Source organism: Toxorhynchites rutilus, chromosome 3 (genome assembly GCF_029784135.1).
Source record: "Toxorhynchites rutilus septentrionalis strain SRP chromosome 3, ASM2978413v1, whole genome shotgun sequence".
NCBI classification, from domain to species: domain Eukaryota; kingdom Metazoa; phylum Arthropoda; class Insecta; order Diptera; family Culicidae; genus Toxorhynchites; species Toxorhynchites rutilus.
In genome coordinates this window covers 7,980,974-8,053,062 of record NC_073746.1, presented here as the reverse complement: position 1 = coordinate 8,053,062, position 72,089 = coordinate 7,980,974, and positions in this window count along the sequence as shown.

Genomic DNA, 72,089 nt, shown 5'->3' with positions numbered 1-72,089 from the left:
TCGCAGAACTGTTCATTGATTGATCTTCTAATCGACCCCGTTGAATTTACTTTTTACTTTAAAATTTCTAGTACTGCTACCAAATATCATCATTATAATATCAGATTATTGTCAGACACAGTTATCGTTCAAGATTTTTAAACCACTTGCAAATAACATGTTTCTCCGTTACATGGAATAAATGTTTGATACAGAAAATATGATAGAATAAATACAGACCCCTCCCCTCTTCTCCCCTTAGAGAGGGGGTATGAGTGTCTATTCCCCATAGAAACGTTTCGTGCCCCGTAAACATGCATATTTGCTTGATTAGTTTTCGAGTAATGCAGAAATTTGTAGTTCATTTGTATGGCAGCCCCCCCTAAGAGAGGGCGAGGAGTATCCTACCACCGTAAACACATTTATTGCACCCTAAAACCACAATATGCCTAATTTGGTTTAATTGGCTTGATTAATTCCCGAGTAATGTAGAAATTTGTGTTTAATTTGTATGGCAGCCCACCCTTTGAGAGGGGTGAGGGGTCTCAAACTATCACGAAATCCTTCCCCGACCCCTGAAACCCTTAAATACCAATTTTCATGTTGATCGGTTCAGTAGTTTCCGAGTCCATAAGAATCAGACAGACAGGCGGACAGAAATTCATTTTTATATATATAGACTAGCTGACCCGGCAAACTTCATCCCCCGCCCAAAATTTGTTTTTTGTTATCAATACCTTCAAACATTCACGTTTTCCTACTATGAGCAAGTTCATGGGTCCAATCGCAGAACTGTTCATTGATTGATTTTCTAATCGACCCCGTTGAATTTTATATGGCAGCTCTCCCTTAGGTGGAGTGTCCAGCTATCGTAGAAACATTTATTACACCCTAAAACCTCCATATGCCTAATTTGGTTTCAGTTGCTTGATTAATTTTCGAGTAATGCAGAAATTTGTGTTTCATTTGTATGGCAGCCCCCCTTAGAGAGGGGGGAGGGGTCTCAAATTATCACGAAATCCTTCCCCGACCCTTGAAACCCTTACATACCAATTTTCATGTTGATCGGTTCAGTAGTTTCCGAGTCCATAAGAATCAGACAGACAGACAGAAATCCATTTTTATATATGTATAGATACATAAGGACCGCATCGATTATTATGGTAAAATTCTTCATATGTGCTTTCATATGGGATTTTATTGTTTCTTCGCACGGAACATTCTTATAGTTTTTGTTTCTGAAAATTTCCAACATAAAGGGTGTGTCACATCAAATTGCATCACGGAAAAAACGCTGTAGAAATTCGCCCAGTAGACCGATCCTTTTGAAAATTTTAGACAGTAAAATAAAAACTATGAAACAACTTTTGGCATTTTCTTTTTGTTCATACTTCGAGCCCAAGCCCGTATGCTCGCACTTTCCTCTTTACCCTGTCCATAAGGTTCTGTACAACGTCAGGTTGTAGTTTGTTTTGAACAGAAATCCATTTTCTCTTGAAGTCCGCCTCCGATTTGACAACTTTTGGGTTCTTACAAAGGGCCTGCTTCATAATCGCCCAATATTTCTCTATTGGGCGAAGCTCCGGCGCGTTGGGCGGGTTCATTTCCTTTGGCACGAAGGTGACCCCGTTGGCTTCGTACCACTCCAACACGTCCTTTGAATAGTGGCACGAAGCGAGATCCGGCCAGAAGATGGTCGGGCCCTCGTGCTGCTTTAATAGTGGTAGTAAGCGCTTCTGTAGGCACTCTTTAAGGTAAACCTTTCCGTTTACCGTGCCGATCATCACGAAGGGGGCGCTCCGCTTTCCGCAAGAGCAGATCGCTTGCCACACCATGTACTTTTTGGCAAACTTTGGCAAACTAGTTTCAGCTTGCGAATCTCCTCCGGAACGCTGAATTTGTCCTTTGCGGAGAAGAACAACAGGCCCGGCAGCTGACAAAAGTCCGCTTTGACGTAGGTTTCGTCGTCCATTACCAGGCAATGCGGCTTCGTCAGCATTTCGGTGTACAGCTTCCGGACTCGCGTCTTCCCCACCATGTTTTGCCTTTCGTTGCGGTTAGGAGCCTTCTGAACCTTGTATGTACGCAGGCCCTCCCGCTGCTTGGTCCGCTGGACGAATGAACTTGACAAATTCAGCTTATTGGCGACATCCCGGACCGAACTTCTCGGATCACGTCTAAACTGCTTAACTACGCGCTTGTGATCTTTTTCACTGACGGAGCATCCATTTTTGCCGTTCTTCACCTTCCGGTCGATGGTTAGGTTCTCGAAGTATCGTTTTAGTACTCTGCTGACCGTGGATTGGACGATTCCCAGCATCTTACCGATGTCCCGATGTGACAACTCCGGATTCTCGAAATGAGTGCGCAGGATTAATTCACGACGCTCTTTTTCGTTCGACGACATTTTTCCAAATTTACGAAAAATTGACAGTGAAGCATGGCCAACGTGATCTATACACTCTTATCTGATTATAAGCGAAAGCTGAATATATAATTCCTAAAAATTTCTAAAGCGTTTTTTCCGTGATGCAATTTGATGTGACACACCCTTTACATTCCATCATCAGTACGCATTCCTCCACTCCCACGACAACATCGACACTCGCTTTCTCACGCACAGTAATCTGTCACTTTTGCGTTCGCATGACACTTTTCATCGAGCGCGATTATAGGTTCTCCGCCGCGCGGCATCTCCTACATAAATAACCACTTTGCAGGCAACAATGTTAGGTTTTGTGTATCGCGTGGTTCGTTCGCAGAAGCAATTGTCATTCTACGGAGTGTTTGTGGAAGTTGATTTCTGTCTCGGAAAATTGAATTCCGTGTCCGCGGATGAATTTGTTTACGTCTTCCAGTTGTAGTTGTTCGTTGGCTATGACTATGTTGGCTAACACTATGTTGAACCTGTTTTCCCGTCCCGTTTCCTTGGAATAGCTTTATCGTGTGTGGTTCCTAGCTGTAAATACACTTGCTGTCTGTGATGCCTTATATTGATGGCGGAGACTTTCAAAGTGGCAGACAATGGGATGTTGAGTGAAGCCGATGTTTTATAGGGATAAACTGTGAAGGGTAATAATTATGCATAACGTTCGATGTTTTATAGAAATGACATGAGACATATCGGTACAATTATTCTGGAACAGAAGTTTCAAAGATAACAATTAACTTTCAGCTTCTTGGGATGGTCCGTTATAATAAGCGATTTTTTTTTCATTGCCCTAATGCTTCATATGGCATTCGGATTAGGGTGTAATGACCCAACATTTTAATGTTTTATTTATATTTCCCTAGTTAAATTCCATGAAACATGTTACCGAATCCAGGCAACGCGAACAGCATATAGAAGACAAATCAATGACACGACTGTGTATACAAAAAAAAATTCACGTTCTACAGACACAATAATCATAACATAATTGTCACATTTCTCTTCGAATCAAATGCTCAACATATATTTTTCCCTGAGGAAACATACCTCTGATTTTGAACACGGTTCAAGACAGAACAGATAGTTTCAGGGAACAGTGGGCAATCTTACATATCATCATCACAAGGGAACGGATGGCCAAATTTGAGATGTCTTAATTTTGTGTTCGTCTCCACCCAAAAATTGGAGAATATTGAAGAAAAATAAGAAATTTCGAGAAAAAAACCATTACGCATACAGGACCCGCAGCGAAAAAAATCCTCCCTAAGGGCCTGGCCGGGTAAGGGAGTAAAAAGTGCCCCCAAACCAAATCTCTAGATGTATGGTAAATATTGTATAGGATATTAAATAAGAAATTTTGACGGTTTATTTGAACCCCTATGTGGTTTAACATAGGATCTATAGTGAAAAACGTACTTTATGGTTTTTTTCACGCCATCCTCAAAAGCTTCGAGATAAAAATTTGAAAAAAAAAAACTGAATGTGCATCTCTTAAAAAATCTTAAAAAAAATGCATCAAAAATTAGTACTGAAAAAATATTGAAATATTGAAATTTTGAATTTTTTTTTTTCATTTTTGGATTTAGAGATTCAGTACTACTCTAATTCAAAACTAAATGTGTTTCTACGGTTTTTCTAGATATGTGGGATTTTTTTCAGATTTTTTCAGTGTTGCGAGGTTCAAAACAATATTTTTTATATTTCCAAATGGTCTGACTTGTTAAGGGAGTAAAACGTCCCCCAAACCAAATCACCAGCTGTATGTAATATATCATAGGGTACTAAATAAAACATTTTGGCAGTAGTACCATATATTTGAGTCCTTATATGGTACACCATATGATTTATGGTGAAAAATGCACCTTTTCGTGTTTTTCACGCCATTCTCAATAGCTTTAAGACAAAAATATGAAAAAATACTGGAAGTACATCTGTATCGATAAATATCTTTAAAATATAATAAATATAATAATAATATAATAAATATAAATATCTTCAAACTATTTTTTCATCAAAAAATCTAATAATAATGAAAAATTAAATACGCAGTAGAAAAAAAAATCATATATTTTATGGCATTTCGAGATTTTGAAAAAAAAATTTAACTTTGAGACCCGCCTCTACTCTTATTTTATATTTAAATGTCTCTTTTTTGTGTCTTTTTTTCTATCTGTGGTGTAATTTTCCAGAATTTTTAAGAGCATTGCAAATAATTTTCTTCATCATTATTATTATTTATTATTATTATTATTTATTACTATTTTTATTTTCTTTAAATCGATTATTTTATTGTATTCGTAGTATTCAATGAGGGGCTTAGAATGAAAGGGGTGTAAGTGATTTGATCGATTTCTCTACATCGACTCTCTCTTTTGGTCATAACTTAGCTGCAAATACATTCCCAGCTGTATTTGACAATGTGGAAGATAGATCAGAACCTCAACTATCGGATTATATTGCAAACTTAATTTGGAACATTTTTGCAGTTAATTTATTAACTAAAGAAAAAGTTGATGAAGAGAAATCGATCAAGTCACTTACACTCCTTGCATTCTAAGCCCCTCAATTGTAAGATCAAAATAAAAAAATAAAATCAATTCGGATTTTTTAAAGTATTCTTCTCATTAATCCGAATGATCTTTCCACAAGGACTTTATTTTTTCTCACAGAGCTCTATCGTACTGCTGACTCCTATGAATTTGGCAAACCATCTAAATCCAATGTAAAGATAATCTCATATATTTCAAGATACGAGAAAAAAAAACTGTACAGCGCAATGCTCTAAATATACCGACAACATTTAGACATATGAAAATTTTAAAAATATTAGAGCAGTAATGGGTCTCTGAATTCAAAATAAATTAAAAATGCCCAAAGAAAAAGAAAAATTCAATAAAAAATTACGCTACATGTGGAAAAAACAACACATACGAACGCATTTTAATAAAAATTAGAGTAAAATAGGGTCTCAAAGTAATATTTTCTTTTCAAAATTTCGAAATGCCTGAAAATATATATAATTTTTTTTGTATCGCGAAAAATCCTAAAAATTCTGAAAAAAATCACATATACCTAAAATAGACGTAGGAAGAAATTTGAATACAAACTAGAGTAGTACTGAATCTCAAAATAAAAAAAAAGTAATTTCAAATAAATATAAAAATTGATTTAAATTTTTTTTAGTGTTTGATTTTCTGATGAAAAAATTGTTTGAAAATATGGATTGATACACCTTAGTAAGATGTACTTTCAGTATTTTTTCATATTTTTGTCTCAAAGCTATTGAGAATGGTGGACTCAAATATATGATACTACTGCCAAAATGTTTTATGTAGTACCCTATACAATATTTGCCATACAGCTGCTGATTTGGTTTGGGGGAATTTTTACTCCCTTACCCAGCCAGACTCTTTGGGAATATAAAAAAATATATTTTTTTGTACCGCGCAACAAATAAAAAAATCAGACATATCTAGAAAAGCCGTAGGATCATATTTAAATATGAATTAGAGTAGTAGTAAATCTCTAAATCACAAAAAAAAATTTTTTCAAAATTTCAATATTTTTTAGTACTCAAATTTTTGATGAATTTTTTTTTCAATAATTTTTCTTGATACACTTGATAGTTTCTTGTTTCTTGATAGTGAGATGCACATCCATTGTTTGGGCTCTGATCTTGTTGTTTACCATTAGCTTCAGTGGTACGATGATTTGTCTTTGGTAGTGTGCGTTGGATTCCGTTAGTTGTTTACCGTTGTTTCTCCAGTTGTGAAATGCAAATAAACAAATAAGCGGTATAGACATCACTAATTATCCCAGCAGCGGCTGGGCATACACTATGTGTTTATTTACCTGGAAAACCAGGACTTGAACCTGGAGTAAAAGTGATAGTATAGTACTAAGAATGTCCGATGTTCATCCACTATTGTTTTCCTTAGTGCCACCGGGACCGGGATTGGGTGTATGATTTGCGGATTCCTTAGTTTGTTCGTTTTCCAGTTTGGATGAAAACAAAAGTCATAGTCATCGTTCATTCAAATTCAACTGTTCATTTTGTTCAACGTTCATTCAAATTTACTGCAGTGCGAGCTTGTGTTGTGTAAATTGGATTGCAGCTTGTTCTTGATCATTGATGCAATGCAATTCAGCTAATTTGTGTACTCCTTTCGATGGCGGATTTTTTATTGTTGGTGATTGGTAACGACGAATATCCAATTCGCTGTGGTATTTCTCCAAGTGATGGCGGCTATTTTCCGTTCGATTTCGTTTGGCAGTCGTTTTCTTCCCGTAGGATCCGGTTCGAAGGATCAATGTTTGGGAGCTGGTTCTTTGTCATAAGCAGGACCCTATCCTGCGTTTCTCCGGTTTAGAATGGATAGAGATTTCCTCCGGGATATGTATTTCGGGGGTTCCGCACTACAGTAACGCACTGCAGTAATTTATTCACACTTTCTGAACATTTAAATTTATTATAATTTCACTACATATAAAACATGAAAAAACACATAGATTTCTGACTGATGCAATGGTCGTTTTCCCAAATAAAATATTTGAATCCTTTCTCTCTTGTCTCCCTTTGGTTTTCTCATAATTTCTTGTTTGGTTCACATTTCCTTCCCTATCTCTTTCTTATTTTGTTTTGTCCCATTTATTTATTTTAGGCTCATTGGCATTTTAGCTGTAACAGAGCCGAATTTTAATCGTGTACATGTCACATATTTATCATATCTATAATTAGCACATTACACAGTTGCCATTTTTCGGCGTTAGAGTATTCCCTTCTATACCATTCCATATGGTACACACATTTACACAGTAGCAGCCATTTAGGCGTAAGAGTTTTCTATCTGTTCTTCCATTATCCAGACCGGACAGAGGAGACAGTTATCGTGTTCGTATTTCTTGTGTCCTCTGTATTGGTCAATTTAACCCATGTAGCAAATCACATTAATGCAGGGGTCTGGCAGAGGTGAAATATTTAACTGTTGTTCAGTATCCAAGTATTTTTCCATGTTCAGTATTTTTTTTTTCAAATTTTAATCTCGAAGTTTTTGAGGATGACGTGAAATAAACGAAAAAGTACGTTTTTCACTATAGATCCTATGTTAAACCACTTAGGGGTTCAAAAAGCCGCCAACATTTCTTTTTTAACATCCTCTACAATATTTGCAATACAGCTAGTGATTTGGTTTGGGGGCACTTTTTACTCCCTTACCCGCCCTTTGGTTGAAAACATTCTATAATTTTTTGAGAGCAAAATGCTGGTGCGACCTTTTGCCCTACAGCCACTGCGATTTGCCCCACAAGCAATTTTTGAACTAATCGAATTTTTAAAAATAGCTCTTGAACTTTTTCACAAAAACAAATACGCTCTATCATCTATTATAGAATGAAGGTTTCCTTGACGGTGTAGTTTCGAACTTTCCAGTTATTTCAGATAAGTAAATCGTCATCCCCAAAATTCAAAAAAAAAAGATCAAAACATCGCAAAACTTAGGGGGTCTTCGTAGCCACTTGGTTACGCGTTCGCTTACCAAGCGATCGATCGTGAGTTCAAACTCAGGGCCCTCAATTGACCATCTTTGTGTTGTTATAGAATAACTACGTCCACGCAACCATCATCAGCGATGGAAATCGATCCACGGTGGAACAAAGATCGATTCATCCATACAACTGCTCTGCTCTGCAAGAAACATTGGGCTGCTGTTCTATAAATTACCCAACAATGATCAATATCAACTGTCTCCGCTGTCCGGTCTGCTGTGAACAATGGAAGAACAGAAAGAATACCCTTACGCCTAAATGGCTACTACTATGTAATTTACCATAATGTAATGAAACAGAAAACTTAACGCCAAAATGGCTACTACTAACTATTGTGTAATTCACAATTTATAGAAACATAAACATATGTACATGTACACGATTAAACCCGGCTCTGGTACAGCTAAATGCTAATGAGCCTAATAAATAAATGGGATAAAAAAAAATAATCGCAAAACTCTTATTACCTCATGTTTGAGCTGCAGGTGTAACAATCTATCAAACGAGTGCACTGTTGTCGAATTTTGCTCGTGTGCTTCAAAAAGGCCAATGCGCACTTATACCCCGTGCACACCTTTGCCCCGCACTACTCTATGCTCTCAAAATTTATTCCGCACTCAAACGGTTAAACAATTCCAGGTAATTTTTCAATAAAAGTCTTTCAAAAATCATGATTTATATTGCGCTGTACTCATAATAGTTAACTTTCACTTTAACGCTGAAATATTTCATTTTCGCTCAAAATAAGTTATAAAAGAAATATCATTTATTTTAACTGCACATATCCCAGTCTAAAATTGTATATAATCGAATCAAATACCTGTATTCGTAAAAATTTGCAAAACAAATTTTAGACCACTGTAATTCAGGACTATGCCCCTTAAGAGCGAAATGAAAAGTTTTTTTTTTCCAAAATATATATTTTTATAAAGGCTCATATGGCGTTAGCCTCACGGGGCCGGGAGTTCAATACTTTGACAATTTTTCTTATTATCTATGTTAATAATATGTAACCGATTACTCGCGGTTGGCTCGAGGTTAGTATTACAAGTGTTTTCGTAATTGGGATGTTGCTGTCTCCAATGCTCTGTACGTGCGCCCGACACGGGATACTTCCTATTGGGATGCAGCTGACCATTAATCAACAACGCCCCCCTAGTCTGTACCCCATATCTAGCGTGGTGCGTCTTTCTCGACTCGATGAATCCACGATAAATAGAATGGTCACTAGCCGGCGCAATCATCAGTTCGTGCAGAGTTGTCATGAGCGGTACAACCTTTGGCTCTTGTTGAATGATCAGTGGACTGCACAACCTTTGGCCCATGTGTCTGTAAAGAGTGTGTGTATGTATTGCCGCGACTAAGTAAAAGTTTATCGATCGGATAGGAGGGATATGAAACGGGGACACAACGAAGGAAACATCATTAAACGTTGACATCGGCGTTTCTAAGGAACAAATGAAAAGTTGTAGAGTGTTGTGTCTAGGACACCATCGCCTTTTGGGCGCAGAACTATGAAATTATTTTTTGTTTGTTCACCACTTCGGGTATTATTCAAGAATGCCTTTTTTCAAGTAACTGTGAGGAAAGAAACATGCTTTTGTTGAATCAGCTGACGATGATCATTGTTATTGCAAACATTTAAACCGTTTAACGGTAACCATTTCAATCTACATTTGGCTACGCATAAAACAACAATGTATGCGCATCGAACAAATATACTCTAACGCTCTCCACCAGACGGCATGAGAACCGACTCTGGCCGTGTGAATAGGATGCCTTCGGGGGGCCTTAAATTGCAATATTTCCACTTCCCACAGTGCCCGTTCACATGTGGCTGTGTTTGTTCTCTGCATTTGCATCAGAGAAGAATGAACATTCAAATTTAAACCATCGAAAAAAAATATATAAACAAACCAACAGGTGTTCAAGTGACATTTCGAGTGACCATGCGACTGATTCGAAGCTGCTCCTGATTGACGGTACGATTCGAAACGATGTAACAATTCTAAGGTGTGTAATTCAGTGAGTCAGCATAGAAACTCTCAGAAGTGAAAGAAATATATCTTCAGATGTCGATTCGAATTTTGAAGGTCTTGAAAAAAGGTTATTCAAGGTCAACATTATTTTTTAATTGTTTAGTAAATTGAACAAATCGAGCCGGCAGTACCGTAAATACTCTGCTTGGGGCCCCGGTGCAAGGCATTATGAAGGGGCCCTAGTACGTTGCATAATATATTAGTCTTCAATGGGATTAATAGGATATAAGTATACTGTACGTAATCTGTAGACTAAAAGTTTTATTTACGTTTTTGCTAAACAAATAAAAATGAAATCAGAATATATTATATATTACGTAATTGCTAACTTCATAATATAATACTAACAGGAAAACCAAAATGTGTTGTTATTATAAACATTTATTTATCGTATGGGTATATAAACAAAAATCTCTTAGTATCTGGCTCTAGCTCAGTAGGTACGTATTAATTATTTATTTGTATTAATTTACAAATTTCTTCTTCTTGCCTGTATTGAGGAGAATTGATCAATTACGTTATCAAAATCGATGTTATGGGCTCTCTCGCTTTCAATCGATAAAATTGCTAATCCCGATAGTCTTTCCTGTCCCATGGTGCTTCTCAAAAAATTCTTAGCAAACAGGTACGACATATTATCGTTAAATTTATTAGTAAATTCATTCGCTTTTTCTGTGAGTACAGCATCTTCAGTTGTTACGATGAAATTCGGTTGTATCACTTCATATGTTTCCAATACTAATTTCATACCTGTGAATATGTTCTTTAATTGTAAAGATATACATCAATCATGGTGTAAAAGATGTTCACCTTACATCTAGATTTGGGATTTAAAAGGCGTTCGTCTGCAGCCAACTCATCAAAGTGTCGTTTAACGGTCTTGACTCGATTCGAGCTGTATGCAGTTGAAATTCCCCATTTGTTACAAATACTTTCCGTTTCAGCCACAAAAACATCATAACTATTTCGTTATGACAGAATGGAATCCAAAGCATTTTCTAAATCGTTTTCTACCGTCTTCAGATCTTGATTTTAAGTTTGTAGCATCTTGGAGGCGACATTATTTTTTTCTAACAGTTTGCACTGTATAGTTAATAACACCACAAATCCAAACTTATCCATTTTCTTCTTGAGATTGGTTGCTCATTGTACGAGCAGTTAAAATTAGTTTTGATAACGATTTTAACACATCATTGTATCTTACTTTCAAAGCATATACTGCATCATATCTGCCTGACCACCTAGTAGGATTTAACCTTTTCAACGTTGTCTGTTCTTCATTATCTTCATGTTGTAGCTCATTCCATCTTACAACACTGTGTCCATAGAACACATAAATGCTCTCTACATCTTCGAAGAACTGCTTTATTTCACGATTTGCTGTTACTGCGTCTTTTAATACCAGATTTAAGTTATGAGCTGCACAATGAATGAAATATGCGTGTGGCGCGTTTTCTCTTATTTTTTTTTCTGAAGACCGTTATAAGCTCCGCTCATAACGGCTGCACCATCATAGCCCTGACCTTTTTAATATCAAGTCCTTTCTTCCGAATCGAGTCAAGAACTTGAGAACATAGGCCCTCAGCAGATTGCTCCTTTACTTCTCCCTTCTTCTAGCTTATCGATTTTTGCTATATCTTGAGTCGTGAAACACAACAATGAAATAAATTCATTTTGAATAGAAGGGCTGAGATATCTTACACTATTCTTAGGCAACTTGATAACCTCAGCCAACACGGCATCATACTTTGCCAGAATACTAATCACTGATAAAAAGTTCCCTTTATTATATCTGGATAAATCCTCTGTTGTGGCTCGAAATGGAAGATTGCATGTGGCTAACAGAAGGGATACATCTAGTATCCTATGTAACACTTTTCTCCAAAAACTTCGCTCATGCTTGATGCATTCTTCCATGGTGTCTTGTATTGTACGATTACGTAGCCAGTCTTCATAAACCATGCAGGAAGCTACGTGATGTTGTGATGATTCATGTATAGCAATGCTCTGACTTAAATGCCTCCAATCGGTTACCCCGACCGAACCCCATACTTTCTGGTATCCAGTAATATTGGTTTGCGGAAACAGCCAACAAGGCGTACAAAAAACGCAAAAACGCAACTGAACGAGATAGTTGAATAATTCAACCAGAATCGTTGGAGTTTTAATCTAGATTTTGTTGCAGATGTATAATATGCGGTGGAAAATGATCTTCCATCTTTATTTTTGGGAAATGGCACAACCAGTACAGCTCCAGAGTGAATTACGTTATGCTTGTCTTCAGAATTGGTGACAACAGCTGGAAACACTGGAATCGCCGTAGTATTGGACACTGAAAGCAAGTAGATTCTATACTTAGTAGAACCAGAGTCTGGGATGGCAGGATATAATAATTTAATATAGTTTTTTAAATTGCTTTTAGAAAAGCGTACTGTTTGAAATGAAAAAGTTCATCAATAGTCGATACTGTTGCTAATTAAAAAAATAAGTAATCAAATTCACTTATTATGGAATTAGTAGATGTTTAATTGTTTACCTTCAGTAATGACGTTTGAAAGAACTGGAGACTGCTTCTCTGAAGGTATTACTTCAGTTTCCGTAATGGAGTTTTTCAACTCGAGTCTTTTCGGAGTTGATGGTCTGCTCAGTGAGTCTAAATACAGAATAATTATTATTCATTGTTTTTGGATTTCTACGCAATTATAGAGCAGAACAGTCCTCAGTGCAGTGCAGTGTAATGTAAAAGTTCTTCTTCTTCTGATTTTGGTAAGTAGTAGAACTCATACTACTTACCAGAATCAGAAGAAGATTCATGTTCTTTCGCTGCACTATCTCTTGACGTGGGTGGAGTTGAAGAATCTTTCTCTTTCAACCAAGATGTTAAAGCACTTGCACTTTTAATATCTTCCGCTACAAGTTTGATTTTTTGTTTCCGCTTTTGAGATCCACTTGGATAATTTCGTTTCATTTTCTTGAAGGCAATTGCACGTACTTGTGCTTGTTGTGCTTAACAATAAACATATCAAAAAAACAAACAGTGAATTTCACAATGGCAAAGAGGACGCCCCGCACCACATCTCACAAACCGCTTGATGAAAACAAGAAATTTAAAAACAGGAAGTGGGTTATATCTATGGTATAACCGCAAGGGTGACGTAGGACTATCGTTGATTTAGAGATCATTTGTTTGAAGTTGAATCTAAATCCATCCTGAATGAATGAATAAATGAATATTTGGGTGACTTCAAAAACGATAGTGTTACGTTGGAGACTCAAGGTTTTATGCATCCAATATTGGATACAAAAAACCTTGTTCTGAAGAATAATCTTCAGAAGCTTTCCTGCTAACTGCACTTGATTGACAAATCACAAAACCAAATGTATGTGGTCGTAGTATTATATGGATAGAAAACATTAAAATAAACTCGCTTGAATGTAATTTTCAATTCCAAGGGGAACTGGCAGATTATTTTTCAGCAACGATCATTTCTTTCCAGGTTTCCTCTCGATAACCAGCAAACGAAAAGAGTTGCGTACGTGTATGTGTGTGTGTGTGGCGGCTGCTTCTATGTCTTCCCGAGGAACCGTATTTCGATGCTGATACTCTCTTGGTCACGAGAGTATCAGTATCGGCTTTTCTGCGCTCCCTCACAGTTAAAACAAACTGATTGCATTTCAGGTCAGGTCAGGCCAGGTAATGAATCCCTCGATCCCTCGCCGTTCAGCTCGTTCAGTAACGATGTTGTCTTGTCGATGTCCTCAGGCGTCGTGCACAAATTACGTAACGCTAAAAATCCGAATTTTGAACCACCTCTCCCCCCCCCCCTTTCGTAACGCAATTTCCTATCTCTAATAAACAGAAAGTAACACAACATCTACCCCTTCCCCCCTTATCGCGTTACGTAATTTGTGCACGACGCCTCATGAAAAATGAATCGGTTTCACCACCAGAATATCATTTCAGTATGCTTTTCGTGTGTGATTGAATCGAGAGAAGGTGTGGTTTACGATGGCAATTTGGAAGGCAAACTAGAGGAGAATGAACTCTCTGAGTATGAAAATTTCGGCGACTGAGCAATAATCGATTGAAAATTATATAATTTTCGCGATACGAAACATTTTCCGTTTTTCATGTTATGCATCCAATATTGGATACGAAAATATCCTACTGATGGGAAAGAATAATCTTCAGAAGCTTTCCAGCTAATTACACTTGATTGAAAAATTACGAAATCAAATGTAGTTGGTCGCTGTTTTCGCCATATAATTAGAAAACTTTTTTTTTTTTTTTCTGTATTATAGTGACTTTCAACGCTTCTGGCTGGTTCGTCACTTTTCCTTCCATTTTGGAAGAGTGTCGGGAGCGAGAATTGAACTCGTGATCTTGAGCGTGAGAAGTATGGATGTTACCTCCACGCCAGATCGGCTCCACATAATTAGAAAACATTAAAATAAACTCTTTCGCATGGATGTATTCTTCAATTCCCAGGGAACTGGCAGATTATTTTTCAGCAACGATTAGATCTTTCCGGAATTTTCTCGATGCTGTATGGCATCCAAACGAAAATTCTCGTTTCAGTTTGGCCTGCAAAAAACTTTTCTAAACTCTAATCCATCAAATTTGGAGCCCTGAAAAGGGCCGATGATTATATGCTAAGCTAATATAGCACCCTCTCCTTGGATTCGATGGGCCAGCTGAATGTCCTTGGGCATGATGTGACGCGTTTTGCGTGGATAGTACACAAATTTGTATCTTCGAATAAGCCTCCTGCAGCGTCATAACCGCGGAACTTTGGAAGCGCAAGTCGGTTTTGAAGTCCTGAGAAATTCCACGAACCAAATGCTGCAAAGGTAGCTTGCGGATCAGCAATTCGGTCGACTTCTGATAGCGACGAATTTCATGCGAAGTTCCCGGTCGATAGCGATGTGGCTTCTTCACGCTTCCTGCGGCTGATGCGCTTATCCGAGCTGCTTTCGTGGTGCCTTACCACCGAAAGACTAACGAGCTGTCTGCTTAGTCCAGATGAAACGAGTCCTCACGGTGCGAGAGTAGAGTAAGAAATGAACGAAAGCAAGGGAAGTGTCATTTTATAAAACATAAAAGAATCGAATGTAAACCCCACCCTCTTTATTGTATAAGCTTACTGTATACTCACGAATATAATAAGGGTGGGATTTAGATTCTATATTTATGGTTTATAAAATGACGCTTCCTTTGCTTTCGTTCATTTCTTACTCTACTCTCGCACCGTGAGGAGTCGAGCTCGTTAGTCTTTCGCAGACAGCTCGTTAGTCATTCGGTGGTAAGGCACACGAAGTCAGCTCGGATAAGCGCACCAGTAGCAGGATAGGTGGAGAAGCCACATCGCTATCGACCGGGAACTTCGCATGAAATTCGTCGCTATCAGATATCGACCGAATTGCTGATCCGCAAGCTACCTTTGCAGCATTTGGTTCGTGGAATTGCTCAGGACTTCAAAACCGACTTGCGCTTCCAAAGTTCCGCGGTTATGACGCTGCAGGAGGCTTATTCGAAGATACAAATTTGTGTGATATCCACGCAAAACGCGTCACATCATGCCCAAGGACATTCAGCTGGCCCATTGAATCCAAGGAGAGGGTGCTATATTAGCTTAGCATATAATCAACGGCCCTTTTCAGGGCTCCAAATTTGATGGATTAGAGTACAGAAATGTTTTTTACAGGCCGAACTGAAAGGAGCATTTAGCGAAAATCGTGGTTTCGATAATAATTCGTTACCGATAGGTGCCATGGATATGGATTTCCTTATGAAGAATATGAAATACATGACATGATGTAGTGAATATATCCGAAGAAATCACTTTGGTGAAACTGCATTATAAAATTATTTGTGTACGAATGCCGCAATCGATAGTCGACTCTAATTTGCGCTGGGTGATTTCCTCGGAGGACTCGATTCCTCCTTTGAGCATTAATAATCTCTTTCTGGCAAAACGATGTGGTATGAATCACATTATTTGAATGATAGAATGAAGAAGTTTTCTGCCAATTTCCTTCAACCTCCAAACGTATCTTTCTCCCGTTTGTCGTTTTCGCGTTCGCTAATCCTTTCTCACAACACCCATTTCTAGTTTGAGAAATTGTTGAGTAAACATTGTTTGCCAGTGCGCGTAGAGCGGGAATTCCTAAAGATTCATTGCACCTCTAATAAATTGCCGAAAGACGTGGTCTTACGTTGATCGCACTTGATTGAAAAAATCCAAAACGAAATGTATTTGGTCGAAGCATTATATGAGTAGAAAGCAAATAATCGCTCGAAAATGACTTGATTTTCGCGATGTGAAACATTTTCCGTTTTTCATGTTATGCATCCAATATTGGATACGAAAATTTCCACTGATGGGGAAAAAAATATTCAGAAGCTTTCCTGTTAATTGCGATTGATTGAAAAATAACAAAACCAAATGTATTTGGTTGCAGTGTTATATGGATAGAAAACATTAAAATAAACTATTTCGCATGAATGTATTTTTCAATTCCCAGGGGAACTGGCAGATTATTTTTCAGCAACGAGAATTCCGCGCGTGTATGTGTGTGTGTGTGTGTGTGGCGGCTGCTTCGATGTTTCAAGCGGAACCGTGACATCACTCTCCTCCTGATGGATTCCCTTTTGGCCTTAGGTGCACAAACAGGCTCTTGGTGACACCGTTCATCAGCGCTTTCATGATAAACGAAATTAGCTTCACAACAACAACGACAACATGCTCCAATCGCTGTTCAATCATAACTGAGTGGGTTTACGAGCGGCGCTCGCTTATATACCGATTGGTGATTTCAATAGCCTGTTTTGAAAGCAATTTTAAGACTATTGAAACAAGTTTTTGGATGAAAAAGTAACAAGTATCTGACGCGTAGACATTTTATCTTTCAAATGAAGTGTTTATCATACCATTTCGTTCAGTTGTTTAAGAGCTATTAACGCTCAAAATCTCGGTCTCCAGCGTAACGCTTTCGTTCTCGAAACTTTGGTTTTACACCCCGGTATAGAAATGAAAGACGTAGTCCTACGTCAAAACAGTAGGCTTTGGAATAAATGTCCAAAACATATGACATACTTTGTTTTTGCAAATTGTCATATTTAGTTGCGAAATGTCAATTGAGGCGGAAACTCGTAAAACTATAATCAAAACTTTTCAAGAGCATCCAAAGTGGACCTTCGAACACATCGCAAAAAGTGTCCGCGTTTGCTCGAAAATCGTTTCCAATGTAATCAAACGTTTTAATGAAAACCTGACAATAAAACGTCAGGAAGGTTCTAGAAGAAAATCTGGGTTTCAACGCCCAAGGAAAGCCAAGAAGATTATTACCCATTTTGAGCGTAATCCTAACATCTCACTACGGAAAATAGCCCAGAAAGTGCACTGTTCACATGGACTGGTCCAGAAGTACCTACCTGCTATGAATAAACAGATGTGAACTGAATGATGAATCACCATTTGGCATTTGGGCGTTCAATATTTTTCCCACGTATATTCAAACTCAAAGCGTGGTCAAAGTGAAACACGACAATTTTTAAATACCTTCTTACTAGTACTTTTGAATTTGAAAGAAATTTTCACGTATTGTATTGTTGTAGTTGTAGAACATCGTATTTTTTATGTAGAAATTAAGGATCATTCGGGGCCCTCCTGGTCGGGGGCCCCGGTGCGATGCACCGGCTGCACCGGCATATTTACGGCACTGCGAGCCGGCACTCAATTACATAACACCATTATTGCATTGATGTTACGGATTGGCAGTTCAACCCTCAACCATACATTATACCCGTATTGATATCATCTAAAACCGCTCCCATAATGGGCATTTGTCTGAGAAAATCACACAGGTGTGTGTGTACCTCCGCTCTCCATCAGGATCACAGACCGGCAAAGCGCACCAACAATTTAGATACCAGACGGTGGTCCGCCTCCGGAACTCTTCTCCGCTGGCACGAACAAGGGTTCGATCTTACCGCATGCTGCTGATGAATGACCGCTTCTCGCTCTCCTGTACCGTTGCTTCAAATGTGATTGAAAGTTGATAAGAGTCAGTCAGGGGTGACATCGGTGCCGGGAAGTGATTTATTGTGCACTTTCCTCCACCGGGTAACGGTACTCTTGGTATTCTCTCCTACAATAGAGCAGATTACTATGCCGCAAACAAATACTGCTGGTGTCGTCTATTGGTGGACCGTTTCCGAGCCGCCGTGGGTAGTCTTTTGACAAGCTGTCATTAATCAATCGATCGCTGGTGCGACTTTGGGGTTGGAGGAACTTTTTATTCCATGCGGTCACAGAACCGAACTTCGTTCGGTATAATCTTAATTAATTAATTGTGGTTTGTAAACATGTGTGTAACGGAGAGAAAAAAAAACGGCGAAAAATATTTTCGATAATCTATGTAGATTAATTACACGCCTAGCGAATTGTCTGTCTAACAAGTCAATCATTCGCATCAGAATTCTCTGTGTAATTGCCGTAATTTTCCGTCTGTTCGGACTGAGAAAATCACCTTGATGGGAGCAGAATTATGTATTTCTTTCTGAATCATTAATAAGACTGACCAGCAACAACATGCGAAACGAAGTGTAGAAGATTCCTTTCGAGCGGATCATCATGATGCTGCAGTTTGGTTGCGTGGGCTTAACAGGGCATCTTGTTTGTTTGTTTGTTTGTATAATGAAGTGATTAGCTATAATTTTCTCAGTTCCTACCTTTTGCCTGATTATTCTTTCGTGGAAAATTTTCCCGTATGCAACGTTCGAGGCAACAACAATTAGTCCCGAGGAAAAATCAGAAGCGAAGACGTAGGTAATTCTGCCAATCATGAAGATCGGTCGCAGACGTTGGTAGAATAATCGTTATGATCTGGAGTTGCTTGCAGACATTTCATTCCAGTGCAACAATTGACCACCAATGGAAAAAAAATAAGATCACACAAAAAAGAAATACAATTTTCATTAACAACGTATTCCAGACAACTTTCACGCACTTCATAAAACAACACATCGTGTTTTATTTCACTCGCGCACTCGAATTGAATTTACCGTCCAAATTAAGATTGCGAAGTGGGAGCCGTAAACTCAAACACTAAAATATGGCTGTAAAGTTTGGAATTTATTTCATACAGTCCCACAATGGGTTTGAAATGTCAAATTCACGATCTTTATTGATCTGTATCCGTTTTATGATCAGTTTATCATCAGATAACATGTTTGTGATGTTGCTTAAATTGTAGACGATGGGACTTTTCTATTGTTGATATACTATTTTTAGACATTTTCTGAGTGTCTTGTGGTGATTGAAATTGAAGACGTTTGAATTGTATTCAATTTGGGTTCTGGCAGCATTCTGGCAGTAACTCCAGAAATGTAATGATTTTACTTAAGCAACAATTTGAAGAAACTTCCATAGTTTACTGCTTCATTTTTCCTCTGTGTCATTTTCTGATATTCACCCTTCCTTGTTCTAGTAATTTCTGTGATTGGAAATTGAATTCTACTTCTCTGCTGTCTTCAATACTTTCATTCGAACCACACCTACGGCGCAAATATCCGGATATTTAACTCTTCAATTCCTTCAATCTAGCCTTCAACTTTTCAAACAATTCTTCCAGAGTCATTCACAAACCTAATCGCTCATTCTGTTCGCCGTTAAATGAGCTATCAGCGACAGTTCCTTAGCGCACATCCGTGAAATTCGTATGAATACCACAATCGCAGCCCCGCAGGAAGGCAATAACCATCAATCATCGCTTCACGAAACGCGCCTCTCATCGGAACGAATCGGACCCATTGACAGAGAGGGGGCCACAAATCCTCTGGTAATGCTTTCTGTTTGCTGTTGTTATGCTGGCATTCGACAGAGTTTAATTCGATTTAAATTTCGCATTTGGGAAATGTGACACTTTGCCTCGGAGTTCGGAAGCGCGCGTTGATGAGGGTCGATTGTTGTGAACAGGCGCTGAAAATTTTTTAATGTCTCAACTCCGCTCACAATTGATTTCCGCCTGTAAGAAATCAGAATGGGCGTAGCGAAGGAAAGATGTTTGCTCTGGGGAAGAATGAGTCAAAGTTTGCCGTTCCAGCCCGATTGACAGTTCAATTGGAAGAGGATGGCACGGTTTGGACAAATTATATCCGGGGAGGAAATTAAATAAGGCGAGAATTGAGACGAAAAGTGGAACGATATCAATGGTGGTTCATGAAGATTGGAACCAATTGGAAATAATTTAAGTAAAAAGGTGTGGATAGGATTCACACTCAATCGCTCAATTTTCACTCGAACAGTCGGTCAGAAAAGATGCTTCTATTTTGATATAAACTGCTTGTAGTAAAAGAAACAATGTCTTTAATCCACCAATATTAACGTACAAATTGTTTGTAACATGAACAATTGTTAATTTATGTTAGGAATAGAACAAACAACAATCTGTCGCTACTTTTTGATCAAATTTCGAACGTTGTACATGAATATCTCCACCGACTCCTCTTCAGCGCCACTCCTGTCAAAGATAACAATTGCATTCAAATTCAAAAACCATCAATGGAGATTCACATTCTTCAAGTAGATGGTTGAAGTATAAGCAGCTAAAACTGAACATAAGTAAAACTAAATATATGATATTCACGCGAAATCGAATAAATGAAAACGTCTCTATTGTAATTGATGATGAGACTATTGATCGCGTTCGGGAAATTAAATATCTTAGCTTGATTATTGATGACAAACCCAAGTTCAACACTCACATTGACAATGTCATCAAGAAAATTGCCACAATGTATGGAGTCTTATGCCGATTGAAAAACGATTTGGCCATTCACAGCAAAATACTACTGTACAAATAAATCATCTCTCCTAATTTAGAAAACTATGATGTTCATTTTTAAACGGTTTGCTGCCTCGATATTTGAGTGATCGAGTTGAAAGAGGAAGTGATTTTCATAGGTATAACACTAGAAACGCGAATGAATTGAGAACACCCAATTTCTTGACATGTGCTTCACAAAATTCGCTGTATTTCAAAGGAATAAATGTTTTCAACTCGATGCCAAGACATTTAAATGCGGAACAACACTTACAGAATTCAAGAGGCACTGTATTTCACACATTAGAGCTGTATTTTCTAAACATCTGAATTAATGTTTTTTAAATTTTTGATGAAGAATAGTAACTGACGTAGTTTTTTACGAAAAGATAATTTTGTGTTTTTTTTATTTATATTTTTTTTATATTTTTTTATCCAATGAATACTTTACCTGACGAAGTTTTTTTAACGGATTATACGGTGTAGAATTTGTTTTCTTTTAATTATTGTTTTTGTTTTAAATTGGTATTTATCAGTATTATGTCTGTCATGATCTTGGTGATGATGGACTATTTTTATTTTTTATTTTGTTGTTTTCTTTTGTATTAGTTTTCAAAAAAATAGAAGTCTACAAAAGTTTGAGCTTCGCGCGCGTTGCACAGATATAAAGGATATAAAATGAAAGTTTTTGTGAGAGCCGGTCTAGAATTTTTTCTTAAAGGAAAATTTCTCGACTTCTCTGGATGGGGATACTCATTGTCTATCCAAAATTAGGCTGACGGTTGTACTTAAGCTTTAGTGGACCAATTGGCTTCAAGGGCCTTGTCGGGAACGTGGAGGACAAGACGTTTTTTTTTCAAATTCATATCTGTGGGCAAATCAGTTCGTTTTTTTTTGTTAAACTGATTTCAAAGCTGAGAAAAGAAATAATATCTTCTAGATAACTCGTCTTGCTCAAATCTCTGTAGGGGAAGGTGGCGGGATCATCATCATCTCTATCTCTAACACTTATCCAGAAAAGTTGAAGAGTGCTGGACCTCTAGATTAAAAAAACACATTTTTTTCTTGGTACTGATTTTTTGTTTTGATAATATTTCCCGAAAAGTAACTACACTCTGTCCAACATCAACAACTATAAGACCACTTTGCATATATTTCGTTGTAACCAAAACAGTTAGAATTTCAACAATATATTTTCATACATTGTTGAATGCTTAGAATAAAGTATATTTAACGTCAATTTCGTTCAAAAGAGTTGTTTGTTTATTTATTGCACTTAAATATGATGATTTCAGACGTCCAGTTTTTATAAGATCATTTCTAAATTATCAATGAAAAATTCAAAACAATCGGCAGATTTGAATGTCAATAGTTGGTAGTCTTGCTATTTCGGTTAATAACCTGGAAAATTAGTATTGGCATACTATTTACCAAATCCTGCAGAACGGATTTCTCGATATTGTCTCATGTCTCCGAAATTTCAACCTACGTAGATTCTGTGTACTAGAATCCTCCAATGATGTTCAACAGTATTCAAGTCTGAAGAGCGAGCCGGCCGGTCCAATAAGTCAAGTTTTTGGCCCCTAACCCGTTAAGCCCAGCGTCGGTCCCTCGGGGGAACTACAGTAAGTTTCTAATTCGTAGGTCATCTTTAGTTCTCAAGTAATTCAAATAATCTATTCGGGATGGTTTCGATGTTGTGGTGTGTATCTCGTTCTACGCAGAGAATACTGCTTGTTTAAGCTCTTCAAATCACTCATACTCTTTGTAAGCTGCATCTGCTATTCGTACGATCACTCCTCATAAATTCTTGATAGGGTTTTGATCTGGTAAACAAGCTGACCAGTGCAGAATCTGAAGCTCCTATTCATTAAACCATGCCATGACTTTCCGGATTGTATAAAATGATGCCGAATTACCAAAATTATCATGGTGTTTCTGATGCAGAAGTAAATGATTCTGAAGTACTTCATTGCACTCCTGACTGTTCATTCGCGTCAATTTTTTTTTCTGTTTTTTCAAATATTTTCTGGGGACTAACACAAACTTTTTCTAAGCAACTTGACAGCAAATTCAATTAGCCTTATCAACTAGCTTTTATTTGGTTCCTAGAAGGTTCCTATAGGAGCTTTCCATACAGAAATATTTTAGTTTGAATGAAAAATTAACCCTTCGTCTTTGATGATGAATTATTCAATAAACAACCATCGCACCGCAAATCGAAAGACAGGATAGGGATAGGATAATTTGTTACTTTGACGAAAGGAAAAATTATTCAAATGTTTTGCATCGATTTCAAAAAAGTGACAAAAACAATATTTTTATAGGGCTTTACAAAATCCACTGCAATTCTGCAAATATCGCAGTAAGTTCTAATGTTTGCAGGCAAATTTTTATTCATCTAAACATCTAAACATCTGTGAACGTTTCATATTGATACGTTCAGCCGTTTTTTCTAACCGATTTTTCATAATTTGGAGTAAATTAGAGGAGCATTTAATCGCAAATCGTACCAGAAGTACAAAAAATCTTACGCGTCTCTCAGAATGAACTATTCGTATCTTTCGTCTTGATGACCTGAAAATTGTAGTTTTTAAATGATGTGCATCCAATTGATACACGTTGATTTTTCACGAAGTTACAGCATGTCAAAAACCACTTAAAATGTCCGACTTCGCACTCTGTTCCTCTTTTTTTTGCGAGTTTAAAAACTTGACACTTGAAAAATACAAAAGCATTCGTTTACGCTCAGCGCTTGGACACACACATATGAAAATCATGCAGTGTGTCCAATCCCTACGCACCAGAATATATTAGGCTGTCAAAAAAGTCCTGCGGTATTTCCGCGAGGTGTCGTTGTAAGCGCGTAGTTCTAGTTGTATTCATTGTATCGAGTCATACTATACCTTGTTGGAAAGGTATTTTAGCGCGCTATAATATAGTCCTTGACAGTGTTTTGTTTGGTTAAGTCGTTCGTGAGTTATAGTGTCGCAAATATGGAGCAAAATAAAGAGAAAATCCGACATATTTTACAGTACTACTATGACAAAGGCAAAAATGCATCTCAAGCTGCCAATAAAATTAGTGCAGTTTATGGACCCGATACAGCTTCCATTTCCACCGCACAACGATGGTTTCAACGTTTTCGTTCTGATGTAGAGGTCGTCGAAGATGCGCCACGCTCCGGAAGGCCTGTCGTCGAAAATTGCGACAAAGTCGCTGAATTAGCTGATAAAGACCGGCATAGTAACAGCCGTAGCATCGGCCAAGAGCTGGGGATGAGTCATCAAACCGTTATTAACCATTTGAAGAAGCTTGGATTCACAAGAAGCTCGATGTATGGGTGCCACACACGTTGACGCAAAAAAACATCTTTGACCGTAAAGGGTGTGTCACATCAAATTGCATCACGGAAAAAATGCTGTAGAAATTCGCCCAGTAGACCGATCCTTTCGAAAATTTGAGACAGTAAAATAAAAACTATTAAACAACTTTTGGCATTTTCTTTTTATTCATACTTCGAGCCCAAGCCCGTATGCTCGCACCTTCCTCTTTACCCCGTCCATAAGGTTCTGTACAACGTCAGGTTGTAGTTTTTTTTGAACAGAAATCCATTTTCTCTTGAAGTCCGCCTCCGATTTGACAACTTTTGGGTTCTTCCGGAGGGCCTGCTTCATAATCGCCCAATATTTCTCTATTGGGCGAAGCTCCGGCGCGTTGGGCGGGTTCATTTCCTTTGGCACGAAGGTGACCCCGTTGGCTTCGTACCCCTCCAACACGTCCTTTGAATAGTGGCACGAAGCGAGATCCGGCCAGAAGATGGTCGGGCCCTCGTGCTGCTTTAATAGTGGTAGTAAGCGCTTCTGTAGGCACTCCTTAAGGTAAACCTGCCCGTTTACCGTGCCGGTCATCACGAAGGGGGCGCTCCGCTTTCCGCAAGAGCAGATCGCTTGTCACACCATGTACTTTTTGGCAAACTTGGATAGTTTCTGCTTGCGAATCTCCTCCGGAACGCTGAATTTGTCCTCTGCGGAGAAGAACAACAGGCCCGGCAGCTGACGAAAGTCCGCTTTGACGTAGGTTTCGTCGTCCATTACCAGGCAATGCGGCTTCGTCAGCATTTCGGTGTACAGCTTCCGGGCTCGCGTCTTCCCCACCATGTTTTGCCTTTCGTCGCGGTTAGGAGCCTTCTGAACCTTGTATGTACGCAGGCCCTCCCGCTGCTTGGTCCGCTGGACGAATGAACTTGCCAAATTCAGCTTATTGGCGACATCCCGGACCGAACTTCTCGGATCACGTCTAAGCTGCTTAACTACGCGCTTGTGATCTTTTTCACTGACGGAGCATCCATTTTTGCCGTTCTTCACCTTCCGGTCGATGGTTAGGTTCTCGAAGTATCGTTTTAGTACTCTGCTGACCGTGGATTGGACGATTCCCAGCATCTTACCGATGTCCCGATGTGACAACTCCGGATTCTCGAAATGAGTGCGCAGGATTAATTCACGACGCTCTTTTTCGTTCGACGACATTTTTCCAAATTTACGAAAAATTGACAGTGAAGCATGGCCAACGTGATCTATACACTCTTATCTGATTATAAGCGAAAGCTGAATATATAATTCCTAAAAATTTCTACAGCGTTTTTTTCCGTGATGCAATTTGATGTGACACACCCTTTATCGACGCATGTGAATCGCTGCTGAATCGCAACAAAATCGACGTTTCTGAAGCGGATGGTGACTGGCGATGAAAAGTGGGTCACTTACGACAACGTGAAGCGCAAACGGTCGTGGTCGAAGCCCGCTGAAGCGGCTCAGACGGTGGCCAAGCCCTCATTAACGGCCAGAAAGGTTCTGCTGTGTGTTTGGTGGGATTGTCAAGGAATAATCTATTATGAGCTGCTTCCCTATGGCCAAACGCTCAATTCGGACCTGTACTGCCAACAACTGGACCGCTTGAAGGTAGCACTCATGAAGAAAAGGGCCTTCTTTGATAAACAGAGGCCGCATTGTCTTCCATCAGGACAACGCCAGGCCACATACTTCTTTGGTGGCGCGCCAGAAGCTCCGGGAGTTTGGATGGGAGGTTCTTTTGCATCCGCCGTAAAGTCCGGACCTTGCACCAAGTGACTACCACCTGTTTTTGTCCATGGCGAACGAGCTAGGTAGTCAGAAGTTAGCCACAAAAGAGGCCTGTGAAAATTGGCTATCCGATTTTTTTTCCCAATAAGGAAGCGAGCTTCTATAACAGGGGTATTATGAAGTTGGCATCTCGTTGGGAACAAGTCATCGAACAAAACGGCGCATATTTGACTTAAAACAGATGATTGTAACTAATTTTATGAACAAATGAAAATTCAAAAAAAATACCGCAGGACTTTTTTGACAGCCTAATAAATTGAAGCATTGTTTGTTTACAATGACACAAAGCAGCAAAATCGTACCCTGGTCTTATAGAAGTTGGACAGAGTGTACAGTCGCAAATAAATCCAACCAGCTTTGCAGTTATTCCATGCCAAACCGATATAATGTTTATCAGATTTTCGTGAAAAGTGTTGTTCCATTTCGCAAAATATCAGACCTATTCTCTTTATTTTTTCTCCTGGATGCCCATTTCAAATTTAGGGTGATTCGTAAAATCAACTATTTCCCCCTTTTTTCAATTTTTTTTCAAATCTATAACTTTTTAACTACAGGACCGATTCAGATGATTGACATGTCAAATTAAAGCCAATGAGTTATACTTCTTTGAATTTTCACAAAAATCTGTGAACCATTTTATTGGTTTGGCATGGAATGGCTATATAACAATATTTTTAGAAGCAAAAACCATGTTAATAACAAAAGAAGATGCTGAACGCTAAGAATATTGTGTAGAAATATCCCGAACAGTGCACCTTAACTTTAAATTATATGAAACCATCATTATATGTTAACAAAGGTAATTTTACTCCAACTACTACGGGAACGGGACATCGTATCCAAAATAGTTCATGAATAGTATTATGATTTTTTCCGAGTATCATTGCGACGCCACAGATCTAAAACATCCGGAACAAACACTTAATCAGTTGTACGATATTAAATTTGCATTCTCGACAAATATTGTTTACACAAAGTAAACCAATAAAAATGAATGAATTTAGATAAGTATTCATAAAACGAAAGCACCATGCTACGATCTAAATCAAATAGGAAACCTGCTGCAATATAATATGTTGCCGTAGGATTTTATCTGCATAACAAGCATTATTCAGGCGGATGTGTCCAACAGATCAATCTTCTCGTTTTCATCATGTGATGATTTTGGGAATCTCAAAATAACGGAAACGACAATATACTTTGCTGATTTGTTTATGTCATCATTCCGATGAATGATGTTTCCTCAGGGGAACATCGCTAGCCGCGAGCGAAAGAGCAAAGTGAAATAGATGATGAGCATTTGATTTGGAGGGAAATGTGACAATTATGTTATGATTAATGTGTCTGTAGAACGTGAAAATTCATTTTCATACAACTGTCGCAGTGTCATTGATTTCGTCGCCTATATGTTGATTGCGATGTCTTGAATTAACGACATGTTTTGATGCAAGCAAATTAATCGGGGAACAATCTGAGTAAAATGCTGAAACTTTGTGTCGGTATAACCTCATCCGAATGACATTTTATGAAGCATTAACAAACTTCAATTATCAATTTTCATAAACTTCTGCCCTAGAATTTTGGACGCCGAATGTATTTTTAAACGGTTTAATTTAGCTTGCCCTGTAATCTGTTTGTATGTTTGTAATATGTTTGTCTGTAGCGCTGACCCACATTAATAGAAATTTGACCCCATTCCTGTTGACCGATTGATCTGAAATTTGGAACACACCTTTATCTTTGTAGTCATTATAAAACTGCGTATTTCATGATCTTGAAAATCCAAGATGGCGGCCGCTACAAAATGGCGAATCACATATTTTATCAAATCCTCATCAATATGGGTTTTCCAAAACCCCATCAATATGGGTATCAATTGAAAGTAGAATACGGTTATTCACGAAAAATGCAAATCCAAGATGGCTGCCTATTATTATGGGTATCAAATGGAAGGGCTTGACTAGTAGAACACGGTTATTTATGAAAAATGCAAATCCAAGATGGTCGCAATCACAAAATAGCAAATTACTTTATTAAACGGTTTTTGTCTCAGAAGAGAAATATTTATGTAATTCTATTAATGTAAATTCAAACTGTAGGACACTAGAATCCCACTACCCATTACCACAGTTTACATAGTATACGTATACACAGTTCAAATACTGTAACAGGAAGTAATCTATTACCACTTTACTAACTATTGTTTCACACACATATATAAAGGCCATGAAGGCAATAAATGAGAATTGTAAAATCAGTTGGAATATAGCCTCGGAGTATTAAACATCTATCCACGAGTTTTTACTTTCAAATCTCAATTTTTTTTTCGCAAGTTCCGCGAGTTATCTCTCGTCCGAAATTCGATAGTCGGAAAGTTATTTTATTTTAAAGTTCTCGGATTGTGCGAGATTTCGGCAAAACAGTGTCGCGAACAATTAATGGTGCCGAAACCCGGGATTCGATATCCCCTTTAACAAAGGATAATTGGAAACGTGTGTCCACGTGTTACTGAGTTGAGTGCCATCCTGTCGAATCAATTGTCGATTTGTGCTGATCGCAATAAAATCAACTGCTTCGTCGTCGAGGTCAGCACATTTGTCGTCAGTAGCAGAAGGTATCACGGAATCCAAAAGGACGTCGTCGAAATCCCGAATCCGGAGCCAGCTTGGAAATTGAGGTTAACAGAGGCACGTGGTCGAGTGAATCGTAAGCAAACTGGCAATAGCAGGTGGGTACATCTTATCTTGTTGGATCATTGGCGATGACACTGCCCAGGAAATCAACTTTGAGGAAGGGCTCCCTCCATCATAAAACTCTTTTACGACGTAGAAGTAATATTCTTGGATCGGCTGAATTGATTCAGACCTTTAACGACGATTTCGAAGTGACCCAAGTTGACCAGGTGGCGATTAGAATAGAGCGACTTGATGAGCTCTGGGAAAAGTTTGAGGTTGTCCAAGATGAAATCGAAGTAATTGAGGATGAGGAACAAGAATTCTCGGAAACTCGCCAGCGATTTCAAAATCATTACTTCGAACTGAAGGCAGCTCTAGTTAGGAAACTTCCCCAACGTGATCCCACACCAACCGTTAGACAGCCCTCGTTTTTACCCCCTGCTCCTCAAACCATGTCCGTTAAACTTCCTGAATTGAAGATACCGGAATTCCGCGGTCATCCGGAAGAGTGGATAGAGTTCTACGATTTGTTCAAATCCGTAATTCATTGTAACACCCAACTCTCGAACGTTCAAAAACTCCATTACTTGCGTGGTTCGCTCAAGGGTGAAGCTTCTCGCTTGATTTCATCCTTTTCGATTACTGGAGACAACTACTTGATAGCTTGGAAGACGGTATGCGACCGTTATGAGAACACGAATTTTCTTATCAAACAGCACATGTCTGCCATCTTGAAAATTAATTCCATAAAGAAGGAGTCTTCATCGGCATTGGCTGAGTTAGCTGATGAGTTCAATCGTCATGTCGGAATTCTCAATAAGCTCGAGGAAGGAAATGCTCATTGGAACTCCTTCCTAGTGGAACGTCTAAGTAGTCTGTTAGATGAGAAATCACTGATGGCTTGGGAGAGTCAGTGTAAGGAGGAAGAAAAACCGAAATATGAAGATCTCCTCGATTTTATGCATAAAAGATCTCGCACACTACAGAAATGTAAATCTACATGTATTCCATCCAGTAGTGTGTCTGTAAAATCTTATAGAGGAAAACCTTCCTCCTCCCACGTGGCCTCTGAAAATGTAAATAAGTGTTTGAGTTGCAAACAAGTACATCCTTTGATCCAGTGTGAGACGTTTCTGATGTTATCACCTAACAATCGGCTTGATTTCGCTAAACGACACCGACTATGTATCAATTGCTTACGGAGCGGACACATCGCAAAGGATTGTAGGAGCAGTATGTGCAGAACATGTGGAAAAAGACATCAAAGCCTGCTCCATCTTCCACCGTTGATGTCAGCATCGTCAGTAGCTGATGCGACGGATGTTGAACAATCACCCAGCACGTCCCAAGCGTGCACCGTTATTTTTCCTGTATTGTCGACCAAATCTCGAGCAGGAATTTCGTACTCGGTCGCGCAAGCACCACCGGAGGTGTTGTCACGTTCGGTACCCCAGGCAATCGCGTCGATATCTGAAACCAATCCGTCGTCTGTCGTTACTGCTGACCCCCCTTCTTCGTCGTCGGTAGGTTCGTTCGGTAATCTCGAGAATGAACATCTTCCATATTGCCCTCAGGAACACGCCACCTCTTTTACACAATCATGCAATGGACGTGAAATCACAGTATTTTTATCAACAGCCGTCATTCGTGTGCGCGATGTGAATAACTGCTATCACTTTGCGCGGGCTCTTTTGGACAGTGGTTCACAGTCCAACTTCATTTCTGAAACACTTTGTCAGAAGTTGAATCTAAAGCGAACCCGTATCAATCTTCCTGTCAGTGGAATCGGACAAGCAACTGTGAGCGTCCATTTCAAAGTTAATGTTATGCTTGCATCACGTTTTGGGGGATTCGAAGAGCAACTGCCATGTTTGGTATTGCCGAAACTTACCGTTAACCTCCCCAGTCGTAGTGTCGTTATCTCTGGAAAGGCTGCAATCCAGAAGGACGAAACGGTTGTGTGCCACGTGACCACCGATCAAGATCTCAACTCCCAACTCGAACGTATGTGGGAGGTTGAGGATTTCGACGAGGGAAAGACGCTAACCCAAGAAGAGCAGTACGTCGAAGATCACTTCCAACGCACTGTGACGCGAGATGAAACTGGACGGTATACGGTGCGGCTACCGCTGAGGGAATCTCTAATTCCACTTCTTGGCGATTCCTACAGGTCAGCTGTAAACAGATTCTCGATGATGGAAAAACGTTTTGCTGTGGACAATACGCTCCGGGAAGAATATACGAAATTTATGGAGGAGTACATACAGATGGGGCATATGGAGGAATGTTCTCGTGTCGCGGGCCCGCAGTTCTGCCTCCCTCATCATGCTATCCGTCGGCCTGATAGCACAACGACGAAAACGAGGGTCGTTTTTGATGCTAGCAGTAAATCTCACGGTCAACTCTCACTGAACGAAATCCTGTTTACTGGACCCACTGTTCAGCCAACCTTACTTGCAACGGTCGTCAACTTTCGGATCCCACGGTACGTGTTCTCAGCTGATGCCGAGAAAATGTTCAGGCAAGTGTGGACGCACCCAGACGATCGAAAATTTTTGAAAGTCGTTTGGAGGTCGAGCTCTACGCTGCCACTGAAGCTGTACCAATTGAAGACCGTAACATATGGACTCGCATGTTCACCATACCAAGCAGCACGTGTATTGAACAAGCTCGCTGAGGACGAAGGAGATCGATATCCACTTGCTGCATTCGTAGTCACGAAACGATTTTACGTCGACGACGTCCTGGCAGGAGGAGATAATATCGAAGAAGTTGCTGAGACCTGTCGTCAATTACAGGATCTTCTTGCTCAAGGAGGATTCACTCTTCGAAAATGGTGTGCCAACGATCCGAGTGTGTTGCAGCACATTCCCCAAGAATTTTGGGGGACTTCTCCCCAGTTGGAAATTGGTCGCAGTGCGATCACGAAAGCCCTTGGATTATTGTGGAATCCGAGAACCGATCGATTTGGATTCCAGGTGCCTTCTCTACAGAAGCTCGATGTTATCACCAAGCGTACTGTAGTGTCCGAAATGTCGAGGTTGTTCGACCCTCTTGGCCTTTTGGGGCCAGTCGTAATCAGTGCCAGAATGTTCGTGCAAGGATTGTGGGCGAAACGGCTGGATTGGGATGAACAATTACCAGCGCATGAAAATCGGTGGTGGCAAGCTTTCCGTGATGAATTGGAACAACTAAAACAGATCACCGTACCAAGGTGCGTGTTTCCTGAGAACCGTCGAGAGTATAAATTGCACTGCTTTTGTGATGCATCATCGAGAGGTTATGGATGCTGTGTGTATGTCGTCGGATCGGATGCCGAAGAAAACCGGCTCCTGATAGCGAAGTCGAGAGTTGCTCCTCTTCGCGGTTTATCCATACCCAGGCTGGAGTTGTGTGCTGCAGTATTGGGTAGCCAATTGGTGTACAATCTGATAACGAATACAGACTTTTCGAACTCAGTAGTTTTTTGGACAGACAGCACAGTTGTTCTCCACTGGATTCGTTCACCACCACACGAATGGAAAGTGTTTGTATCGAATCGTATAGCAGAGATTCAGCGCCTTACCAGAGGTGCTACGTGGAATTACGTCTCTTCTGAGCTCAATCCAGCGGATCGCATATCCAGAGGTACTCAACCAAGTAAAATTATTAATGATTCTTTGTGGTGGCATGGGCCACCATTCCTCACACAACCTGCAGATACATGGCCAACAATCCCACCATTAATCTCTTCTTCCAGCGACATCGAGCAGGAGAAACGTCCAATTGTCGTGTTAGCAGCAGTGGAAATTGATGATTCCATCTTCGAGCGATTTTCGGAGTTGGGAAAGCTGTTGAAGATCGTCGCTTTTTGTATAAGATTCAGTAATAACTGCCGACGTGCGAAAGCAGAACGGTGTTCCGGCAGTATAAGTCCAGCAGAAGTAGACACAGCGTTGAAGTCAATGGTGCGATTGGCTCAGGCGATCTCCTTTTCAAAAGAAATTCATCAACTTAAACGAAACAAACTCGACACATCTCACCCAATTGAATTTGATACCAAATCACCTCTAAGAAATTTGAACTTATTTCTCGATAATTATGATATTTTACGCATTAACGGACGATTGAGTAATACTGCTGGTCCATATGATTCTAGGTATCCACTGATTTTGCCAGCAAATCACCGTTTGAGTTTTTTGATCGCACATTCTCTACACTTGAGGACGGCACATTCCGGTCCATCTTTATTATTGGCGACAATGCGCCAGAGATTCTGGCCTCTGCGAGGTAGAGACTTGGTTCGGAAGGTGGTTCGTAATTGCATCACCTGTTTTCGTTGTCGACCCACCGAGTGCCACCAGCAAATGCCACCACTACCAGCAGCCAGAGTAATCCCATCGCGAGTATTTTCGAAAACAGGACTTGACTACTGCGGGCCATTCAATGTTCGTCCGCTGTATGGAAGGGGGGCGAGCATAAAAATGTACGTGGCGGTTTTCGTTTGCCTGGCGGTTAAAGCGGTACATTTCGAGATCGTTCCCGACCTCACGACGACCGCATGTATCAATGCTATCAAACGGTTCGTAGCTCGACGCGGGCGGTTAATCGAGCTACATTGTGATAACGCGACAGCTTTCGTCGGAGCTGATCGCGACCGTTTCAACGGGGCCGTGTGTGTCTCAGAAGAGAAATATTTATGTAATTCTATTAATGTAAATTCAAACTGTAGGACACTAGAATCCCACTACCCATTACCACAGTTTACATAGTATACGTATACACAGTTCAAATACTGTAACAGGAAGTAATCTATTACCACTTTACTAACTATTGTTTCACACACATATATAAAGGCCATGAAGGCAATAAATGAGAATTGTAAAATCAGTTGGAATATAGCCTCGGAGTATTAAACATCTATCCACGAGTTTTTACTTTCAAATCTCAATTTTTTTTTCGCAAGTTCCGCGAGTTATCTCTCGTCCGAAATTCGATAGTCAGAAAGTTATTTTATTTTAAAGTTCTCGGATTGTGCGAGATTTCGGCAAAACAGTGTCGCGAACAGTTTTGTTTAGCTTGAACTGTTCGTATGTATGTCTGTATGTCTGTAGGGTTGTCCCACATTAATAGATATTTTACCAATAGGAACTGACCGATTTTAGAAAATACCTTTATCTCTGCTGTCATTTTAAAACTGCTTATCTTGAAAAATCCAATTTGGCCACCGCTACAAAATAGCTGATTCCATATCATCTCAAAAAAAAGGTTCATTGAGATATGTGTATTAAACGAACGAACTTGACTTGGAGAACACACTATGTATTTTCTGCAATTCACTCAACATCGGTATCGAATGAAATTTGTTGACTGATAGAATACTGTACAATGGTTTTATTGTAGAGAAATATTCTAATGAAACAGATAATGTACTAAAAACTAGAAAATAAAATAAGCAAAAAAAGTTAAACGGTTTAATTGTGATTAAACATAATAATGTACTAAAAGCTATAAAATAATTAGGCAAGTGGCAGTTAGCAGTTATCACACCTCTCCTTCATTAGTATACCTTTTTTGCAGAATAAAAAAAAAATGTTTTCGAGAAAAATGGATCTTAATTATAAAACATTTTTGTTTCAAAAATTTGTTTGATATTTTTTAACGAAAACGTAAGTAATTTCTTTCACTCTTTTAATTTTTGGCTTTTTCACTCTTTGTCAAAAATTTTTAGGTCTGCTAGATTTTGCATGAAACTTTTTTTTTGAAATTATGAGTTTTTGTTTTCAATTTTTTTTCGAAAAATCTTGATCTAAACCTATAAGATCTACAAAATGTTGGTTAAAGAATGGAATGTAGGAAAGTATTCAGGTTCTCATTAAAGAATATCAAAAACAATTTTTTTGGAAAAAAATGGAAAAAAATAGAAAACGAATAGTTTATACTCTTTCCAATAATTCATCAATACATCGGAAGATGGTCACTTTGCAAGAGAACTTTTTTTTTCGAAAAACAACTTTTTCATGTTTTTCTTTGAAAAATTACTATTAATATTTCATTCGTAACATTTTTATAATAAAAAAGCAATTCGAGAAATGAATATCTGTTAGCGCATGAACCGGAAGTTCATGAAAAGTTCTGGCTGGTTAATTTTGCATCGGTAGAGAAGTCATAGAAAACATTGAATGTTGTGAGAGAAGTTAGAGTATTGCTAAGAGTATTGTGCATAAATATGGAATGATTTTTTTTTTCGTTTCCAATAATCGTTCATTTTTTTCTGAATGGTTTAAGATCCTTTAATCACTGTTATGGCCAATTATACATGACAATAAAGTATTTTTCACTCTTTTTAAAGTTTTTTTTTGCTATGGTTGATATGGTTGTCATCTATTACAATATGAATATTTTACGACCAACTTTTTAAAAGGGCTTATCTCTTTTAGTTTGAATTAGAATTGGGCGATCTGGGATCGATATTTAGGAGATCGATCTTTTCCTCTTCGATTTCCGATTTTTTGAATCGATTCTTTGTACTTAAAAAAATTGCAAAAATCGATTTTTTCCTTTCGATCGTTCCGATCCTTTGATCGTAGAATTTTTTTTTGTAAATTTGTATTTCAGTTTCATTGATTTTCATTTCACCAAAATCTACCTGACAAATTTCATAAACATTGGATTTTCTAATGGAATTTCTAATAATAATTTTCAATTATTAATCTATTCGATTAAATGATTCCATTACGGTACAAGACGAATCCTGGTAAACAAAATTCTTTTGGGATTTCTATTTTTTTACCAACATGCTGAGAATCAAAATAAAATATCTTTGATATTTCAATAGGAATGTAGATGTTTATTCCATTAATATTTTATTCGTCACATTTTTATGTATAAATTATCGCGATTTACATTCTCTGCTAACTCTTTTCTATTTGAAAACAAGTCAAGAACACGTCAAACTCGAGAATTTACAAACAAAAATGTTACGGGCAAAACATTATTTTCTCAGGAGTCTTCATACAAAATGCCTATTATTTCAGAAAAACAATGAAAGATAGAAAGTTGACGTATTCAACAAAAGTTCATATTTGAATAAGATCTAAAATTTTGTCGAATACACTAGATCGCTATCTTGACTTCAACCAAAATTAGGATTAGTTGGAATTTTTTCAAAGAAAACATGAAAAAGTTATTGTTAGAGAAACTTTTTCCCTGTAAAAATGCCCATCATCCGATGTATGGACGACTTGTTGGAAATCGTAAGTGCTATTTTTGTTTGAGAAAAATTAATTTTAATTGTTAAAATATTTTTTTAGTGTTTTATTTTTTATTTTTGGAATTTTGTAATAAAAGAATGAAATGAATGAATTAAAAACAATCTTGTAGATTTAACCCTTTGACCAGAATATTGTAGGTATTACAGTTTTTGAGTTATATTTTTGTGTAAAAAATAGAGAAAATATTTTTGGTTATTTTTTAAAAAGTAGTGCAATTCTTTTTTGAATATTTAAAAGGGTGTCTCAGAGAATGGATTTTGCCCTCAATCAAGTCCATCGAGGACCATCCAGTGACGTTTGATCAGATCCAGCTAACTACCATCACACGATAATAAAATTTTGTTCAATGTGCTGAACTAAGAACCTTTCGTTCGCTAAGCGGTATCGAAATGCTGTCCAGAATTTAATACTGAGCTTACTTCTGAATACGTTACGCTCGCTTCGAGTGTCGTTTCTAGATTTTCCGATATGTATACAATTCGATGTAGAACATTTCACCATAAAACCGTACGATTTATTCATTCGTATTGAAACTGATTGGAGAGAGTATTGAAAAACTTGATGCCTTAACCGCCTAACAATTATTTTTGTAACGTGAAAACATCTTGCTCATAATACCGTCAAGCGAACCAAAACCATAAAAAAAAAAGAATTACAGTCCCATAATCCACTCTTCGGCTTGCGGAAAATTTATGAGTCGTACTTTATGGGAACTATACGCAAACACATGAATCCATATGAGAACGTTATGAAAGTTATTCCGAGAGGAAGTGATCTAGAAACCACTAACGAGCAAACTGTTGTCGAACGCTTTCTGCGTCTCATCGCTGAGGCGATGAGAAGAGGCAGCGGTTTAATTAATGATGTGTAATTTGAAAATAAATATTCCGCCTCTCCAATGGCCTATGTGTACGGAACCGGTGGTGATACCTGTGGTTTACCCCTCCGAAACCAAGGGTGCGGTACGTATGTGTAGGGGGGTGGGGAATCCACGGCGGTGATAAATGAAATTAACAACCGATAACATTAGCAACAAGCTTGAAATTAAACCATGTCGGATAATAATCATTAATTTGCACGCCTGGGCGCTCGGTCCGCGATTTTCGTGCAGCCAGGAGTGAATGAACCTTTCCGGTGGGTCGTTAAATTGAGCATGAAATTTACGATTCAGCGATTTAGTTGGGCACAAAAGACGAAAAGTCAATCATTCGGTCGATTCAAATTTTTATTGGCGCGCACACACGAAGAGGCGAGTTTTTACGTTCAAGCCACGAATGTGTCACCGCGAAAGTGCCTCCAGTTCCTTTGGGTTTAATACGCCGCCCCCAGTTTTGATTGATTGAAGGAAATTGTTGTGGAGAGTGTCTGGAATGCGTAATTGGTGGAGCTGTTGTGGCACTTCAGCTCATTTCTATTGAACCGAAGCGACGATGAACTGAACTTTCAAGATGACCAGCAATTTGGATAGCGATGGAAGCCATTCCCACTCAAATTTCCCAACACTAATCCATCAATCTGATAGCGGTTTCGTTCCTTCGCCCACAACGTAGGGAAATGTGTGGGTCTTGGGTAAATTCCGTCGCACCAACCAATCATCAATTTCGTTCTGGAGATTTGCTCTTGTGTGAACTCTTCGACGATGAACATAATCAAAAATCGATCCGAATATGGGCCGCTGGCGTCGCTTATTCTCTCTCTCTCAATATAGAACGAGTTAAAAGTATGATCAAACAACATCATCAATCAATCAGGGGATTCGATCAATCAAGCGATACAATCAGTGTCCAAACAAGCGCGCAGAGTGTGCTCATAGTGTATAAACAATTGGTAAAATACTCATTTGCATATTTGGTTGGTTCGCTGTGGACGCTTATGGAATATGGATTTGCCTTAGAAAGAATGAAATCATTCAAACCCATTCAAGCCTTTTACATCGGATGGCAATAGCAGATAGCAGCAATGAGTGATGTTTCAATCGGGGAAAATATGGCCATCAGTGGAATACCATTTGTACACTCGAACAGAATGGCAATGATCGAATATTATCAGGTCATCATGAAACTGTTGCCTTGAACAATACCATGTGCATCATATGTTATTTCAATTGGTTTAATGGATCATACAGTTTGTTCAACTGTGTTATTCTCAATACTCCTTCGATTAAGGTGAAAATTACTCAATAAAAGCTCAATATTCAAAATCTCTGATGAATCAATTGAAAATTGAACTGATGAATCGATGGATTTTCAACCAATGTACCAAATGAAAATCCTTTATACAATATAACTAGAATGTTGGTATGGGATATTGAGTACATCACATAGCTAACAGGTCTGCTGAAAAGTTTATAAGGTAACACAGTAAAACTATTTTATTTTAAATTCAATTTTATTATTCAACATAATAGCCTTCGAGGGCGATACAGCGATTATAGCGATCTTGCAACTTTTTGATACCGTTTTTATAGTACTCTTTCGGATTTTCCAAAATAGGTCTCCGATTCGGTGTTCACTTCATCACCGGTCTTGAATTTCTTGCCAGCGAGCATTCTCTTCAGGTCTGCGAATAGAAAATAGTCGCTGGGGCCAGATCTGGTGAATACGGTGGATGCGGAAGCAATTCGAAACCCAATTCATACAATTTTGCCATCGTTTTCATTGATTTGTGATTTTTCCATTTTTTCACAATAACAAAAGTGGCTTCACTCTCATTGCTGTAACTCACGAACCAATCGACCGATTGCTGTCAAATTTTGACATGTATCCATTAAAAGATGGTGCTTTGTAATAGCACGGCAGTGGAACTTCATACAAATCACTCGTCGAAAAGTGTCTCCTTTTTCACCGCTTGTTTACATCGACGAATATATTTTTTTCCACTATGTTTCGTAGGAGAGTGTGACTACTGACAGATTTCTACTACGAGGTGTTTAATGAAGGATGAAAGGTGGGATATATGATTTATCGTACGATTTATTTGAATACATAAAAGTTGTCAACAAAACTGGAGTTAAGCACATTTTTAAATTTGAACAAATATTGATAAGAGATTCCCTGCGTTTCTTAATGTTTATTGCGTGATTTAGTAACTGTATAAGTTGTTTGGAACGAAGGTTTAGTGTAATGATTTTATTTTTAGGATTATATTCACAAACATACAAGTATGATTAATATAAATTGCATTTATATGATGCGCCTGCAAACGTGGCGGCGATATGCATACATCCTAGAAAATAATAAATCGTATAATTACCGTTTATATTACATCATATACCCCAATATACATGTATATGGCCTCCAATTTCATATGCATATGCCAGTTATATACATCATACAAGTAATGTGTCTTAGATGTATGTATATCGCCTCCAATTTTAGATTTTTGACGTATGACTACGTCTTACATTAGGGGTGCCAAATAAGAAAACAGGTCACGTTTTTCTGAAATAAAGTTAACGTCAATAACTATTTTTGCTACGAACGGATTTAAACGTTTTGTATACCAATCGAATTGGAAATTTTCTAAGATTTTGTTTTGTTTGATATGCTATACATTACAATCCCATAGTCTGTATATGGTTTAAATTGATGAAAATTGGAAAAAATCCCATTTTTCCATACATTTGTTCTGTCCATTTGTGTGCTTTCCCGAACAGAGCTGTTAATAACGGGTAACTTATGCAGCCGCTAGAACAGAAACAACGAAGGGGGATAGCGAAAAGGAAAAATTTGCGAAGTAAACTTCACCCTTGCATAGCAAGTAAGCTGTCGCTAGCGTATAAGTATTGCATCTCCTCTGAGGAAAATTCTCAGAATATTTCTGTGCCCGAAACAACAAAGGTCGCTTATTCTACTCGTTTTGTGTTTAATGTATCCTCTCGAGCTGTGAACGCTAGTGAATATTTCACTTGAAGTGCATCTGGCATTGCAATTAACACAACCATCCGAGTCATGGCAAACCAGGCGAAAAAAGAGCAGAGTACAATTGATTATAGGTCGCTTCTAAACATCAGTGTTTGGTTTTTTGTGTATAGCTTGTTTTCATTGCGCAAAACTTAGAACTTAGAAACTTTGTTGGCGGTTTTGACCGAGAGTCGAGAAATGATTTTTCATAAACGGTCATTCTCGCGATATTTCATTTTTAGCACTGCATCTGTTAGACGCGTCTTTGATGCTTGCTGAATGGCGATGCACTTCTTCTTCTTTTGAATTATAGACACTTGAAACTCAGAGAGTTCATTAGTCTTCTATGGCGATGCACGGAAGATGCCTCTTGTTAATTTTCAGTGCAATGCGTGCATTGATATAAAGAAACGAATTACGACATGTGACCAATTAGTATATTGTTCTCGCAAAGGCAAAAAATGATCGTTGCTTCTCGAAATGAGTCTACAAAACTACGCAAGCCATTAAACCTTTTTAGGGTCCTCGGAACTTCTTACTAAAGAGTTATTTATGAAATTTCGACGAATTCGCAAATAATATTCGAATTGATAAACCATCAAATTTTAAAAGAAAAAAGATTGCGTAGTCCTACGTTCTAAGCGGTCGTGTCTCGGATACAACCCCTCGATTTTTTTTACGATTTAATGTTTGCTGGGCAAGCCCCAAGGCAGTTTCAAATTGTTAAAATATGAATGAAATTTTTTACTTCATGTTATTTGATTACTTGAAACATGTAGTACTGAACTTTATTTAACCATTTCTATATAAATTTTGTGATATTTCCACTAAAGCACAATAAACAATCAGGAATGAGGTATCCGAGTGCAACTCTTTCGTATCATATGTAAGAATTTTAATTGCCCTAGAATCATATTTCAGATAGCCGTACGAGATAGCTGCGGCTTGATAATCCAAACAACCGGAGTTCAAATCCCATCGGAGCAATTTTATAACCATCGCCACCACTCATATCAAACATTTATATCCCTAAAAGTCAATTGATTAATTCCTATTTGTACAAACATAAATGTTTATAAAGGTTATATATGCATATAAAAATGGTGATTCCCCGGGCCGAACATTTTACTTTAATATTTCCTGCCATTTTTTTATGGCAGTGATGAATCGTATATTCGTATGACAACAGACTTATTATGTTATTAGGTATTGCCTAATAACCTTGCATGTACAGTAAGTTACCTCTAATTCGAAATTTAGTTAATTGACACACCTGTAATGGGACACAAATAATTGGACATTTTTATCTCTAATTGGATATTTTGTAAACATCGAGTTTGGTACCCAAAGTATGGCCCCAGATTGAAAGTCGCCACCAGACGTCGACATTGTACCACTATCATCGTGTCCAATTACAGGAAAATAACCTCTAATGGAACACTGAGTAGTGCGTCGGTATGTCGAGGATTAGAGTTAACTTACTGTATATGGGCGCATCATATACCACCCAAAATATCAGATATTCGATGCTCGATAAAAGATAGTTATACGATTTAATGTTTGCTGGGTTGGCATACTTGGCAGCTTGGTTTATCAAGTTCATAATCTCATGTTTACAGTTTTGAGTTAAGTGCAATTTAAATGGTTCTTAAAAGTTAAAAATAAAAAAAGCAACTTTAACTTTCACTTTTCTTAAAACCGAAAATATTCTGACTTAAAAATAATTTTAACGTAATATTCCAAACATACATGTATTTACAAAAATCTATAATAATTATCATAATTATCAAGAACGTTTTCCACCATTCGTTTTTGTGTTGTCTGTAGTAAATCGTATATATGCATGACAATAGTCGTACTAGATGCATGTAGGAGTCGTATATTCATCCATCCAATCGTCGTGAATACTGTTGCAAGTGGAAAATAAATGTGTGTTCATTGCTTATGATGCGAACATAAATAACAACATAATACAGTAATTTAAATTTAATACGACATGCCGAGGCACCACTCAGTGTCGCTTTGGAGGTGATTTAGGCCTTTGATTGAACATTGGCGATGTGAGTGGTACAGTGTCAACGTCTGGTGGCAACTTTAATGTGGCGCCATAATTTGGGCCCCGAACTCGATGTTTACAAAAATGATTTCTAATAATAATTTTCAATTAATCTATTCGATTAAATGATTCCATTACAGTACAAGACGAATCCTGGAAAACAAAATTCTTTTGGGATTTCTATTTTTTTTACCAACATGCTGAAAATCAGAATAAAATATCTTTGATATTTGAATAGTAATGTAGATGTTTATTCCATGTTTGAAAAAAGACGACACTTATATCAAATACGTAAATAAATGAAAAATGGGTATTGGATTTTTCAAAGATCGATTCTCTGGTACGGATTTCATCGGTGAATCGATCCCTATGCCGTTTAGAAAATCGGCTCGTTAAGATCGATTTTTTTCTAAAGATCGCCCAATTGTAGTTTGAAATAGAATTTGAATTTGCCTTGAATTTACCATGCTTTGATCGAGAATCTAGTTTCCTCTCCTTAATGGGCTGCACTCCCTCCCCATTCCCCATACTCTAATGACACACACATAGTTAGAAATCCTTCAAATTTTTAATCTGTATATATATATATATAAATGGATTGGTCTGTCTGTCTGTCTGATTCTTATAGACTCGGAAACTACTGAACCAATCGACACGAAGAGGGGCTACAAAGGGTTTTTGGGGTCTTATGATAGTTCGAAACCCCTCCTCCCTCTCTAAGGGGGGGCTGCCATACAAATGAAACACAAATTTCTGCATTACTTTTTTTTTTATTTTTTATTTTAAATGATGATGGTCCCACCTCTTTCCCCTACATAGGTTTTTGAGCTGGACGAGTTATCTTGTGGATAATTATATGGAGGAGTTTCTTTGTAATATCAAATCAACCAGTAAGCTAGTTAAAAACAAAAAACGGTCCGGTTGTACCACTGGCATAGATTGTTCATCAAAAGAACAAGTAAGGGCATTATCTAAACGCTATATATTCCATGGCATGTCAAGAGAATTTCCAATCCGGGAAGACACTTGACCGATCGGGAATCGAACCCAATGCCTATATCAGCATTAGCCATGAATTTACAAGGGATTTCCCGCTTTACTAGATTCCCGAGAACGATCTACTAATGCGATCGCTTTCGAGTCCAGACAGCTGAGCAACCCCGAGCCTAATTCTAGCCGACACTTCAGGCCCAGTAACTCTCCCAAGGCATGTCAAGAGAATTTCCAACCCGGGAAGACCCTTGACCGATCAGGAATTGAACCTAATACCTATGTCAGTACCAGCCTTGAATTTACAAAGGAAATCCCGCTTTACTGGATACCCGACAACGATCTGTTTATCGTTTTCGAGACCAGACAGCTGAGCAAACCTAAGCCTAATTCCAGCCGATACTTCAGGCCCTTCATTCAACCTGGGGTATAATCGCGTCAATCTGAATCTGCAATGAGATCTGCCACAACACAGAAAGATCTCGTCAATCATCTGTCAAAAGGATAAATTTACAAGTATTCCGGTTGAGCTATCCCTAGCTTCTTTTCAGTTTCCTCTTTCAATCCCTATTTTCCTACAACGATTTGAGCTGGACGAGTTTTCTTTGATAACTATATATATATATATATATATATATGGATTTCTTTTATTATACAAACAAAACCAGTATATTAGTTAAGAGCATATACATAGATTGTCACTCGAAAGAGCAAGTAAAGGCATTATATGAACGCTAGATATTCCAAGGCATGTCAAGAGAATTTCCAATCCGGGAAGACCCTTGACCGATCAGGAATCGAACCTAATACCTATATCCATACCAGCTTTGAATTTACAAAGGAAATCCCGCTTTACTGGATACCCGACAACGATCTGTTAATCGTTTTCGAGACCAGACAGCTGAGCAAACCTAAGCCTAATTCCAGCCGATACTTCAGGCCCTTCATTCAAACTGGGGTATAATCGCTTCAATCAGAATCTGCAATGAGATCTGCCACAACACAGAAAGATCTCGTCAATCATCTGTAAAAAAGAAAAATTTACAAGAATTCCGGTTGAGCTATCCCTAGCTTGTTCGCAATTTCCACTTTCAATCCCTTAGAATATGATTTTCTTAAAAACAGAATAATTTTTTTAGCCAATGCTCAATGTTAAGCTTCTCTATGCCGTTTCACGTGCACGATGCTCAAACTGTTGTAGACTACTCGAAATGTATAAAAAAAAAAAAAAAATTAAAAACGAGTACAAACAAATAAAATACCACCATCATCATAGTCTAATGATAAAAAAGACAAAAGCACAAAAAAAAATTAATCCGTTATAGCTTCGTTATCTTACATACTAACATTGATTACACACCAGGTCAAAAATTTGAATCATGCTTCAAAAACTCTTTACAAATACTACGAAACATTCGAAGGCTTGTTGCTGTCTTTGCCTCATTGGGTAAGGTATTATACAGTCGATATCCCTTATGAAAAATAGAATTTTGGGTACACGACATTCGGAAGTTCATGGTTCTGAGGTCGCTTGCTTGTCTTGTATTATATCGATGCATGTCTCTTCCATACATTATAGTGTTTCGTAGGTAATTCGGCGTCATATTATTAGTCATTTTGTATATAAACGTGAGCGTGCAATATTTAATACGCTGACTGACTGACATCCATTGTAGGCATTCTAGCATGAATCTCCGCGGAGTTCGTCGATCACATCTCAATATCAGGCGCATAGCCTTGTTTTGCAACATTTGCATTCTTTGCATCTGTCTCTTATTTGCAAGAAATAGTACAGATGCACAATAATCAAAATGTGGAGCGATCAGCGCTTTGTAGATCGTTATTTTGCTTTCAAAAGTCAAGAAACGATTTATTCTACAAAGCACTCCATATTTTTGAGCTGCCTTCTTTATAGTATAATTAATGTTCTCTTCAAAAAGCAGCGTTTCGTATAGAATAACGCCAAGATATTTGATTGATGATACTCTTTCTACGGGTTGCCCATCTATACTTATACTTAGATTGCCACTATCAAGACTGCGTGTCAACACTACCATGTATTTCGTTTTACTTATATTTAATTTAATTTTTTTCCATTTTAACCAGTCATCTAAGTTTTGTAGTTCAAGATTCATTTTTCTGTAACAGTCTTGCAATGTATCTGCCACAACAAATATCGCTGTGTCGTCAGCGAACAAATTCACGTCGCTGTCATTTAACACCTGTTTGATGTCATTGATATAAAGCAAGAAAAGTAACGGCCCCAGAACACTTCCTTGAGGCACACCCAGATTCACTGATCCCGCCGATGATTTACTGTCCCTATAAATAGTGATTTGTGTTCGCCCGCTTAAGTAGCTTTCAAACCACGTCAATACAGGTCCAGTTACATCATAACTGGAAAGTAGTTTTATCAATTTACACCGGTCTACTGTCTCGAAGGCCCTTTTCAAATCAATAAATACCGTCAAAATAACTTTCTTCTCCTCTATAGCCTGTTTCCATTTTGGAAGCAACAAATTAAGAGCCGTTTCACAAGAGTGGTTTTTCCTAAATCCAGACTGTTCATCTACCAGTATTTCATTTTCCGTTATATGTTCCAGAAGTTGATCTTTGACAACGATTTCTAGGAGTTTTTCGTACATTGGTAATATATTAACTGGTCTACGGTCTTCTGGTTTGGTCGATTTCGGATTTTTTGGAATCGGTATGACAACGGATTTCTTCCAACTATGTGGGCCTCACCTCGAATCATCGACTCATTTACTATATATAGTAGATTCTCTTTGATTAAATCAAATGCATCTACTAATACCGTTTTATTGATATCGTCAACACCCGCACAGTTTCTTAAATCCATCACAACCTTCCTCAGTGTTTCCATACTGATGGTTCTAAAGCATCTCCATTGTGAAGACAAACTAGGAAAAGCAAGATTTAGTCGATTTGTAGGAGGCACAATACCATTGTGGATTTCCTCCACACTTGACGTGAAAAATTTGTTCAATTTTTCAGCTGTTATGAAATTACATTCTGTATTACCGTCAAATTCAATGTCGATATCTTTACTTCCGCATGGATTACACAAATCTTTTATTTTTTTCCACAGCTTCTTTGGATCATGTTGAACTGCCATTATTTCACTTTGAATTAATTTATTTTTGGAATTCTTTAGTTCACGTACATAAATATTTCTCCATACTTTGTACATGTCCCAATATTTAATACTGTTTGTACGTTTAGCTATTATTAGGTAATGATCCCGTTTTCTTCTGAAGGAAGCTAGCGTAGTGGTATACCAAGCTTTGTCTCCGCTCTGTCTTTGTGCTGGAATGCCCGATCCTCTAGGGGTCAATATCTTTTTCATTGAAGAGCAAAGTGCTTCCTCAAGATTTTTTGCAACATCATGAAGAGAGGAGTGTTCTCCAATCGGCATTATTTTGTTCTGTAAAACAGATTCCAATTTGCGTTTCGAATAATTGTTCCAGCACTTATATAACTTGTCCTTTATTTCGATATACTCAACATCAGAGAAGTTATAGATCATACCAATTGTTTCACGATCCGAGATTTTGCTGTCATGAAGAATCTCGATAACACCATCGTCAAAATTAGTAAACACTAAATCAATAGTCGTCGAAGTTGTCCTTGTTATTCTGGTGTGATCATTAATTCTCTGTTTGAATCCAGCGGCTTGTGTGATTGCTTTCAATTCATGAGATTTCTTACGTTCGGCCCAATCAATATTAAAATCACCAGTAATGATTATTCTCTTTTGTTCATGAATTTGAATGTGTTGCAGCCACAAATCTTCCAGAAATTCTAAAAAGTCCCTATCGCTACTACTAGGCGAATGGTATATTACTCGAGAATTAATCAAGCAAACCAAACAAAAATTTGGCATGTGGAGGTTTAAGGATGCAATAAAAGTTTCTATGGTGGTTAAACACTCCTCCCCCTTCTCTAAAGGGGGGCTGCCATACAAATGAAACACACATTTCTGCATTACTCGAAAATTAATCAAGCAAACCAAACCAAACTTGGCATGTGGAGTTTTTAGGATGCAATAAATGTTTCTATGGTAGTTAGACACTTCTCTTTCTTTCTCTCTTTTCGAGAACTAATCAAGCAAATGGAATCAAATTTGGCATATAGAGGTTTAAGAGATTGATGAACGTTTCTATAATGGTTCGACACTCCTCTCCCCTCTCCAAGGGGAGGCTGCCATACAAATGAAACACAAATGTTTGCGCTAACGAAAAATGGAAATGGATTTTAATGTGACAAAACGCACTCCTATATCGTCTTCTATCTATATAAATATGAATGGATCGCCGAATGTGTTGATAAGAGCAAAACTCGAGAGGAGTTGTCTGATTTCGGGGTGTCTTTATCCTATCATATTTTCGGTATCAAACATTTATTCCATGTAACGGAGAAACATTTTATTTGCAAGTGGTTGAAAAATCTTGAACGAGAATTGTGTCTGAAAATAATCTGATATTATAATGACGAGTTTTGGTAGAAGTACTAGGAATTTTATAGTAAAAGGTAATTTTTTTTCAATCAATGAACAATTCTGCGATTGGACCCATGAACAGCGTTTAGTAAGGAAACATGGATGTGATAACGGAAAATAAATTTTGGGCCGGACGAAGTTGGCCGGGTCAGCTAGTTGCCGCCAAAAATGTTTGAAAACAAAAAAAAAAATACGTCAAATGTCGCTTTTTTCTTGTCACCAGTATTTGAATTTCGATCAAAATCAAATGATACACAATGTGTCATGCAAGTAACCTCTCACGAACATGTAACCAAATATGAGAGGATCATTCAGATACTTGTATGAATGGCAGTAATCACTTGTGTTACACTAAATGATTAAACCAAGAGAGGAACGAAGACAGTTGTTTGCATATTCGAGCCGTATCAAACATCGCAAACCATTTTCGAAACCTGCATACAAGTTTGAACCGCATATATCGTCTCGCTCTACTATAGCGAAACCCACTGCACAGACAAGTGCAAAGCAATAAATGATACAAGAAAAATAACGTCAACATTCGGTCACCATTTGTGGAGAGCAACGAATGGGAAAAGAGAGCGGTGTTGCTAGTAAAACTATGCGGTCTATATGAATATCCATATTTCAAGGGATAGCGGCGTTAAAAATGGAAAATATGATCTGTCTACCCTTCCCTTAGCCTCTATCGAGCTAAATAATCATATAGTTTGCACTCTCTGAGACTTAAGAATCGGGATCTGCTACATTAGCTGAATATGAATCATTCGCTTTGCGTAGTCCGTACGATCCTGCTGTTTCATGATGCATGGAGAGGTCGGTATGCATATGTTAGAGGCAAAGAAGAAAATAAGCTTTCTGCACCGAAAGCGTATATGATGGTTTTGCTTGCGTGTCGGTGTATCATGAAGTGCGAACCGATGCAGAGTTGTCTCGTTCTCTTTTGTGTCGTGATTTGCAGCACGTAACAACAAAAGAATGCCGCTGGGGGAAATGATTTGTGTATGATCATATTTGAACGAACGAAAGCGATTTTTTCAGTGAATGAATCATTCCGCAAACACTGCTTGTCACCATATATTTTTCAGACTGGGCACCCTAAAATGGCAAATAAAAAGAAGGGTCTATTTTTCATGACTGGTGACCAATCCCGGCAATTTTGAGCAAAATTAGAGCACCTAAAAATATTTTGGCATAGAACTACGTTTAACCGGAAGATATAGGGGGTAAGTCTCGGAGAAAATCTAGGCACTGAACAAGTAGGAAAAAAAAGAAATATTTCGTACATGAAATCAAATTGCATGTAACGTCGAGATCTACTGATATCTCGAATATTTTTTTGTCAATAATCAACGTATAACTTAGGGTGAATATTGTTGACACCAAATATCCTTATATTGCATAAAATGTCTAAATTTACTGTGTTCTGTATGGATACAATAATGAGAAATATATATGGAGGGCGAATGAAAATTTTCTCCATTGCCATTTTCGCTTCTAATCAACGGATCACGAAGCTAACTGTGTCAACGCGAATTTCAACAAGACTAACAACGCCAACTACGATCTCACGGTAGATCATATGGGAAATCACTTTTCCCCAATTTTCCTTCATTTAGATTTTTTTTTTTCTCGTTTTATAAACCTCGTCTCGGGCGGAATTTTTTAAAATTAAAGAAATCGTGAAAAATGTTCAATTTCAAACGCTTATTGCTCAGTCATTTCATCATGGATTTATGAGATTTTAGCATCAAACAATTTCGGCACTCTATAACAATTTTTCACCTTGAATAAAATAGGATTTATCATGTAACTAACTATCGAACAATTGAAAAATCTGAACCCCTATCTTTACGGAAATACACACTTCTGATTGGTCGAATTGACGACACATGCGGCGGGTCTCTAACAGAGACATCAAAACCAAGCTGCCTAGGGGAAATCGACATTGCAAATACATGAAAGTTGGGGGAGTTTTTGTTCTCACCGAAAAGTGTTTCCTAACAGAGCCATCTAAACCAAGATGCCCGAGGGAAACCGGCATTGCAAATATATTAGGCTGTCAAAAAAGTCCTGCGGTATTTCCGCGAGGTGTCGTTGTAAGCGCGTAGTTCTAGTTGTATTCATTGTATCGAGTCATGCTATAGCTTGTTGGAAAGGTATTTTATAATATATATAGTCCTTGACAGTGTTTTGTTTGGTTAAGTCGTTCGTGAGTTATAGTGTCGCATATATGAAGCAAAATAAAGAGAAAATCCGACATATTTTACAGTACTACTATGACAAAGGCAAAAATGCATCTCAAGCTGCCAATAAAATTTGTGCAGTTTATGGACCCGATACAGTTTCCATTTCCACCGCACAACGAAGGTTTCAACGTTTTCGTTCTGGTGTAGAAGTCGTCGAAGATGCGCCACGCTCCGGAAGGCCTGTCGTCGAAAATTGCGACAAAATCGCTGAATTAGTCGAGAAAGACCGGCATAGTAGCAGCCGTAGCATCGGCCAAGAGCTGGGGATAAGTCATCATACCGTTATTAACCATTTGAAGAATCTTGGATTCACAAAGAAGCTCGATGCATGGGTGCCACACACGTTGACGCAAAAAACATCTTTGACCGTATCGACGCATGTGAATCGCTGCTGAATCGCAACAAAATCGACCCGTTTCTGAAGCGGATGGTGACTGGCGATGAAAAGTGGGTCACTTACGACAACGTGAAGCGCAAACGGTCGTGGTCGAAGCCTACTGAAGCGGCTCAGACGGTGGCCAAGCCCTCATTAACGGCCAGGAAGGTTCTGCTGTCTGTTTGGTGGGATTGTCAAGGAATAATCTATTATGAGCTGCTTCCCTATGGCCAAACGCTCAATTCGGACCTGTACTGCCAACAACTGGACCGCTTGAAGGTAGCACTCATGAAGAAGAGGCCTTTGATAAACAGAGGCCGCATTGTCTTCCATCAGGACAACGCCAGGCCACACACTTCTTTGGTGACGCGCCAGAAGCTCCGGGAGCTCGGATGGGAGGTTCTTTTGCATCCGCCGTATAGTCCGGACCTTGCACCAAGTGACTACCACCTGTTTTTGTCCATGGCGAACGAGCTAGGTAGTCAGAAGTTAGCCACAAAAGAGGCCTGTTAAAATTAGCTATCCGAGTTTTTTGCCAATAAGGAAGCGAGCTTCTATAACAGGGGTATTATGAAGTTGGCATCTCGTTGGGAACAAGTCATCGAACAAAACGGCGCATATTTGACTTAAAACAGATGATTGTAACTAATTTTATGAACAAATGAAAATTCAAAAAAATACCGCAGGACTTTTTGGACAGCCTAATATGAAATTCGGGGGCATTTTTATATTGCAAATAAGGTGAGGGATACGATTAATTCTAGCAAATAAAATTTCAATTTCGTACTTGAATGTTGATTGCTCTCTAGATCATTCATACCTCTTTTATTTTGCAGCTTCCGAAACACCATTAATCAAACATTTTTTGTATGCTTTGAGTCGCATATCTCGCCGCAGTAGTAATCGGAGGGATTCTCGATTGACATTGAGGTTCCTAGCCAACTTCCGAGAGAATTTAACAGAGTTCCGACGAAGTCGATCCCGTTTGGGTTTCTCAGAGTTATTTTTCTTCCTGATCGTGGCCTGTCCTCGTTACTTCCGGTTTGTACATACCTACCTATGGTACGGTAAACAAGAAGGTTCCTCCAATATTTAAATTTCTCTGTGACCGTTAATCCTTGCAGATAAAATGCACATGGATGCAACACCATCATTTTGTTCTCTACACTCTGCAGAGTGCCTATTGGACTTAGCAGTGTGGTAATGGATCCACGTTTCATCCATTGTCACAAATCGTCGAGAGAAGTCCACTCAATTGCGCTTCATCAACGCCAAACTGGTTGTACAATCATCAACGCGTCCTGAAATTTCACACATAAGCTAGTGACTGATGAACCTATCGAAATGAATGATGTACATTTTTTAGTATAATCGAGACCGCTATGTATATGGATTGAAATCTTTAGGGTGCCGTTTTATCCCCGATTTCCGCTACATTGATGCGATTTTCGATAACTTCATCCGTTTGAAATAGTCATACAACATAAGCTGTCCCAACCCGTGTATAATTCTTGTCCCGGCAACCGGAATCTCACTGTCCACCAGGGTGGCCAACTAAAATTTTCAAAAATAGGGAAGAAATCAGAATAGATCATATTGGGTTGTCCGGAAGGTATGTGTTGTTTTTTTTTTTTGGAAAAACAATACCATCATTTTTATAGGCAGACTTACATATATTCAATTTTGTCTATCGTTCTGAATCATATTTCGGACGCTTAAGGCATATGATGCAGAAAACAGGTCTAAACTTTATGCATAGGTATTATTTGGTTGAAATTTTTAATAAATTACTTCAATATACTTTTAAGCTTTCTACTTCAGTACCTATTCGATTGAAAACATAAAAAAATCATCGAATAAAGTGATTTTCAAATGAAGCGAATAAAAATCAAACTTCGGACACTAAATCAAGTTTCGGACAGATTGAATTCAAATTTTGGACACTTTATTTTGTAATTTTTTGAACGAAAATTACATTACACTTGATTATATATAGTCAACTGCCGAACACTTACCAAGTAATCACAGTAAGCTCATAACGATGATGAAAACTGATGAAACGCGAGAAAATTTTGAATATGAATGAAGGGGTAAATTCTACGTGCTCACACTAAGCAAACGTCAAACACAAGGATAATGAGTGAATTTTGGATTTTGGTGGATTTTTTCCTACTATGTAATAATTCAAATGTCATTCTTAAATGAAGTTATAGTGAAACCAAGGGATTACTCTAAAGAAGCAATTGTGATATTAGTTTTATAGTTATATCATCGGTGCATCAAGTTTTTCAAGATATTAGAACGAAATATGATTGAGAACGGTATTTAGTTCTAAAATCTTTCGCCATCTTTCACACAGCTAAAAATTCTGTTCTCCCAGAACATGTTTGTTTTTCTCGTGTTTTTTATGTTGTCCATCGAGTTGAAGTCTTTGCCATTGAGAGGATTTTACAGGGATCTCTTTCACGATAATGTTTTTTTTCCAAAAATCTACAGCTGCACTGCCTACTAAATTGCTGAGAAATGAATATTCAGAATTTGTTTGATTTCATCGTCCATACTTTGTAATGAATCTTAAATCACCAAATGAGGAAACCATATCAACAGTGGATGAATTGTTTTTTACTGTGTTTTTAATTTTGAAGCTATTTGTTTATTGTAGATATATTTACTATATTTATTATTATTTATTGGATTTATTATAGTTTCATCATTAAAGTTCTACTACTTTGAATCTAACGAGCAAATGTTATATAAATGTTATCTCATTATATTGATTTTGAATTTGAAAAGTTTCTTTTGAATAATATAACAATCTGAGACGTATTCCTTCATCAAAAACGCGGGTACTCGTACATACAGATCATACAAGGTAATGTGGTTCTTCAAATCTCGTTATTATTCTCGTTATCATTTCTTAAATTCGTAAGGTATTCTGGTTTTATGGAATTATCAAGCACTGCTTAGAAAAACCTCGAAATATTTGTGTGTAGTGAAAATAATTCGAAATGTTCACTTTTGAAAAGCTTATTCAGTCGATTTGCAACGATCATATTGATGAAAAATGTTGGGTACATCTTTGTATCAGGAGAATTCAATTTAATGTAAGCATTGTACATGTGCGGGCAGTTCTCATTCACTACAAAAAACTTTAAAGCGGCCCTTACACAATCAGTAGCACTGACATTATCAGTAATGACTATAGTGGCAAGAATCACTCCATTCCTCAATAACCTTATTCTTCAGCCTTACACGATCATTCTTATCGCTTGCAGGAATGCAGCAACTCTGGCCTTCATAGTCGTAAGAGAAATCAAAACATTTTCGAAATGAAAATTATCAATGAAAATCAATTTATTGTGTCAAATAAACAGGTTTTCAGCAAACAATGAAAAAATCTTAATCGAAACATGTTTCTAATAATGATTTCTAATTATAATTTCAACAATTTGATCTGCTCTTATAGCTTAATAGATTATGCTTGATTCATTACCATTTAATATCTTCGTAGATTTCGACACCGTATCTTACCCGTGTGCTTCACCACCGTAATTGGGTAATAGATGTCGACACTGATGATGGATTTTCAGGTGGAATGGGCAAACTTTGAAAATCAAATAATATAAATGAAAATCAATTTCTTCGCTTCAAACATGTTGCTCTATGGAGGCGATCTGGCGTAGTGGTAACATCCATGCCTCTCACGCTAAAGGTCACGAGTTCAATTCTCACTCCCGACATTCTTCCAAAAATGGAAGTAAAAGTGACGAACCAGCCAAATTGAGTTGAAAATCACTAATAATACAGATAAAAAAAAAAAAAAAAATGTTGCTCTATGTAGAATAACAGGTTTTCCGCAAATGTTGAAAAAACCTTGAACTAAAATAATATCTGGGTATAATTTTTTTTTATTTTAGTAGGGATTTCAGAAAAATTATAAAAAATTGATTAGGTAAGGTTCAATGCTACGTGTTTTATGCATTCAAGTAACAACAAGTAATAACTTTCATTCAAATTTTAGTGATTAAAAATTCTCTTGGGCCCACTAACCTGATGGAGAGTAAATTTCCTCACAAGCATAGATTTTAACACAAGATGTCGCACAGTATCCTAGACAACACGAATGAAAGTGTCCCTGCCCCCTATTACAGAAATGATGGAGCGAGATCACAAAATCCGGATATGCATCATTATTGCCCGTCATTTCAATTTTGTCAACCTTACACGATCATTTTTATTGTCATTCTGACGAAGTAATGTCATATAATGACATTACTTCGTCAATTTGATCGTGTAGGGGACCCTTACCAGTGATACCAGTATATTTTTACGGTTACCTTTTATTCTGATAATGTTAAAAATACAAAAATCAGGGAAAATCAAGATCATTCCCGATAAATCATAAAAAACTGTATGTCAGGATATCAGGAAACGCGCAGAAAGTCTAGGAAATTGTGAAAATTCCGAAACGCGCCGAAACTCTAGGAAATTCTGGCATCTCTGGTGACAACTGCAAAACAGAACGGATTTAAACAAACATGAACAAAGAAAAACTGTGTGAAATTTGGTTTATTTGGGTCATGTTTTTCTGTGAGATTCTGGGCCAGCTATCAGTATTTTCTGTTCTTCGTTTGTTCTTCCAACATCCAACATAATCTGATAAATCCTGTAAAATTATCTTATTCTCGTTTATCCAGCGATTTGTCAAGTCATAGCATGTTGATGATTTTTTTTGGGTAGGACCACGTTAAAGGTTTTCTATAACTGGCATCGAAAAATCTCTAGTCTCTCCCTATGGTTTAAATTGATAAAAATGGGAAGCATTCCTATTTTTATGTTTTTCATTCTGCCAATTTATGTGCATACCTACCTGTACCGTCAAGGAGTCTCTCCTTATATATCACTGCGAATCTGTTGCACGGAAAACGATCGCTCGAAATTCAAATGCAGAGAACAAATACAGGGTTTTCCAACTTTAAATTCCGAAAGTAAATTGAAATAAAACACACTTAGAAATCGAATTTCGGTGAAACTTTTATTTCAAATTAAAGTTTGGTTTATGCCATTATGTGTGAAATACAACATCATTCAAATGTCCACCTTGATCCGGAACAGGTAATTTTCGATGACTTTTCGGCACATATGGGGCGGTATCTCGGTCATATCTTCACGAATGTTGTCTTTCAAATGTTCAAGATTTTGCGGAGAGTTGGCATAGACACGGTCTTTCGCATAACCCCACAAAAAAAAAACTCTAGCGGGTTCAAATCGCATGATCTGGACGGCCAATTGGCATCACCAAAACGCGAAATTATGCGTCCCTCAAATTTCATTCGCAATATGGCCATGTTCGGTCGTGTTGTGTGGCACGTGGCGCCGTTCTGCTGAAATCACATGTCACCCGTATCCATATTTTCAATTTGTGGCAAAAAAAAAATCGGTTAACATGCGGCCATAGCGCTAACCATTCACAGTTACCGTCTCGCCGTCCTCATTTTCAAAGAAATACGGCCCGATGACTCCACCAGACCATAATGCGCACCAAACAGTGACTTTTGGCGGATGCAATGGCCTCTCAACAATCACGCGTGGATTTTCTGAGCCCCATATACGGAAATTTTGGGTGTTCACATAGCCACCGAGCTCGAAATGTGCCTCATCGCTGAAGAAAATTTGATGCGAAAATGCAGCATTTTGCTGCTGTTGTTCGTTCACCCAATCGACGTATGCCCGACGCATTCCATGGTCACCACGCTCTAATTTTTGTACCAGTTGGACTTTATATGGATGTAGGTGCAAGTCCAAATGCAAAATTCGCCACAATGATGTGTTTGACAAGCCCAATTGCTGAGCACGCCGTGGAATCGAAACATTCGGGTCATCCTCCACACTGGCAGCAACAGCAGCAATATTTTCGGCCGAACGCACATTACGATGATGCACAGGTTTCACAATATCCGCTACGGATCCAGTTTGTTCGAATTTACGCACTACATTAGCGATTGTGTGCTCTGTAGGCCGTCCATGACGATCAAAATCCGTCCGTAATGCTCGAAAAACATTTGCCGGTTTTTCATCATTTTTATAGTATAATTTAACAAAATTAACACGTTGTGCGATGCTAAAACGATCCATATTGTAAAATGGCAGACATTCATCTAACGATATGACGCTTTGGTTGACAGCTATGTCAAACGGTTGTCAGCGCAGGGCTGTATACTTTCGGAAGCCCGAAATGGAAAACCCTGTACTTTAATGGACTTCAAATCCAAAATGGAACTCGATGAAATGACACAAAGCGTCTAAAAGACCGCAACGATAACTTTTTTTTTATTTGGTTTTATAGCGTCAAGGTTTTTTGAATGTTTCGCCCCTGAACAAAACAACAATGTTCAAATATATCCTACACAGTATACATCATTTCAGCTCCTGCACATATCTGGAAACTCAAATCGAGTGGCTCTAACGCTATGACACGTAGTGTATAGACTTCAAAAGGTTGTTTGATCCGGCGAATCAAATCAATAATTGGAAGCAATTTCGATGGTTTCGGCTGGCCATAGCTATGCGCTTAATTACCGCAAATAATTGTACAGAAGGCGCTACTGGCTGGCCACAATATGACTCCTTATACGTTTGTCGAAATTGAATCTAATCCGATGATTGTTCCCACGGTGGCTTCTATTTGTACTGCAATTGATTACCAACGAGTATCGTAAGTAAGACCGTGAGACTTGTCGGCTCCTCTACAGTAGCAAGAAATTGGAATTCAGGTTCGATGCGCTTAAACAGAAAGGTTGGATTATCTATTATTCGACTCGAATGATACGTTAATAGGGCGGAAAGCTTCCAGTGGGTGCGTGAATACTCGTTAATTCAATCGATCATAAACGTCCACCTGAACGTAAACTGTGGGTGGGTTATATGTAAATAAGTAATTAAAACCAAGTATTATTTAATTCTATTTTTAATTCTTCAGATGACACATATTTTCTCCTGGTTGTAAAAGCTAATTAGTTGCAAATTGATTGTCTTTCTTCTCCCACATAAATAATACATTCGTGTTGCTTCTTTGATACTTACCTTCTCATCTGTATTCCAAGATTTCACTCTATCCAGCCACTCGTCAGTTGTGTCAACAGGGTGCGATATTCCTGTCTCTATTCTAAAGTATGGTCATTATTGATTCTAAGACGGTTGTTGAATGAGAAAAAAACCTTACCTAGAAGGTGAAGATGTTATTGAGTGTTAGTTCCATTGGAAAGCTTTTTTACGGTTTTTTGAAGGTATTCTTCATCTTCCACGTTTGTTGTACAGTACTCATCTGACAATATTTGCGTAGTCAAATTTGAAGATTATGATCTGTTCTTGAAGTTCTTCCATACTCCATTCGTTCATATTTTGCATACTTATAAACGTCTGTCAAAACGATTTCAACGTTTGCCTCTTGACTGAACGGTATGTAAATTATTTATATTCCACCCATTGTCGTACATTGAATTCAAGCTGAGTCGTATTAATTTGGTACACGGTATGGCTCTCTTCTAGACAAATAACTCGGGTTCCTTCCTTGGAACAACATTCCCAAAGTAATCATGTTCATGACAATAACCTGTCATAACAGAGCTGTGTTAAGTTCATGATTTCGCAACCCTTTGCGGTTGAGCAACAATCATCCAAAGACAAATTGCTCAAACGGAAAAAAAGCAACAAAAAATGAGTAAGCAACAGTAGAAAGAATAATCAACAAACTTAAATAATTTGTCGGTTCCTTGCCCGGTCTCTAGCTGTTGTTGTTGTTATTCCCGCGTCAAGCTGATTATGGCCTTCGGTTTGTCGAATCCTTCTGTGTTTGCATGTCCAGTAGCTCAACGCTCGAAACAAATTTCTCGCATTCAGCTGGTCAGAGCTTGAGGTACGGAAGGCCACAATTATCAGCTAATCAAACAATTTGTGTGGTGGGGATGGGTTGTGCTGGTGACTCGACAGGGAAAGGATGAATAGACTGGAATCGACGAAAACAAATCAGCCACACGTGTGTGTTGTTTACCTGACGAAATAAAAAAATATTCTTCTTTCGTCAGCCCTTTTCGGGCTAACGAGGAGTTTTCATCGATAATAGGTTTATGACCGAGTGTGGATGAATTTCATGTACTATGTGTGGCAGATGATAACTGATTTGAAATGAATGAATAGGTAATGCTGCTGGTTTCAATTCCAGTATTCTCCAATATTCCTCCAGATCAAATTTAGTCCCGAATGACGAACCGATAGGATTCGACCATTTCCAATTTTGATGAAACTTTTTACATACACTCTATCTGTTTACAAGGCCGAATTATCCAGTGTTGGACCAAAGAATATTTTTCGAAAACCGTGACCTCCATTTTTTTTTATTGTGCCGTAGAACTACATCTTTCTTAAAGGGTGAAAATGTGGCAATTAGATGCTTCCCAAATGGCGACAGTGGCACTCACTCATTGTTCGTTTCTAAGTTATCGCGGTTAGTTTTGCTTCAAACAAGTACCAATGGGACACTCTTAAACGCAAGTGTTTGTGTCGAACTTCCCATTATTACTTTTTTGTAACGATTTGTTTCCTCTGTGGGAAATCGAGAAACAAGTGAAGAAAACCGGAAAGTACAATCGAACAAACGTGGTAAAGATAAAAAACTGAATAAGTTGATTCATAAAGAAATCCCTATTAATACACTTGGACGAGGAAAGTGTAAGAACAGTTTTTACTTCCATTACTGCACCAGAGTATTATTTATAAACGAAGACTATTTTACGAGGAATGGAGAAGCAACACTGAATTTTAAATAGGAACCATGTATAAGTGCCTATTTAAAACGAAGAAAAACGAAAAAGTATCTTTGAGAAGATGCGCAATCGAGAACTTCTGGTGATAATAATTGTGTATGTGAACAGACATTATTCGAAACAGTTTGATGAACATAGCTTTAACACTTAGCTTCAACACGGCAGAATAATGTAACAGAATTAATGCCTGCACATTTATGTGTGTTTCGTAATTCATGGAGAACGATAGATCCTCTCCCCAGATTATAGCTTATTTCATTATTTTCATTATTAGTTCTATCAAATATTTAACGCATTTAACGCATATTTAAAAAAAACTGCTAGTAAGTGTTTTGAAAAACAGATTTTTGCAAGAAAGTTTCAACTTTAAATGGCTTTGAAGACAACAATCAACAATAGATTAATCGTAGAAAAAATATCGTCATCAAAAAAATATACCTCGTTCTCAAACAATGCTATATCGCCGACAGAACTCCTTCTATTATAAAGGGGTATGAATAAGATTTTATTCTGAAAAAAAAGAAAGTGAAAGGATAGAGAGAATAGAGAGGACATAAATAATGAAAAAAGTAAGAATAGAAGAAAATGAAGGGTTTACATGTAGAAAAACCAGAATAGATATGGTGTAGGGGAATAATATTAAAGGAAATTAAAATTAAAATGGATACAAATATGAGATGGCACAAAAAGAAAAAAATAATGGAAGCAAAAAAGCTTATAAATATATAAAAACCATACGAGGAATACATCTAAAACAAGCTTAACGAGAATATAGATAAAATAAAGAATTTCGAATATCAAAGAAAGAAAAAGAAAATAAATAAAAATTAATAGAGAAGATAGAGAAAATTAAGAGAAATAATTTAATTATAACAGAGATTATAAATAATTTGATAAAACAGAGACATAAAAACCCTTATCAAAAGTGAACATAAAAATTGAAGCGACTGATAAAAGAGTGAACACAACTAAAGATTAGGAAACAGACAAAGACAGAAGAATAAACGTGTGGATGGATTGAAAAAAGTATATTGAGAAGAAAAAAAAATTAAGAAAAAATACAAAATAATGAAGAAATGTAGAATCGCCATGCCCACAGCTGATTTATAACAAATTAGCTACCCCGGCAAACTTCGTCCCGCCTAAAATTTGTTTTTTGTTATCAATACCTTCATACATTCTCGTTTCCTTACTATGAGCAAGTTCATGGGTCCAATCGCAGAACTGTTCATTGATTGATCTTCTAATCGACCCCGTTGAATTTACCTTTTACTATGAAATACCTAGTGCTTCTACCAAAACTCATCATTAGAATATCAAATTATTTTCAGACACAATTCTCGTTCAAGAATTTTCACCCACTTGCAAATAACACGTTTCTCCGTTACATGGAATAAATGTTTTATACAGAAAATATGATAGAATAAGACAGCCCTAAATCGGAAATTTTTTTTTTTTTTTGAGAGAGGGGGGAGGGTTCTCAAACTATCACGAAAACCTTCCCCGACCCCAAAAACTCTTACGTACCAATTTTTATGTTGATCAGTTCAGTAGTTTCCGAGTCCATAAGAATCAGACAGACAGACAGAAATCCATTTTTATAAATATAGAAAATGCGTCCATCAAGACGGCATTCTATGCAATTTATTGCTTTTTATGCAGAACGTCCTTGAATGTACTGAGGAGTTGGAAAGCCAGAATAGCTAAACTGTCTCTGTTAGTGTTGTCACAGTTCACAGATACGCAGATTTTTTTCTTAAGAGAGTATTGCATTATAAACAAAAGAAAAATAGTATAAGTAAGAGTTCAAATTGAAAAAGGGGAAAAAACGAAATACACACAAAAAAACATTATGGGGATAAGCATGAAGGGAAAGAGAAGAAAAGGAACACAGAAAAAGGCATAACTAGAGGAAAGAAAAAAGGTGATAGTGAAATCAATATAATAGCTGATAGATTGATCAATAAATGATAATGAAGAGGAATAGAAAAAAGGGAACTAACAAAGGGGTTACAAAATAAAAGAATAAAGTAGATAAAGAACATAAAGAAAATTGTAGAATATGGATTATTATTAGGAGAAGGTTTTGAGAAGGAAGAAAAAAATACAATAATGAAAAAAAGCGTTTTAAAGAAGAAAAAGAAAAAGAAGAAAATAATACGTGAAGAAGATATAGAAGAAAGAATACATAAGATAAATAAGTTGTAGCGTCGCACATTATCATGTGAGGGTTCGGATTCGATTTCCATTCTGGTCAGGGGATTTTTCGTCAGAGAAATTTCTTCCGACTTGCACTGTGGTTACGCGTATTTCAGAGCTTGTCACTCATAATACATTCAAGGCATGTTATTCGGCGTAGAAATCTCAATTGAGTATTCAAAAAATGACGTAAGTAATACTCCGTTGAGACGGCTAAGTTCCTTAAGGTACATTAGTGCCATAGACGAGGAAGAAGTAGAAGTAATAAAAGTATACAAAGATCAAAACAAAATCAAGTATTAAAATGCTCGAAAAGAAAAATCATAATTCCATTCCATGCCAAACCTATATAGTGGTTCTCAGATTTTCCTGGAAAGTGGGAATTTTGTTCTTTGTCGCAAACCATTAGACCTGTATTTTTATGTTTTCATTAGGGTGACCATTTCTATTTTAGGGTGGTCCGAAAAATCATTTTTTTCCACTTTTAAAAAAAATACTTTTCTAAAAAAATCATAACTTTTGAACCACTGAACCGATTTAGACGATCGACATATCAAATTAAAGTCAATTATCTAAATACCAGAGTTGCACAAAATTTGAATTGAGGTATTGTTATTATTGATTGTATTTGTTTTTTTATAGTTTTCATGGTCCAAAGGCGATATATTTTTTTATAGTTATTTTTGGGAAGCTGAGAATTTCTTACATAACATATCTCGAAACCAGAGAGGCGCTTTTTTTTTGTTTTTAATTTGTGACTTTTCAAAGTTAACCGTAATTATTTCATTATTCTGCATTGTACTTATTATTTATAGCTTACATGGTTTCGGAACCAAGGGCGATATTTTTTTAAATATTTTTTCTTGAAAGCTGAGTTTTTTTCACATATTAAAAAATCAGAGAGGCGTGCTTTTTGGTTTTCAGTTTTGATTTTTCAAAGTTAACATATTTTGCGCAGGTAGCTTAATGAGTAGAAAATAGGAATAAGTATAGTTATCAGTAAATATTACGGACAAACACGAATCTCAGGTATCTCAGGTAAATGCAAAAAATGTAGAGACGACTAGTGGGTAGGAATTCAAATTCATCTGTTGTATTTTTCATATTTGTATTCTAAGCATAAAGAATACTTTAAGCAACTTTTACAGTTTCATAGAATGTTCTTCTGAGAACGAGAATCGTTTTACGATAATATAATATTCCGGTCTAAAACTATGATATAACTGAGTTCCGGAAATTTGCTTAACATGATTATAACGGGTTTCATGTTTTCTTTCCATTGCTTTATAACTTGTCGTCTCTATATCTTTTGCATTTACCTGAGATGTCTTTACCTGATACATGTTTTTCATTGTCCTTAATATCTACTGATAACTATATTTATTCCTATTTTCTTCTCATTAAGCTACCTGCGCAAAAACATGTTAACTATGAAAAATCATAACTGAAAAACTAAAAAAACGCCTCTCTGAATTTTGGATATGTTATGTGAAAAAATTCAGCTTTCAAGAAAAAAAACGCCTTTGGTTCCGGAACCATGTAAGCTATAAATAATAAATACAATGAATAATTACGAAATATTTACGGAAATAATAAACTTTTAAAAAGCATTACTTGAAAAAAAACAACGCCTCTCTGGTTTCGGAATATGTTACGTAAAAAAATTTCAGTTTTCCAAAAACAAAATATCAAAAATACAGCGCCTTTGGTCCCAAGACCATGGTGTTCTCAAACTCTGGTATTTTTTTTTCAAATTTCGAAAAAGATCAGCTAATTGGCTTTAATTTGATATGTCGATCATATAAATCGACTCAGTGGTTCAAAAGTTATGAATTTAAAAAAAAAAGTCATTTTTTGAAAAAAGTGGAAAAAAATGATTTTGTCGAACCACCCTAAAATGGAAATGGCCACCCTAACAAAAAAAATTAAATAAAAAAAAATACGGGACTAACGAATGCGTACATCAATCGCTAAAATAATTTTTGAATGTACCGAATAGTTCTGCTACTTTTGTAACGGTAGACACTATTCGCAGATGTATAGAAAAGAAATAGAAAAAAAAGATGATAGTATGAATTAGATGGTAGTAACAATGGATTAAAAGAGACAAATGAAACAGAGAATGCTAGAATACAAACAGATAAATAAAATTAAATGAACTGAGTAGGATACCAAAAAAAAAATCAAAGTAGAGATAACGATATGACAAAATGTAGGAGGTTTTGAAATGAGAAAAAGTAACAAGAAATAGATGAATAGGAAAAAAATATAAATAAGATGAAAAAAAATGACAAGCTAAGAAAATAAAGTAAGGGGGTCTCCGTTGCCATATTGGTTGCGCGTTCGCTTAGTAAGCGATCGATCGTGAGTTCAAAACTCAGGGCCCTCATTGACCATCTTTGTGTTGCTACAGAATAGCTACGTCCACGCAACAATCATCAGCGATGGAGATCGATCCACGGTCGAAACAAGATCGATTCATCCATACAACTGCTCTGCTCTGCAAGACACATCGGGCTGCTGTTCTATAAATAACTCAACAATGATCATATCAACTGTCTCCGCTGTCCGGTGGTCTAACTGAATAATGGAAGAACAGAAAGAATACTCTTACGCCTAAATGGCTACTGCGTAAATGTACCATATGCAATGGTATAGAAGGAATACTGGCGAATGGCAACTGTGTAATGTGCTATAATTATAGATATGATAACCATGTGACATGTACACGATTAAAATTCGGCTCTGTTACAGCTAAAATACTAATGAGCCTAAAATAAATAAATGGGATAAAAAAAAATAAAGTGAAAATTTCAAATGGGTCCATCAATCGGCATAAAAGCTTTGAGTGAGTGCTTCCGTGACCGACTTAACTACGTCGGGGTTTCGGGTCCGATCCTGCACTGGTTCACGCGTATTCTGGAGCTTGCAACTCAGAATACATTTTTTTTTTTTATAAATTCGTTTATTTTTACAGGCTCAGTTACATAAGTTTAAAGGAGCCGAAATCTTAAATATATTTTTAAAACTATATATATGAACAATTTTCTTAAATCTATGGTTAGTAATGTGGGAAACCGATTACTCGCGGTGAACTCGAGATTAAAAGGGTGACATTTTCTCAGGAAAAGGATGGGGTATAAGGAAATTATTACAATGTTGATAATCACACACACTCAATTCTTAAATCTATTCGTACATCAGTTGTGAATTTACATTTCATTCTTCTGTTTATAGCAAGCGGACCAATTACTCACAAAGGAAGAAATGGAGGGTATAAGGACATAGGGACAATCACACACGAAGATCGATAGCTTTAAGGAAAACATATATTTGGGACATGTAATCAAGGTCTAACCGAGCCAACACATCTCTCACCGGCACATTGGGCTGCCTTCCTCTAGCCCGAAGGGAGTTCTCTAAATTCGATCTGGCAACAAGATACACCTCACACGATCAAACAACGTGTTCGATGTCGTGGTAACCTCGGCCACAAACGCAGATATTGCTGCCGGCCAGATTGAAACGAAAGAGTAGCGCGTCTAACGAACAGTGATTGGACATGAGTCGGGAGAAGGTGCGAATAAAGTCCCGACTCAAGTCCAGACCTTTGAACCATGGTTTGAGGCTAACCTTAGGGATAATCGAGTGGAGCCACCGGCCCAATTCATCTTCGTTCCATTTGCGTTGCCAGTTAGCGATGGTATTTTTACGGACTAAAGAGTAAAATTCATTGAAGGCGATTTGACGCTGATAAATATCGCCTTCAATCGCACCTACCTTTGCTAATGAGTCAGCCCTCTCATTACCCGGAATTGAGCAATGAGAAGGGACCCACACAAAGGTAATGACATAACAGCGTCTGGATAAAGCACTCAAAATTTTTCGTATTCTCTCAAGGAAGTACGGCGAGTGCTTTTCCGGCCTCACTGAACGGATAGCTTCGACAGAGCTAAGACTATCCGTTACAATGTAATAGTGTTCAACAGGTCGTGAGGCGACGCTGTCCAGCGCCCAATGAATTGCTGCCAATTCAGCAATATACACTGAGCAAGGATTCTGAAGACTGTGTGAGGTGCTAAAAAATTCGTTGAACACTCCAAATCCTGTGGACTCATTTATAGTGGACCCATCAGTAAAGTACATGTTATCACAATTGATACCCCTATATTTTTCATCGAAGATCGTTGGAGCGATCCGCGATCGTTGGTAATCTGAATATCCATGGATATCTTGCTTCATGGACAGATCAAAATGCACAGAGGAATTGATGTAGTCAGGGAAACAAACACGGTTGGGAATATACGAAGAAGGATCAACCTGCATGGAGATGAATTCATGATATGAACTCATGAATCCGGAGTGAAAATTTAGCTCGATTAGCCGCTCAAAATTTCCGATCACCAATAGGTTCATGACCTTACACCGGATGAAGAACCGAAGAGATAATAAATTGAAGCGATCTTTTAGTGGGAGTACGCCTGCCAAAACCTCGAGACTCATGGTATGCGTTGAGGGCGTACATCCCAACGCAATACGGAGACAAAGATACTGAATTCGCTCGAGTTTAATGAGGTGTGTTTTGGCAGCTGATTGAAAACAGAAACTGCCATACTCCATCACTGAGAGAATAGTTGTTCGATACAACATAATAAGATCTTCGGGATGGGCTCCCCACCAGGTGCCGGTAATTGTACGGAGAAAGTTTATTCTTTGTTGACATGTTTTACTCAGATACCTAATATGGGCCCCCCAAGTACATTTGGAGTCGAACCAGACCCCAAGATACTTGAATGACATAGCATGAGTGATTGGTTTACCCAAAAGTTGAAGCTTTGGTTTTGCTGGTCTATGCTTCCTAGAAAAAACCACCATCTCTGTTTTCTCCGTGGAGAATTCGATCCCTAGCCCAATGGCCCAGGTTGAAAAATTGTTCAAAGTATCTTGTAAGGGTTCTTGTAGGTCGGATTCTGTTGATCCTACGACAGAGACCACTCCATCAAGTTGTCTTAGGCTGCAATTTTGTGTAAGGCAATTGTCGATGTCGCTTACATAGAAGTTGTACAAAAGGGGGCTTAAACATGAGCCCTGGGGGAGGCCCATGTAAGAGACCCGACTTACTGCCGAATCTCCGTGAGAAAAGTTCAAATGCTTCTCACAAAGCAAGTTGTATAACATATTATTCAATAGAGGCGGCAGACCCTGAGAGTGTAATTTGTCTGTCAAAACCTCTATTGAAACTGAATCAAAGGCCCCCTTTATGTCCAAGAATACTGAAGCCATTTGTTTTTTTCCGGCGTAAGCCATTTGAATTTCTGAAGAAAGCAACGCAAGACAATCATTCGTCCCCTTGCCCCCTTGGGTTCAACAAGCGATGTTTCGCCACATCAGGGAGGTTTTTCAGCAAGTTGAACTTAATTCTATCCGATCCCGGAGCAGAATTGTTACATGAAAGCAGAGCAAGAGAGAATTCTACCATCGAAAACTCGGAATCAAGATCGCACCTATCTTGTGGTATATCTCGAACAATTTTTTGCACAGGAGCGGAATCAGGACAAACCTTCCGTGCAAAATTAAAAATCCATCGATGTGAATATTCCTCGCTTTCATTGGATGAAGAGCGATTTCTCATGTTTCGAGCCACTTTCCATAATTTTTTCATTGACGTTTCTCGTGACAAACCTCCCACGAAATTTCGCCAATAAGCACGTTTTTTCCCTTTGATCAAGTTTTTAAATTGATTTTCAAGGTCCAAATACGATTGAAAATTTTCAATGGTTCCACGTTTCCGAAAAGCTTTGAATGCGTTCGATTTATCCTGATAAAGCTTGGAACATTGGCTATCCCACCATGGATTGGGAGGCCTTCGACGAATAGTGGAGCCTGGGATGGGTTTCGTTTGAGCGCGAACCGCGCTGTCATAGATCAAACGAGAAAGGAAGTTATACTCCTCCAATGGAGGTAAACCATCTCTGGAATTGATGGCTAGAGCAATCGCGTCCGCATATTTTTTCCAGTCAATGTGTCTTGTGAGGTCATATGCCATGTTTATAGATTCAGAAAAATTCGACCCAATGGTGATGGAACAGAATACATTCATGGCGTATTATTTGGCATAAGAAATCTCGAATCATTACTAATGAGTTCAATTCGGAACATGAGCGCAATTGAAGCAGACTGTACCAAAGGGCTGGAGTATTAAGTAAGATAGAAAAAGAAAAGATTCAAGAAGATCCTAAAATTGAGAAACAAAGGAAAATATATCAGGAGCAAAGAAACAATGAGGGAACTGATATTTAGAAGAAAAAAAAATATAAACGAATGACAGGTAAAATTTTGAACCAAACTATGTTCTGTCGTATGTAACAATTTTGTCGAAGACAGTTTTAGTCTAGAGAATAACTGTCGAGCTCTAAATGCCAATTCCCACTTAAATACATCTCCTGGACCATTGTGCAATCGAACAGTTTTAGAACAAATGCGTGATTTTTTTTTCGATTTCGCCTTTCACTGCTGCGCAAGCAGCCCATTTTTTCGAATTTGAGATTTTTTTATTTGAATTTTTCATTTAAAGTATTTTATCATTCTAATTTAAGTAGACACAGACATAACGATATATATAGGACTGAAATCTGATCAACCGTTCTCCTGTGATGATTAGTTATGCGTATGTGGGAAATACCTGTATAAAAGATTACACAAAATTATTTTTTCTGCACATTTGTATACAAACGGGAAATGGATGAAATAAAAAAAGAGCATAGGATGGATACAGAGGAAGCAAAGGGAAATATAAGATGAAACAGTAAAAATGAGAGAAATAAAAATGATAATTAATTGAAAACGTTAAAGAGCAATATGCACAATAGAAATGCTGAGCACTGTTTTTAAAAACATCATTGGAGATTTGCTTAAAAGTTAGAAATATGAAAAGACATAAAACAAAAATTGAAAACAATAAAAAGCGAAAAAAAGGAAAATTATAGAAAAAAAATGTATAAAGAATAAATATGTACCGCAAGTGGTGACAGCCAGGTATGGGCAAAATCGCATCGAAATTCGTTCACAACACTCATTCACGGATAAAACTCACCCTCCCATTCTCCGTTTATGCCTCCCTTTATTTGAGACAGAAAACATTCTCCTATCCTCTTCGCAAAGTTCATTCTCGATTAGAACGGAAAATACTGTCTCGATTCCGCTCATCTATTCTCAGAAATTTTTGCATTCCCTCATTTGCCTCTCGGAATGATGGTGATAGAATCAAACTGGAAACTTTTGCTTGAGCCAGCGAGTGTCTCTGTAAAATCATTCGTTTTTCACTCAAATAGCAATCATTGAGCCTCGATCGCGGCAATAAAATATAGGTAGATAGTTGAAATCGAGTTGTTTCCTGTGCACTATTGCAATGACATTTTTTTGTTTCTAGTATGAAACGATCTAAGCCAACGCAAAAGACCATATTAACGCAAGTTATTGGTGAGCGGGAAGGTGAATTCATGTGTGTGTATCATACATACACACAGATTCAGTCTATTTTGACTCACTTGTTATTTTGTTTCGTGCGATCTTTCCAAAGGAGTATTCATTCATTGAATGTTGTTTTCCACTCTTTGTTTTGTTATGTTCAATATCAGTCCCGAATGAAGATGGTCGGGGAGTGTAAAATGATTCATCGTGCAATCTCACGATTGCTTGCTGCATTCTTTTCGCCATGATTATTCCAAGCGGATACAAGAGTGATTTATAATTAGGTGTGGAGAAATGAGCGAATGAACTTTTCCATACTTGGTGACAGCGATGGGATGACCGATGTGCAAGTGGGAACAGCAGCCGCCCACCAAATTTATCGCAAAGCGTTCTGTCAAATATGTTTGTTATAAAAAGAGCTCCGTCGAGAAAAAGATCTAAAAAATACCTGTATTAGTTTATCCCAAACCCCTTGAAGAGATAGGCAGGGTGTGAGAAAATTTGTTAGCAGAAAACTTGCCGCCGCTTAAAAAAATACTGAAATGAGAAGAAAGTATTGTTCTGTTAGGAATATGGAGTGTAGAATTTGGTTCAAAAGATAAGAAAAGAATGGACTCGATGTGCACATCAGCTGTAATGTAGGAAAAGTCACGTTTTGACAAAATATTTAAATCCTTAATAAGTCAACTTTTAGGTGGTCAGTAAAATTGCATCAGATCAGAGTTATTTCAAACATGAACAATCGAGAAAAGTATGACCTTTTGACGTATTTAACTAAACAGTAGCGGAAATAAGCTGAACTCTTTTCTCGTTGATAAAAACATCCCACAAATCCAACATTTCAGCCAACAATCTTTTTTTTCATTTTTAGAAATGTAAAGTGCCACAAGGAAAACACCCTTCTGTCTGCATACTACAGGGAATCGTATTTTTTTCACCCTTTCGCTCTCCGAAGGCCATTTGAAAAGTGCCACACCGAGGTGTCGGAATCAACACATAACGCCGACAGCACTTGGGGTGTTAGAGCTTCGACAGACCCAGAACGGGATGATGGTGTGTGTTTTTTCCCTTACATCCCAGCGAACACACAAGAGCACTAAGCGTAACTTCACTCTTTAACTTCCTCTCGATTTTCCTGCTGGCTTCCAGTTCATACGAGCGAATGCGTTGAAATGGTTGAACAACTTCTGAAGAGGGGACTCGTCATATGCCCGGGATGTAGACCGAGTCCGGAAGCAGAGCCAAGGTTTCCAGAACCGGAAGCCCCCATTGGATCCGATGTGAGGCTGGGCGAATGAATGATACATTAGGTGGCAGTTGGGAACTAGTTTGCAAAACTGAACAAGCGGAACCAATTGCATGCTAATATGAATTGAAAGAAGAGTGAAAAACTACGAGATTGAACCTACATTTTGGTTCATCCCAAAAAAAGCAACACTTCTTGATTTTCTATTTTCTCGTTCATGATTTTCTAACATTGGCAGAAAACATCTCACACTAAACTGCACCCTTTTATCTCCCGAAGGATCATCCCGTGGTTCCTGAAAAAAATGTGTGCATATTTACTGTTTATTCAGTCAATCCCTGAGCTAGACACTGCGAAAGACAAACTTTTGGCTTCCAGCGGAATAAAACGTCGTCCAACTTGAAAGGACATGTGGGTAGAAAAATCGCATTATTCGATTGCTGCAATCAAGTTTGCGATAAAAGTTGTGCGACGCTATCCATCCATTCAGGTGAGAGGGGGGATAAAAATACGGATCGGATTCAATTACTGTTGATTGCTGTCGGAACTTTCTGTGCTTCTCGTGGAAACTTCCAGCCAGCGAAGGTTGCATCTCGCCGGGGGGACAATAATTAAATTTATCCTCGTAACTACCGGTGACACAATTTATTTCGTGGCAATTTCTCAGTATGGGAAACTTGCTCGATTGTTGATGTTTGTTCGAAAGACTAATGCTAAAACTAATTGTGGGCGACCCAAAGCGGGACACCGTAATACCACAGAGTTCGTTAGTTTCGTTTTAACAGCCCACAACAGAACGACGGAGCAAAGCTTTTATCCAAATTACCTCTTTAGAATTGGTTCGAAGAATACCTTCATTCTTGCGTCTTGTGTTTTGCCTGGCCCGAGGCAGTATTTTGAAGCGCAAATATTGGCGCAGGTGATGATTGAAGGGTGTTGAAGGCGCAGCGCCCACACACCGACGATCGCAGTAACGACCTACAGGATGTGGTTGATTCCATTCACTCGATTGTCGCATGGGACCCTTATGATTTCAGGATGAAAACGGGAACAATAGCGCCAAAGCGACATCCTCTTCTGGACCAATTCCAACAGTAGTGAGTATGTCACTCTACTTTACGGATGATAGAACAAAGCCTGTGTGAGCTCTCGAAACTCCAAACTATATTCCCGGAGAATAAATGACTCGACTCCGGTGGTTGTGATGGAAATTATGTACTCTCCTCCGAGAGACACACTTTGCGTTCATTCACTCATTCAGACTGTGGCCCCAAACAGAGAGCGCTACTATGGCACTGTGAGGACAGGAGGGTGGCCTCTTCGGCGAAGAGCCTCTTGTCGGAGGAAATCTGTTTTCGTAACAGCAGGATTTAGGTTGAGTGACATTCCTCCCAATTTAGGTGGCGTTGTTTTAACCCTCTCGAGAGGATGGAAACCAGCGGTAAGTGGAATAATGGAAGCACACGATGGGATTCTCGATAGGACACACAAGTGGAGCTGTATGAGAGGCATTGTTGAGGCTGTTATACATGCGGTATGAAAATTCGCAAAAACTTTAGAGGGCCCCAAAAGTTTGCTCCTCAACGCAGATATTAGCATTGTATAATTTTCGAATATGTAGAGCAATTTCGGTTCACCAACGCAGAGCGTGGGGAGTGGAATTTCAGATTTTTTCTTGCGAAAGGAAAAAAAAAGCTTTGCTATGATTGTTAGCCACAGTATTTTTTATGTTCGGGCACTAGTTCGTAATCTATTAATCTATATATATATATAAAAATGGAGTGATGTCTGTCTGTCTGTCTGATTCTTATAGACTCGGAAACTACTGAACCGATCGACATGAAAATTGGTATGTAGGGGTTTTTGGGGCCGAGGAAGGTTTTCGTGATATTTTGAGACCCCTCCCCCCTCTCTAAGGGGGGGCTGCCATACAAATGAAACACAAATTTCTGCATTACTCGAGAATTAATCAAGCAAATGAAACCAAATTTGGCATGTGGAGGTTTTAGGATGCAATAAATGTTTCTATGGTGTTAAGGCTGCCGTACAAATGAAACACAAATTTTTGCATTACCCGAGAATTAATCAAGCAAATTAAACCAAATTAGGCATATGGAAACTTTAGGGTGCAATGAATGTTTCTATGGTGGTTAGATACCCCTCCCCCTCTCTTAGGGGTGGCTGCCATACAAATAAAACACAAATTTCTGCATTACTCGAGAATTAATCAAGTAAATGAGCGGGACGAAGTTTGCCGGGTTAGCTAGTAGTGCATAAATTAATCAATGTTCAGAATTCACCATATTCAGCCTAGAATCATATCATAGTTACGAATTTTACGAACATTGCCACGTATAGTAGACTAGATTCA